The 56,404-nt window shown below is 40.7% G+C and overlaps 3 protein-coding genes across 3 annotated transcripts; all 3 read left to right on the top strand.

Moving 5' to 3' along the window:
- Positions 1–11,338: 11,338 nt before the first annotated feature.
- Positions 11,339–26,550, top strand: LOC129867081 (calretinin-like). The gene is made up of 11 exons (XM_055940242.1): positions 11,339–11,523; positions 16,519–16,595; positions 17,842–17,931; positions 18,211–18,291; positions 19,350–19,406; positions 20,308–20,385; positions 20,936–20,991; positions 21,102–21,141; positions 21,319–21,372; positions 22,397–22,468; positions 22,588–26,550. Exons 1-11 carry the CDS (start codon positions 11,430–11,432, stop codon positions 22,702–22,704), a joined length of 816 nt encoding a protein of 271 aa, XP_055796217.1. The 5' UTR covers positions 11,339–11,429; the 3' UTR covers positions 22,705–26,550.
- A 3,000-nt stretch (positions 26,551–29,550) lies between these two features.
- Positions 29,551–40,605, top strand: LOC129867080 (aspartate aminotransferase, mitochondrial-like). Its single transcript, XM_055940241.1, has 10 exons — positions 29,551–29,745; positions 30,601–30,757; positions 30,928–31,056; positions 31,162–31,221; positions 31,334–31,495; positions 31,624–31,728; positions 36,355–36,505; positions 36,621–36,786; positions 36,878–37,028; positions 37,225–40,605. Exons 1-10 carry the CDS (start codon positions 29,666–29,668, stop codon positions 37,345–37,347), a joined length of 1,284 nt encoding a protein of 427 aa, XP_055796216.1. The 5' UTR covers positions 29,551–29,665; the 3' UTR covers positions 37,348–40,605.
- Positions 40,606–40,814: 209 nt separating this feature from the next.
- LOC129867079 (synaptotagmin 1-like) lies at positions 40,815–50,138 on the top strand. Its single transcript, XM_055940240.1, has 6 exons — positions 40,815–46,003; positions 46,212–46,291; positions 46,545–46,946; positions 47,018–47,137; positions 48,680–48,791; positions 48,913–50,138. Exons 1-6 carry the CDS (start codon positions 45,790–45,792, stop codon positions 49,221–49,223), a joined length of 1,239 nt encoding a protein of 412 aa, XP_055796215.1. The 5' UTR covers positions 40,815–45,789; the 3' UTR covers positions 49,224–50,138.
- The last annotated feature ends 6,266 nt before the right edge of the window (positions 50,139–56,404 follow it).

Genomic DNA, 56,404 nt, shown 5'->3' with positions numbered 1-56,404 from the left:
TTATGCTTTGTTTTAAAAGGGCATGTGGGCCTCCCGAGTGGCGCTGTGCCACTAGAGATTCTGGGTTCGAGTCCAGGCTCTGTCGAAGACCGGCCACGACCGGGAGACCAATGGGGCGGCGCACAATTGGCCCAGCGTCGTCCGGGTTAGGGGAGGGTTTGGCCGGCAGGGATGTCTTGTCAAATTGCGTACTAGTGACTCCTGTGGCGGGTCAGGCACAGTGCATGCTGACACGGTAGCCAGCTGTACGGTGTTTCCTCCGACACATTGGTGCAGTTGGCTTACGGGTTAAGTGGGCATTGTGTCAATAAGCAGTTTGGTTGGGTTGGGTTGTGTTTCGGAGGACGCACGGCTCTCGAGCTTCGCCTCTCCCAAGTCCGTACGGGAGTTGCAGTGATGAGACAAGACTGTAACTACCAATTGGGAAAATATAAAAAGGGCAAGTGAGATGATTATCATCAATAATGTTGATCAATAAAAAGAAGGAATTTGATGAAATGAGAGAAAAAGACAAGGGGGATACGCCCCCACGCAACATCCCTCCTCCCCATCCCTATCAGTATTTTGAAAGACCTGGGTCACAGCACTGTATACATACAGTTGAAGTTGAAAGTTTACATAAACTGAGTTTAAATGAATTTGGCTAAGGTGTATCACAATTCCTGACATTTAATCATAATAAAAATTACCTGTCTTAGGTCACTGGGATCACCACTTTTTTAAGAATGTGAAATGTCAGAATAATAGCAGAGAGAATGATTTATTTCAGCTTTTATTTCTTTCATCACATTCCCAGTGGGTCAGAAGTTGACATACACTCAATTAGTATTTGGTAGCATTGTCTTTAAGTTGTTTAACTTGGGTCAAATATTTTGGGTAGCCTTCCACAAGCTTCCCACAATAAGTTGGGTGAATTTTGGCCCATTCCTCCTGAGAGAGCTGGTGTAACTGAGTGAGGTTTGTAGGCCTCCTTGCTCGCACACGCTTTTTCAGTTCTGCCCACAAATGTTCTATAGGATTGAGGTCAGGGCTTTGTGATGGCCACTCCAAAACCTTGACTTTGTTGTCCTTAAGCCGTTTTGCCACAACTTCAGAAGTATGCGTCGGGTCAATGTCCATTTGGAAGACCCATTTGCTACCAAGCTTTAACATCCTGACCAATGTCTTGAGATGTTGCTTCAATATTTCCACATAATTTCCATCCTCATGATGACATCTATTTTGTGAAGTGCACCAGTCTCTCCTGCAGCAAAGCACCCCCACAACATGATGCTGCCACCCCCGTGCTTCACGTTTGGGATGGTGTTCTTCGGCTTGCAAGCTTCCCCCTTTTTCCTCCAAACATAACGATGGTCATTATGGCCAAACAGTTCTATTTTTATTTACTCAAACCAGAGGGCATTTCTCCAAAAAGTATGATCTTTGTCCCCATGTGCAGTTGCAAACCGTAGTCTGGCTTTTTTATGGCGGTTTTGGAGCAGTGGCTTCTTCCTTGCTGAACTGCCTTTCAGGTTATGTCGATATTGGACTCGCTTTACTGTGGATATAGATACTTTTGTACATGTTTCCTCCAGCATCCTCACAAGGTCCTTTGCTGTTGTTCTGGGATTGATTTGCACTTCTCGAACCAAAGTATGTTCATCTCTAGGAGACAGAACAAATCTCCTTCCTGAGCGGTATGACGGCTGCGTGGTCCCATGGTGTTTATACTTGCATACTATTGTTTGTACAGATGAACGTGGTACCTTCAGGCGTTTGGAAATTGCTCCCAAGGATGATCCAGACTTGTGGAGGTCTACATTTTGGAAAAATTACTTGTGTCATGCATAAAGTAGATTTCCTAACCGACTTGCCAAAACTATAGTTTGTGAACAAGAAATTTGTGGAGTGGTTGAAAAATTAGTTTTAATGACTCCAACCTTAGTGTATGTAAACTTCCGACTTCAACTGTAGATATGGACACATCAACATATACACTAAACATGCTCCAAAATGTGGTGAATGAAAAGGAATTTTCCCATCCCCAATCCATTACATAATTCAACAGTTCTGCCAACACACTGTAGAAGTGGAGCTGAGATCAAATATTAAACACAGTGAGCCTCGCAGCCTGCCACCATATGTCCAAAGGTGCTTCTATCTATGGCATACCATTGCAAATATGCAACAAAATGAAGATCAAGAAAATAACACTTTTTTAAAATGGTAAAGAACAATATTATGTGTCATACAGAGTTCAATCTAAGCTTGATGCCCTCAATCGCACACAAATTATCAATGAACCTACCAGGTACAACCCCAAATCCGTAAACACGGGCACCCTCATAGATATCATCCTAACCAACCTGCCCTCCAAATACACCTCTGCTGTCTTCAACCAGGATCTCAGCGATCACTGCCTCATTGCCTGCATCCGTAATGGGTCTGCGGTCAAATGACCACCCCTCATCACCGTCAAATGCTCCCTAAAACACTTCAGCGAGCAGGCCTTTCTAATCGACCTGGCCCGGGTATCCTGGAAGGATAATGACCTCATTCCGACAGTAGTATTCCGACCATCTTAAATAAGCATGCCCCATTCAAAAAATGTAGAACCAGGAACAGATATAGCTGGTTCACTCCAGACCTGACTGCCCTTGACCAGCACAAAAACATCCTGTGGCGTACTGCATTAGCATCGAATAGCCCCCACGATATGCAACTGTTCAGGGAAGTTAGGAACCAATATACACAGGCAGTTAGGAAAGCAAAGGCTAGCTTTTTCTAACAGAAATTTGCATCCTGTAGCACAAACTCCAAAAAGTTCTGGGACACTGTAAAGTCCATGGAGAATAAGAGCACCTCCTCTCAGCTGCTCACTGCACTGAGGCTAGGAAACACTGTCACCACCGATAAATCCATGATAATTGAGAATTTCAATAAGCATTTTTCTATGGCTGGCCATGCTTTCCACCTGGCTACCCCTAACTCAGTCAACAGCCCTGCACCCCCCACAGCAACTTGCCTAAGCCTCCCCCATTTCTCTTTCACCCAAATCCAGATAGCTGATGTTCTGAAAGAGCGGCAAAATCTGGACCCCTTCAAATCAGCTGGGCTAGACAATCTGGGCCCTCTTTCTAAAATGAATCGCCAAAATTGTTGCAACCCCTATTACTAGCCTGTTCAACCTCTCTTTCGTATCGTCTGAGATACCCAAATATTGGAAAGCTGCCGCGGTCATCCCCCTCTTCAAAGGGGGAGACACTCTAGACTCAAACTGCTACAGACCCATATCTATCCTCACCTGTCTTTTTTAAGGTCTTCGAAACAGTTCACCGACCATTTCGAATCCCACCGTACCTTCTCCGCTATGCAATCTGGTTTCCGAGCTGGTCATGGGTGCACCTCAGCCACGCTCAAGGTCCTAAAAGATATCATAACCCCCATCGATAAGAGACAATACTGTGCAGCTGTATTCATCGACCTGGCCAAGGCTTTCGATTCTCTCAATCACCACATTCTTATCGGCAGACTCAACAGCCTTGGCTTCTCAAATGACTGCCTCGCCTGGTTCACCAACTAATTCTCAGACAGAGTTCAGTGTGTCAAATCGAAAGGCCTGTTGTCCAGGCCTCTGGCAGTCTCTATGGGGGTGCCACAGGGTTAAATTCTCGGGCCAACTCTTTTCTCTGTATACATCAAGGGTGTCTCTCTTGCTGCTGGTGATTCTATGATCCACCTCTATGCAGATGACACCATTTTGTATACGTCTGGCCCTTCTTTGGACACGGTGTTGACTAACCTCCAGATGAGCTTCAATGCCATACAACTCTCCTTCCGTGGCCTCCAACTGCTCTTAAATGCAAGTAAAACTAAATGCATGCTCTTCAACCGATCGCTGCCCACACCTGCCCGCCTGTCCAGCATCACTACTCTGGATGGTTCTGACTTAGAATATGTGGACAACTACAAATACCTATGTATCTGGTTAGACTGTAAACTCTCCTTCCAGACTCACATCAAACATCTCCAATCCAAAATTAAATCTAGAATCGGTTTCCTATTTCGCAACAAAGCATCCTTCACTCATGCTGCCAAACATACCCTTGTAAAACTGACTATCCTACCGATCCTTGACTTCGGCGATGTCATTTACAAAATAGCCTCCAACACTCTACTCATCAAATTGGATGCAGTCTATCACAGTGCCATCTGTTTTGTCACCAAAACCCCATATACTACCCACCACTGCGACCTGTTTGCTCTCGTTGGCTGACCCTCGCTTCATATTCGTCGCCAAACCCACTGGCTCCAGGTTATCTATAAGTCTTTGCTAGGTAAAGCCCTGCCTTATCTCAGCTCACTGTTCACCATAGCAGCACCCACCCGTAGCATGCGCTCCAGCAGGTGAATCTCACTGGTCACCCCCAAAGCCAATTCCTCCTTTGGCCGCCTTTCCTTCCAGTTCTCTGCTGCCAATGACTGGAACGAACTGCAAAAATCACTGAAGCTGGAGACTCATATCTCCCTCACTAACTTTAAGCACCAGCTGTCAGAGTAGCTCACAGATCACTGTACCTGTACATAGCCCATCTGTAAATAGGCCATCCAACTACCTCATCCACCATACTGTTATTTATTTTTCTCATTTGCACCCCAGTATCTCTACTTGCACACTCATCTTCTGCACATCTATCACTCCAGTGTTTAATTGCTATATTGTCACTATTTTGCCACTATGGCCTATTTATTGCCTTACCTCCCATATCCTACCTCATTTCCACACACTGTATATAGATTTTTTTCTATTGTATTATTGACTGCATATTTGTTTATTCCATGTGTAACTGTGTTGTTTGTGTCGCACTGCTTTGCTTTACCTTGGCCAGGTTGCAGTTGTAAATGAGAACTTGTTCTCAACTAGCCTACCTGGTTAAATAAAGGTGAAATAAATACAAATTAAAAATGTTTGTCCCATCCCATCATCACTGCAACAATCGCAATAACAACAGCTTAGTGTTATGCTTATTGTAGAATTGTCAAATGCAGAGGCTATACAGTACACTCTTAGAAAGAAAGGTGCTATCTAGAACCAACACATTTTTTGGGGCTGTCCCCAAAGGAGAACCCTTTGAAGAACCCCTTTTGGTTCCATGTAGAACCCTTTCCACAGAGGGTTCTACATTCAACCCCAAATAGTCTACCTGGAACCAAAAAGGGTTCTCCTATGGGGACAGCCGCAGAACCCTTTCGGAACCCTTTTTTCTAAGTGTACTGTATGTAACTCTTGTCCCGTCATGCTGGTGGTTGCTATGTGGTTGAGTGGTTGGGAGTGGGACTCACAATGTCCTATGGGTTGTGTGTTCCTACAGCAGATGCTCAGGTCAAACACAAGTGAAGCAGGAAAAGAAGTGACATGACATTTGTGGAATTTACTGATGCATACATTTATAAGATGGTGACACAATGCTCTCCCTTAGTCTCATAGCATCACCAGCAGTATCTGCAGGCTATTGCCAAGGCAACCACCGTTGTAATCAGTGCTGAAATATGAATGAATAAGAGGATGCCGTGTGTACGCAGTAGAAGAGAGAAAACGGTTACAGTCACTCCAAATCCATTCATGAGGACACTACAGTGCTCCACTGATTAAACAAACATGCATGTGTGTTTGTGTTGAGCGGCACTACTTTGTTTTTGTTTTCTCCTTATGAAATTGGTTTCGATCCACAAAGTACGCATTTGTCTCTACATGCTAGAAGATCAATTGAGCTGACTTTAGCCTGAAATGGAGGCAACATAACAGGGTTTTCTCAAAGATTTTTTTAACAAGGTGTTGCTACTGAGTACAGCTGGGGGAGGCATGAACCGGGTTATTGGCCCCCTTTGGGCTTAGAGATTTTAGCATTTTTTAACAAATGTAACCAATCAATCAAATTTATTTATAAAGCCCTCCTTACATCAGCTGATGTCACAAAGTGCTGTACAGACACCCAACCTAAAACCCCAAACAGAAAGCAATGCAGGTGTAGAAGCACGGTGGCTTCGTAAAAACTCCCTAGAAAGGCAGGAACCTAGGAAGAAACCTAGAGAGGAACCAGGCTATGAGGGGTGGCCAGTCCTCTTCTGGCTGTGCCGGGTGGAGATTATAATAGAACATGGCCAAGATGTTCAAATGTTCATAGATGACTAGCAGGGTTAAATAATAATAATAATCACAGTGGTTGTCGAGGGTGCAACAGGTCAGCACCTCAAGAATAAATGTCAGTTGGCTTTTCATAGCTGATCATTCAGAGTATCTCTAACGCTCCTGCTGTCTCTAGAGAGTTGAAAACAGCAGGTCTGGGACAGGTAGCACGTCCGGTGAACAGGTCAGGGTTCCATAGCCGCAGGCAGAACAGTTGAAACTGGAGCAGCAGCACGGCCAGGTGGACTGGGGACAGCAAGGAGTCATCAGGCCAGGTAGTCCTGAGGCATGGTCCTAGGGCTCAGGTCCTCCAAGAGAGAGAAAGAAAGAAGGAGAGAAAGAGAGAAAAATAGAGAATTAGAGAGAGCATACTTAAATTCACACAGGACACCAGATAAGACAGGATAAATACTCCAGATATAACAGACTGACCCTAGCCCCCCGACACATAAACTACTGCAGCATAAATACTGGAGGCTGAGACAGGAGGGGTCGGGAGACACAGTGGCCCCATCCGACGATACCCCCAGACAGGGCCAAACAGGCAGGATATAACCCCACCCACTTTGCCAAGGCACAGCCCCCACACCACTAGAGGGATAACTTCAACCACCAACTTACCATCCTGAGACAAGTCCGAGTATAGCCCACAAAGATCTCCGCCACGGCACAACCCAAGGGGGGAGGGGGCACCAACCCGGACAGGAAGATCACGTCAGTGACTCAACCCACTCAAGTGACGCACCCCTCCTAGGGACGGCATGGAAGAGCACCAGTAAGCCAGTGACTCAGCCCCTGTAGTAGGGTAACTGCCATTTCCTGCAATCTAGAGCAAAAAAATGGCCTTACTGTATACAGTGGGGCAAAAAAAGTATTTAGTCAGCCACCAATTGTGCAAGTTCTCCCACTTAAAAATATGAGAGAGGCCTGTAATTTTAATCACAGGTACACTTCAACTATGACAGACAAAATGAGAAAAAAAATCCAGAAAATCACATTGTAGGATTTTTAATGAATTTATTTGCAAATTATGGTGGAAGATAAGTATTTGGTCACCTACAAACAAGCAAGATTTCTGGCTCTCACAGACCTGAAAACCTCCTTCCATCAGCAAGGGCATTGAAGATGAAACGTGGCTGGGTCTTTCAGCATGACAATGATCCCAAACACACCGCCCGGGCAACGAAGGAGTGGCTTCGTAAGAAGCATTTCAAGGTCCTGGAGTGGCCTAGCCAGTCTCCAGATCTCAACCCCATAGAAAATCTTTGGAGGGAGTTGAAAGTCTGTGTTGCCCAGCAACAGCCCCAAAACATCACTGCTCTAGAGGAGATCTGCATGGAGGAATGGGCCAAAATACCAGCAACAGTGTGTGAAAACCTTGTGAAGACTTACAGAAAACGTTTGACCCCTGTCATTGCCAACAAAGGGTATATAACAAAGTATTGAGATAAACTTTTGTTATTGACCAAATACTTATTTTCCACCATAATTTGCAAATAAATTCATTAAAAATCCTACAATGTGATTTTCTGGATTTTTTCTCTCTCATTTTGTCTGTCATAGTTGAAGTGTACCTATGATGAAAATTACAGGCCTCTCTCATATTTTTAAGTGGGAGAACTTGCACAATTGGTGGCTGACTAAATACTTTTTTGCCCCACTGTATGATGACAAATAAAGTAAAAAAAATACTTTATTATTATATTTTACCAGGTAAGTTGACTGAGAACACATTCTTATTTACAGCAACGACCTGGGAAATAGTTACAGGGGAGAGGCATGAGCCGATTGGAAGCTGGGGATGATTAGGTGGCCATGATGGAATGAGGGCCAGATTGGGAATTTAGCCAGGACACCGGGGTTAACACCCCTACTCTTACTATAAATGCTATGGGATCTTTAGGGACCACAGAATATCAGGACACCCATTTAACATACCATCCAAAAGACAGCACCCTACACAGGTCACCCAATCACTGCCCTGGGATCTTGTTTTAGACCAGAGGAAAGAGTACCTCTTACATGCCCTCCAACACCACTTCCAGCACCATCTGGTCTCCCATCCAGGGACTGACCAGGACCAGCCCTGCTTAGTTTCAGAGGCAAGCCAGCAGTGGGATGCAGGGTGGTATGATACTGGTCAAATTTTGAGCATAATGGTGCATCGTTGTGCAGCCAGTCTGCAGCACCTCTCACATTCTTTGGGGAGAACCCTGAGTAAGTATTACTGAATTCCTATCATTCAAATCTATTTGACCACCACACAAAGGTTAGATTAAAAACCACATGTCTGAAACAATGCTGTGTTATAACAGTGAGGGCAACATTGGCATTGCTATGAGCGATAGTGCTATATCATAGTATTTCATTTAGCCACTTGCAGACGTGTAACTATTGCAGAGCTGTTGGGGCAATCTCATAGTTTATTGCATGATATCATGATGTCTCTGGGAGTAAGCTAGATACATTGTGTTAATCATACATTGCACACTTTCTTCCATCTTGGGTCAGATGTCAGACATTGTTTTTGTGTTTCCTCCTGTCTTTTCCCTCTTTTCTCTTTGCCAGGCACATTCTCCATCCCTTTTTGCAGCCCCCCCCCCCCCCCCCCCCCCCCCCATCTCTCAAACACCAACTGCTAAATCATTCTAAAGATCCCAATTCCATTTTAGCTCACTACACATTAATGTCACTGCAACTATGTTCTCTCAGGCCCCATATTTCAGGGACACTCGTTTTTCCAAGATCTCTATGTGGATAACAGATTTCAGTTAACAGTAAACCCATGAGTCACTAAACTTGTAAATCACTCACAATAAAATGCGATAATGATTGATGAACGTGGTACTAGTTTGGACAATATGGTCTTTCTACTCTATATAAACACACACCAAGCTAAAAAAAAAACTGTGTCCATTTTTAGTCAAAAGGCACGCTCTCCCGGTCTCTCCTACCCAGATATCTCTTAACAACACAGACACACACACACACACACACATTTTGGTGTAATCAGTAAATAGCAATCCCACTGTTGACGGAGAGACTTTTTTTTACTCTCTTGCATCAAATGTTCTAAGCTGCCAGAGGGAGAGTCTGTAACATAGAGAGTGTAATAATAAGAGAGGGATTTAAAAGTATTTTGGTAGATTCCCGCCTACACACACACACACACACCAGTGCACCATGGAACAACACACACTCTTTTGAAAGTTTGTTTAAGTTTTTCTTTATTTGCTCATTAAAATCGCTAAATAGTAGAGGAAGAAAGAAAGAAAAAAGATACATGAGCAGCAGAGATGGGAACCACAATTGAAAACAACATTATCAGGCAGAGACGGTTTTAATATGTATATGAACAATTGCTATTCCGTGTTTGCATGTCAATCAATCTATATTCATGAAGGGGACAAAAACATTTCCTGAATAGAGAAAACAAGAGTGATTACCAAAACAATGGAGGGGTGAAGGAAAAGAACACCACTGCTATTGTCTTAAGGTCAATGCTTTAACCCTTTATGCATGGTGACAGCTCTCATCTCAGAATGATGATCTATCTGACCCTGTCTTGCCAATAAACGGGAGACTATTCCATGGTGAAAAGACCTGCGGAGGAAATAGACTGAGATATTGTTGCTGACATTGTTGCACTTAACATGTTCTCATGAGCCATCCTGGTTGGTGGGTGTTACGCACGAAATAGGATACATTACACGGATGTTTCAGAGGGTTTTTTGTTCTGTATTGAGTGTCATAGTCAGTGTCAGAGCCAGTGTAGTCCCTCTGCTTTATTCTCAATGAGGGTGTACAGTAATAAGCTCCCCAGTGGCCTTGAGAGGAAAACCCACAGTATGTCATGAGGAGATAAGAGGACGTGTGAGGCTGCCAGGTCGTGGATGCATTGATTTACTGGACATATTTCTCAGTAACTGAGGAAATTCACAATTTTCACCGCTAGCCAAAGGATCATATTGTGACGCTGTGCCACAAAGCCAGGGCAGCTCAGTCCAGACAGAGTCATGGACTAAAGCCCACTTATAAGTTGCAGCCAGTAGCCTCTCACTCAATGGAAACTCACGATATTACAGCAAGGTGTGCCCTCATTTCTGAGCTCACTACAGATAAGGCGTTGATCATTGTCATTCTTGATCTTTGAAACTCGATCTGCATGCCCATGGATGTTTAAATGTATGTAAATGGTAATGAATGTACGTAAATTGTAAAGTATTTTTGTCTGTAATGTCTTTTTTGAATGTGTCGGACCCCAGGAAGACTAGCTGTCGCCTAAACCAGCTCTATCGTTACCCTTGACATGACCACTCATAACAAGTATGTTAAAGTTTGCATAGTAAGTGCGATTTAATAATTGTAAAGGAATGTTTGTTGGACGCTCTGGTCCTCAAAGAATTTCAGCCTTATCACTGAATCCTCCAGGGCAGTATGAAATATGATTAGAGTGTGGATTTCTAATTAATCTGAATCATTTCACTGAAGCCCTAGTAATTGGCATTAAAGCTGAGTGAGTTGTGCATGCAACAGCTTCATGCAGTGCAGTGGCTGTACAGCAGAAGTAGGACTACCATAATTACTACTATGCTGCTCAGTCCTACTGCACAGACATGGCTCCTCCCTGGGCTCTGGTTCTCCTGACTGAGGATAATCCCCAAGCCTTTTGGAAATTCCTTGGGACCAGATTCTCCTACTGTGATTGTAAACACAGATGTGTCCATGAAGTCTATTGAAAACAATTAAACACACAGTAAGGATTAATACCATATTCAATGCCAATCCATCTTCGACATGCATGCACATTGACAATGAAAATAAAAGAAGGAAATTATACATTGAAGGAATTTGATGCAATTGTCTGCCCATGGAGCAAAACAATTCCTGCACAGACTCGCACTGTGATTTACATAATTTTAACCAAATACCCTAGAAATCTGGTTCTAGGTGGCAGAGTTCAAAACCCGATCAGCAACAGAAGGTTCAGTCCATTGAAGTTATTTGGATGCATTCAGACTATTAATTAAATATCCCTCTCCGCATGATACCTCGCAGAAGCAGCCGAACACAGACGAATGGATGTGTGGGGGCATTGATATTGGTGTCACTGCGCCACCCGCATGGCTACATGGGAACTGCAGTCTCTGCTTTGGTTTAAAAGCTCCGGCAGCGCGCAGGGTTGTTAGTGTGGATTGTGGACCTACAGAGAAAAAGTTTGCACGGGATATTCTAGCGCACAGGAGGAAAAGTTGTTGAGAAGATGGCAAACAAACTACAGCAGCCTCCACACCTTCATCTGGCGGAATTGAGCGCCACCCAGTTCATCGACATCTGGAACCATTTCGATACCGACGGTCAGTAGCGGAGAGCAAAGTTATCCAAATGTTACTTAGAATTTTACGCAGCACTTTAAAAAAAAAACGAGGTATTGTTTGAAATGCAGATATAAATGTAAGCTAACATGTCGAATAGAGTAGGTTACATAGGCTATAAATAGTCCATCACATCTTTTGGTTTACAAGTAAAAAATATCATAGGCTTATCAAGGCTTTTCGTTTTTTTAAAAAGATGCAGTTTGGATATTGGGATATCGTTGTCTAAAAAGTGTTGTATATCATAACTGGAAATAACTTTTGGCCAAGATGAAAGATCGTACAGTCTAATCCGCTGGATGTTTTGAAAGTCGATTTTTTTCCGTTTTGTGTGGGAAAAAAATAAGTGCTTGACAGTTAGGAAAGCAGCTAGAAAACTCCTGGTGTTACTGTTGAGATTATTTATAAATCATCATTTAAACAAAGGTAATTCATTGTGGCCACTATATTATATCCTTAGAAAGGTTAGAATAGGTTACTGTGTATTAATTGCTCATGGAAATGTTTCATTTAAAAAGGTTGATTGCATGGATGCATGAATTTTATTCTGTTATTACAATAATCCAATCAGATAAATGTAATACATCAGTATTACAATGTACATCAGTCTGTTTGGTCGATCAATACGCATCTGACGGCTAGGCCATACCTCAGTGCACGGTGCGCTAAAGGATGGATGGGCGTGTGCCACGGTCCGTCGTCCATATAAAACGTATGTAGCCTAACCACACAATAAATTACACTTTTGTATAGGCCTTAGCCTAATTATTTACAACCTAACTGAATACTTAAATAAACTAACCATATTATTAAACTGTATTGTTTTATAAAGGTTTAAACAAAATAAAAACATATGGATGATGTTGTCAGGACCCAGGACAGACTCAGAGTTTCCATAGGCATCATCATTGATGGTTGGAATCCTGCTTTAGAAAGTTGCGTCTAAAATAAAACTAAATGTTTGAAAAGAGGAGGAAGGTGGTCAATCAAATTCCTGCTGTTTACAGACATTTTCATCATAAATAAAAGTTTGATTCAATAGTATTACATTTGTGTAATTCACGATACAGATTAAATCGCAACTAAAACGGAGACAGGCTACTGTATACTTCCAGTATTATATGGTATAAAATGACGAGTTCTCAGCTCATTTCAAGCGCACGAGCCCACGCCCCTTCACACTCATTACCATTCGCATCCTCTGGGCATCCTCCCCCATTAATAGTGTTAACTGCAGATTCCGGCCCGACCAGTTGTTGAAGCGGAATGAGAACCCTCAAATCGCGAGGAGTCTCTTGGATCATTTTACGTTCCCTCTGGGTGTTTATGTTCTCTGAGCGCAAACAGGGATTGGTGCTGTGGTTCCACCCTATAGGGCATATACCGCACTGTCTCTCTGGCTTGAGCATTTGCTGCAAAGACAACATGACATACGGATAGAGTAGGCCTACGGGGTGCTTTTCTGCTCTGGTGCAAAAATGCCTAACGGGCCAGGCCAGATCATTTGGGATACCGATTTCGCCGTTGTCCATGGTGCTGAAAGGATTAGGCGCACAAAAATGTTAAATGAATATTTTTGCTATGGAGAACACACAGAGTTACTGTATATACCTGACGAATGTGTGTCTGATATTGACATTTCAGATGTGCATTATGATGCAGTTATAATTGTAAGACTTGGCATGATAGTGTAGTCCCGTTATAATGTACTCTTTTGTAGATTCTGCATGGCTTCGAAATCAGAATCCACCAGTCTTGTGGGGATTAGGTAATCAGCTAGTATTTTTGAACAGTTCATCAAATGTACTGGCACGTGAAACACATAACACCATAATGATTGCCAATGTCTCTCAGCATTTGTTAATGATATTAGCCTAGTAATTGTAAACTAATAGCAAATAATGCTATATGTCAAAAAAAATGAGTCAAAATGGCTGATAGGACAAGATCATAATGAGCGGATAAGACATATGGGTCAAACTAAAACAAGTCTTATAATGCATTCTGACTGCATAACAGTAGAGTGCTACTATTAAGTTGTTACATTCTGAGGGATACGTTTACTTTTAAGAATAAATAGGAAGCTAATATCAGATAATGTTGGACATGTCTGTGGCCATAAAGTGGGACCTAAACCAATACAGTTGGCCACATCTTTTGCCACAAGTGTTTAGACAAACATTCAGGATTCATTCATTGTGGATGGAAATTTTCCAAAGAAATAGACCCCAAAAGTAAATGAGTAGATAATTGAAAGATCATGGGACATTGCATTACATACTCTGGGCTAGTGTACTGTTTTTGGTCACATTATCATACACAGCATTCTCTGCAATATACAGTTGAAGTTGGAAGTTTACATACACTTAGGTTGAAGTCATTAAAACTCGTTTTTCAACCACTCCACAAATTTCTTGTTAACAAACTATAGTTTTGGCAAGTCGGTGAGGACATCTACTTTGTGCACGACACAAGTAATTTTTCCAACAATTGATTAGACAGATTATTTCACTGTATCACAATTCCAGTGAGTCAGAAGTTTACATACACTAAGTTGACTGTGCCTTTAAACAGCTTGTAAAATTCCAGAAAATTATGTCATGGCTTTAGAAGCTTCTGTTAGGCTAATTGATATAATTTGAGACAATTGGAGGTGTACCTGTGGATGTATTTCAAGGCCTACCTTCAAACTCAGTGCATCTTTGCTTGACATCCTGGGAAAATCAAAAGAAATCAGCCAAGACCTCAAGATTTTTTTTTTGACCTCCACAAGTCTGGTTCATCATTGGGAGCAATTTCCAAATGCCTGAAGGTACCATGTTCATCTGTACAAACAATAGTACGCAAGTATAAACACCATGGGACCACGCAGCCGTCATACCACTCAGGAAGGAGACACGTTCTGTGTCCCAGAGATGAATGTACTTTGGTGCGAGAAGTGCAAATCAATCCCAGAACAACAGCAAAGCACCTTGTGAAGATGCTGGAGGAAACAGGTACAAAAGTATCTATATCCACAGTAAAACAAGTCCTATATCGACATAACCTGAAAGGCAGCTCAGCAAGGAAGGAGCCACTGCTCCAAAACTGCCATAAAAAAGCCGGATTACGGTTTGCAACTGCACATGGGGACAAAGATTGTACTTTTTGGAGAAATGTCCTGTGGTCTGATGAAACAAAAACAGCACTGTTTGGCCATAATGACCATCGTTATGTTTGGAGGAAAAAGGGGGAAGCTTGCAAGCCGAAGAACACCATCCCAAACGTGAAGCACAGGGGTGGCAGCATCATGTTGTGGGGGTGCTTTGCTGCAGGAGGGACTGGTGCACTTCACAAAATAGATGGCATCATGAGGATGGAAATTATGTGGATATATTGAAACAACATCTCAAGACATCAGTCAGGAAGTTAAAGCTTGGTCGCAAATGGGTCTTCCAAATGGGCAATGACACCCAGCATACTTCCAAAGTGTCGCAAAATGGCTTAAGGACAACAAAGTCAAGGTATTGGAGTGGCCATTACGAAGCCCTGACCTCAATCCTATAGAACATTTGTGGGCAGAACTGAAAAAGCGTGTGTGAGCAAGGAGGCCTACAACCCTGACTCAGTTACACCATCTCTGTCAGGAGGAATGGGCCAAAATTCACCCAACTTATTGTGGGAAGCTTGTGGAAGGCTACGCGAAACGTTTCACCAATGCTACCAAATACTAATTGAGTGTATGTAAACGTCTGACCCACTGGGAATGTGATGAAAGAAATAAAAGCTGAAATAAATCATTCTCTCTACTATTATTCTGACTTTTCACATTTTTTAAATAAAGTGGTGATCCTAACTGACCTAAAACAGGGAATTTGTACTTGGATTAAATGTCAGGAATTGTGAAAAACTGAGTTTAAATGTATGTGGCTAAGGTGTATGTAAACATCTGACTTCAACTGTACATGCTCAACTCCAGCTTGTTGGTGCTTAAGTGATTTACTAACACATAGCTATACAAAGTGCATATTCATGATGATATTGGTAGGATTAAATCCGCTCTATATGGAGTAAATCATGTTGTTTTCTGCATAATCCCATCGAGAGGAGAAGCACTAAGAAGGTTCAGACAAATTCAGGGCTGTCACAAAATGCAAATGTTCTTTGTTCATAATGACATATACTTGTTCTTCTGGTAAATATCATACTGGCTGCTTCCCCAGAGACGTCGCTACTCAGCCTCTTGCAAATGTCACTAGAATCCACAGGCAAATTAATACACAGGCATTTGTAAGACATTTAAATTGTGACACTGATAAGAAAGGCATAGTTGGTATTTGTCAAAAGCCACTATTATAACCATCTCACTAGTGTTGCCTTTTTTAAAGCTTAACCATTATTTATAGACATCCAAATAGTCCTGGCAAGGGTGCAACTAGGCACAGATGGGAAATCCTCATTTATTTGAAGTTGAGATTACTGTATTGATTTCTTACACTGTCATGCCAGGCAGAGATTTCCCCATTGTCTTTTCAAATAACTGGACTTAAAAGACTTTGGAAGACGCAATTAGAGGCAGAGAGAGGCAGAGAGAGAGAGAGTAGTGGTGCATTTCAAGACTGGGAGACCCCTTCAAGGGTTTTAATTAAGCAGTTTCCATGGTTTGGGTGCAAGCTATCTCGCCAATTACGTCAGACAGAGCCAGCTTCGCAGCATGCTAACCACATGGACAACAAATTAGCTAGTTATAATGTCAGTCATTGAGCCAGCCATCCAATCAGCCAGCAAGCAAGATAAACTTGAAAAAATTGCTGTAAAACAGGGAAGTATTGGCCTAATTTGCTATAAAATGTAAGAGTATGTACAATCTCACTTCTCACATTTCACAGTGGTCCTATTCTGTATATAGCATGGGGATATTTGATGCTTCACAGTCTACCTGTATGTTAGATACAATCTTGGGATGATTGGTCAAATCACAGTTTTTTTCTGTTGCAGGCAATGGCTATATCGAGGGCAAGGAACTCGAGAACTTCTTCAGGGAGTTGGAGATTTCACGGAAAGGGGCCGGAGTGGTAAGGGAATGATCCCTGGACCTTGACTAAAGGCTCAATTCAATCAAACATGTCAATGCAATGTTCATACAGTATTTCTGTTTACATAACTACTGCCATTATGGTATGTTTTAGGCCTATTCTGTCTCTGATGGGTCTATGTGGATTTTTTACAGTACTTAATCCCCCAAATTTTTAAACATAATTTCTATAGTGCTATTACACAGTATGCTACAGCAGATATACTGTAATGTTGGTTTGATTGAATTGAGTGAAGGAATGTGACATGGCTCTGGTCTTTAATTATAACAGAAAGTTAGCTATGTTTGGAGTTTTTTCAGGTGAAACCAAAGGACCACAACCTCTTGCAAAAACATATTTGACATAGTAATTGGTGTCATGTGAGTTTCCTGTACCAGGATAACAAGCAATGGCACAAAGGAATTCTACCACCAACTTTTACCGATAATAGTGAGGGTAGTATTTTGATTGTTCTTTAAATCCAACAATCACATGTTGGCATCTTCTCACTAATCAAGGTTGTGGCCTATTCTGGTAGGTGGTTAATTGAGTTCCGTAACAAGCCCTAAAGATATGAACTCATGCCTGTAAGCTGTCTAGTCCGTCTAGGAGAGTTTCCCAAGCTCGGTCCTCCGGACCCCAAGGGGTGCATGTTTTGGTTTTTGTCCCAGCACTACAAATGATCACTACAAATGATTATTTAAATCAGCTGTGTAGGGCTAGGGGAAAAACCAAAACGTGCACCCCTTTAGGTCCCGAGGACTGAGTTTGGACCACTAGCAGTAATTAAAATGTGACTGATTTGTCCAACCAAGTGCTAATTAATTATTCAAGCAACATCAAAATAAAGTTCTCCAGAGAGTTCTCCCACAGATAGAAAATACAAAAATTATTGGGAGGAGTCAGTACAATACTTTTTCTGTCACCACATCTCATGTGTGTACAACAAAGGAATCAGAGAGCATCAATAATCATGTTACATAAACTCCATGTAGCTGCATAAAGTCTGTGACAATAACATGACAAGCCCTTTAGCTGGGGAGGAGAGGGTTGTCTGTTTAAGAGAGACAATCTCTGTCTGCCCAGTGTAACAACCATTAACATCTAAAACTAGCTCTGTCACAACAATGTGAGTGACCACAGCCCTATAACATGAGAGGACGGCTTGCATTAAAAAACAACTGATCTTTACTGATGTTTATGTCATGACAAACTGTATTTGCATGTATTTGTGCATGTTTTATAGGACCCATCAAACTCCACTTTCAAAGAGAAGATGAAGGAGTTCATGCAAAAGTTTGACAAGAATGCAGATGGGAGAATTGAGATGTCTGAGGTGAGCTGACATTTTTCCATTTCCTATTTCAGGTCATTGAGGATTTGAATAAACCAGTGAGGATTATTCCTAATGATCTCAGACAGTTTGCATATCAATGCAGAAATAATCCGACACTATTACGGTAGATGTGTTCTAAAACTGTTGATGACTCGATGCTTATTCAAGTAATCTTTGTCTAAGAGATAATGATTCTATCATCTAACACAGTATTTTTCACACAATCAAACACATAGAAACAATTTTTTCCCCCTCATTAATCTTTCTTTCTTTCTCCAGCTAGCTCAGATTTTGCCCACAGAGGAAAACTTCCTGCTTTGCTTCAGAGAGTTTGTGGGATCCAGTTCTGAATTCATGGCGGTAAGTAGTGAAAATAGATGGTTTGAGTATTAAGAATTTGAAGACGGGTACAGGCTGTTTATGTCTGTTGTTGTGATTGGAAATATAGAGCTACTGTAATAAGGCAGAATGAAAAACAACAACTAGACACAGCAATTAAAACCAATAACAATCAAAATGTAGGATTCCTGGCCTTGCCCAAATCATACATAAATCATATTCCTGAATTGCACTGCAATTACATTGCAAAAACGAATCATACTCAAAGGTTATTTTTCTCTGTCATACTGTATGTGTCCTCTGCCAAGGGGAAAGCTACAATCACTCACTCATAGAGCAGACACAATTTCAGAGACACTTGACAGCTCTGTCAGATTAGTCCTTAGATTATCTCCTATGGAGATAGTTTGATTATCAGTAGTAACAGGAGGGACTATCCAGTCACCTAATGCACACCCATGATGTCAAAGGCAGAAAAAATGAAATGAGAAAGAGAAAATGAATATTTGTAAATCACCAGGTGTGGTAGGGAAGACTTTTAAAAGGATCAAATGAGGAAGTACAAACTTCTATTTTCAGAGTCATATATTATAGATGTGCTGCTGTAATTCTCGATAGATCTGGAGAGGGAGGGCATCTATCTTTGATAAGAGCCCTTTCTGGAATCAGGGACAGCTGCTAGATTAAAACATTAATTAAAATGCATTTCTCTCTCCTTGCCCTCTCACAATGTGTGGGAGAACGGAATTGAAAATCTGGAAAGTATAATGAAAATCATAGTGTGATTACAGGAAGAAAAAGCTTTTTACCAGCCACAGAAATTGGATATGTTTTTTTTTTTTTTTTAAATGCTCTGTCCCGCCAGAGAGTAATTAATGCATGTCACATGCAATCCTATTAATACAATCCAGTTTGATTGCTTTGGTGTCACAGAAGATTAGAGGTGGGGGTGCTTGATTGTGAGTGGAGGAATGAGGTGGCTCATTTAAAAAGTGATTGGTACTACTGTGGGAGAAAGTGATTTGCTGTGTCTATTTTTTTTCTTTCTAATGAGTGTGACTTTGTATTTGCATATATAGGCATGGCGACGATACGATACAGATCGCAGTGGGTACATTGAAGCTAATGAACTGAAGGTATGGTGTCTCACTTGTTAACGTTTTACTGCAGTGAGCTAAATCAGGGTCACACAGAGTGTTTCTTGGTAGTCTTAAACAAATCTACTTTGAAACCAAAGGGGCTTAGAAAAAAAAAAACACAAGTACCATGTCAGATACAGAGTTGAAATGTGTTACATTTTGAGTTTGGATCCCAATATTACACTTCATATACATCATAGAAGACAAAACCATTTGACATAGAAAAAAATGATTTTCAGCTTTTTTATTAATTATAAAAAAAATATGAATAACATTCCACCCATGAGTCATTTGACTGCAGGAAATGACTACCCATCCATAGGAGACATGTACAGTATGTCCTTTTACAAACTATGGTAGAGTTCCAACCATAGTCAATAGTTATGTCTCCTTGTCATTCGATCCAGCTATAAGATAACAAGGAGATGCATTATTATGCTATACAATGTAAATTAAGCTTTAGAAACCAACACCCAACAACTTGCAGGTATAGTTGTTGTGTTGATGCAGTGAGGCAAATGGGGATAATGCAAATTCCTCTCTTCTCAACGGCTGTCAGGCGAGGACACTATACAAATCATGACTTGTAATACCACCCATTATGCTATTGTCTGAAACTGTAATTCATTTCTAAAGTATTTTCTGCTGTCTTATCAGCAGGGTCTTACTGTAAAACAAGCTGGTAGTGATAGATAGAATGACCCTTTCTGTCAATAAAGGATCTGAGAATGTATGTGATACCTCCAACTCTATGTAAGTCAATACTTATATAACTGACGGGAAACCAATAACTGGGGCCTCTGGGCTAAAGTATAGACAAGCCAGGCTCACTAAGGTCATAGGATTGTTTTTGCCCTATTAGTCAATTATAGTTTATTCATATTTCTCCACTCCACAGGGATTCCTCTCAGATCTGCTGAAGAAAGCCAACAGACACTACGATGACCAGAAGCTTCACGAGTACACACAGACAATAGTGAGTCTTTTCAGTCTAAATGAATCCCTTCCTGTATCGTACCCAAGCCCTTCCTCACAGACTTATCTGAGAAGTAACCAACATCCTGCACCACAGAGGGTTCTACGTGCAACCCAAAGGGGTTCTACGTGGAACCAAAAAGGGTTCTGCCTGGAAACAAAAAGGGCTCAACTATGGGAGCAGCCAAAGAACCCTTTTTTCTAAGAGTGTACTTTATGTATATTTTGTCTCGTCATGGTGGTGGCTGCTATGTGGTTCAGTGGTTGGGAGTGGGACTCACAATGTCCTATGGGTTGTGTGTTCCTACAGCAGATGTGCAAACACCTGTTTCAACCTCAAGGCCTAAAGCTTGACCTGAATTACTCTGGGGAGAGAACCAATCTTTACCAATCTTAGAGTTGACTAGCAACTTGTATGTACAACAGACTGCCAACAGAGGTAAATCAAAATAATAATGTGTGAAGAGCCAAACTTGCTGTCACAACTGGGGAAGGCCCATTGCTTTAATGTCTCTCACTCTCTCTCTCTCTCTCTCTCTCTCTCCCTATAGCTCAAGATGTTTGATCTAAACGGAGATGGGAAGCTGGGCCTGTCTGAAATGGCGAGGTGACTGTCAGCAACTAAGAAGAAATGTTTATATTTCATGTGTGCCTTCAGCATCCAACACTTCTAACACGTTTTTTCATGGAAATTATTCTCTGTTCTTCTTTTTTAAGGCTTCTCCCAGTTCAGGAAAATTTCTTACTGAAATTCCAGGTGAGGAGTGTGCAAGAGGAACTGATAATCCCTTCAAACAAATGTCGTTTTCACAGTAATTTGGGCTAATAAACATACCAGAAACATGATAATTAGATATTTCAAAATACAATCATTAATTTGCGATTTAACTCAATAAAAGGATGGTGCTCTGTTATTTCCAAATGTGTTTTACAGGATATCAAGCTGACCTCTGAGCAGTTCAATGCTATCTTCACATTCTACGACAAGGTACATTTAGATATGTGATTGGATATTTTAAAAGGATACAGTTTGCTATAGAGGTGTTTAACCTTCAATCAGGCTTAGTGGATGACTTAGTTGTTTGTTATGACTGACTTTCCTCTCTGTCGTGAAAGCCATGTCTATGCAAAACAGGGGTCTTTCCGCTCACCCGGATAGATAAATAAGCCTGATTGGTACACCTGCTGTTCATGTTTGGGTGTTGGTTGAACATGTTTGCCATTTGTGGACTGGTGATGTCAGATTTCAGGAACAAACTTCTGTTGTGGAATGTAGTAATGTCTTGGGATAATAGCATTACAGCTAGCTTGGCATGTAGTCGATAGGGAGCTGACTTCAAACGAATAAACCGCCAACTCATATCACTCGTGTGTTGTTGATTCCCCTAGGATGAATTGATAGAGATATGGACTATTTGATTTGGCCTGAGTCTGTGTCTTAAGTTGAACAAATATTTGCGTGCCTATGTCTGAACTAGAGGCTTGCTGAGAGGACTGGGGTAGACACTCAATTAGAAATGAAACACCGCCAGTGTACACATGATATGCGTCAAACATTTACATGCATAATTATTTCAGTGTTTGTTTCAACCTCCCCCTGCAGCTGAATCACTGGCAGCCGCTGTCACTGTTATAGAATTATGGGTAAAAAGACTGGCGAGAGTAAGAAGCACACCAGGTCAACTGAAAACTAACATGGCTACAGTGCCAAAATGTAAATGCACAGCTTTGAAAAAGAAAACTTTTTTGACAGCCCGCAACCAAGAGAGCCTGTTTCCCCCATTCCCAAAGAAACACAACACCACTGTATCTTCAGTGCCATGGCCCTTCCTCTCCATAATATCTCCTTATGCATTTAAAGTTATTGCTCTTGAGCAGCCATATACAATACATATTTTGGATTCATGAGTGAAATGTCAAGGGGCGTGTACTTTTTTAAACTTCCATTGAAAGCTAGGAATTGGGAGAGGTTCTAATGCAGGCTTATGATACGTTTCCCTTCTTCCTTCCAGGATGGAAACGGCTACATTGATGAGCAGGAGCTCGATGCTCTGTTGCGTGACCTCTATGAAAAGAACAAAAAGGTGAGATAATATTGAAGGTTTGGAGTTTAACTCTCAATTCTCCATAATGCTGAATCTCTCATTCTAATGCATCATTACAGAAGCACCTGTATGGATAAGGGTGTCTTGTCTTCTCTCAGGAGGTGGACACCAAAAACCTGACTGGCTACAAGAAGAGCATCATGGCCCTGTCGGACGGGGGCAAGTTGTACCGCTCCGAGCTGGAGATTGTGCTCTGCAGGGAGCCCATGCTGTGAACCCTGACAACCATCACCGTCTGTTTTTTGACCTTCATGACCCTATCTGTCCATCCCCAGATCACACCCACCTCCAGCTGCCTGACGACTGTAACCAGGTGCATGTGCCGGGCATTCCCTTTATGAGTTTTGAATGAATGTGCACTGAGAAGCACAAACCAGCTCTCCCTCATGACCCCTGTCCCCACTCGTCCCTACAGACTGACCCAGCTCTGAAGTTGCCTTCGGCTCAATCCCTAAACTCTACATTTAACTAAACGAATAAAGATAATAAAAGGTACTTCTGCTAATTATGATTGCAATGTGAACAGGAGCGGAATGAAAATGAATATGATAAGATTATTTATTCTCAATGCTTGGTTTGACTTTCCTCCTCTCTTTTTCTCCCGAATCCACCTTTTTAATGGGACTTGCGACAGCAAACGTCCCACTCTAAATCTTTGTCATACTTCTGACTTTTTATTAATGGGCCTTGCATAATGGGACTTGCGACAGCAATAATTATTTCTAATTTATAGTTATTATTTAGAACCCTACACCTATTACACAGTTTAAGCTAGAAACTTTAAAACGCGTAGACAGGCCTGGAATAGTGTGCTAGTATACAACTTTTTTATAACATTTATACTTGTTTAAACTATTAAGCTTTTTGTTTTTCTTATCCTTCTCCATCAACTTTCAAGGGATTTCCTCAACATTCTAAAGGGGCCCATTGTGACACCAATATTCTATAGGTCATTATCAATAAAACATCACAATACGGTGCAGAGCATTCGATTTGGCTGCTGGGGGGCAAGGAGACCCTCAACTCCGCTAAAACCATTGACAACTGCGTGCCGTTTTCAAGGGGTAAATGTTACAAGTATTTGGTTTTAATATAATCTAATCTTGAAGAGGATAGTCAGAACTACACATTTCCGATTATTCCACATTAATGTATCATCAGAGTTATAGAGCAAGTAACTGCATGTTTTTCATGATCAGTAAACATCAATCGATCATGTATGTTAAGATACATGAGGGTAGCCTATCCATTTGGCAAGTAGCTGGCTAGCTAGCTAAGCAAACAACGTGTCATCTAGCCTTGCTTCCTCAGAAATTAGGCTTTTGGAACGAGCTTTAGATCGGTAAATCCTCGTCCTGGTAAAGTTGTCAGTTGGACTACTGGCATCCCCCCTATAGATGGCAAGCAAATCAAGCAATATTTGGATATAGCCATCTAGTTTATCCCCTGAAAGTTAGCTTGTTAACTAGCCATATTGACGTGATGTGTTATTAGCTAGCTAACCAATTTGACGTTGTCCATCAGTCAATGTAGCCTATCATGTCTGTCAGCAGCAATCGTGATTTAACATTCTTAAAAACACTGTTGAAAAGGGGATAACTTTAGCTAACTTCGCTAGGTAGGACTATGTTGGTTGGAGGAAAAAAGTACATTAGGTCCACTTACCACTATGTTTAGACAACTGTACAACATTTATATCAGTACGGTAGCTTGCAAAGTAAACATCAGCTAACAGTACATCGGCAAATGCGCCCTTCTGCTGCTTGATAGGCAGATCCCACAAATGATGGGAAATTAACCTGAACCAGTCATACTTGTCAGGTATAGTTCACGTTGATTTTCTAAAACTCAAATATCCAATATTGAAAGATATCGTGAGGTTACCCTCACATATCTGAAATTACATGATCAATTAATGTTTACTGATCATGAAAAGGATGCAGTTACTTGCTGTATAACTCAGATGATAGAGCTAAAATGTGCGTAATTGTTTTGCATGGAATAATCGGAAATGTGTAGTTCTGACTATGCTCTTCAAGAGGTGATGACATTACAGCCAAATAGTTAACATTTATTTAACAATTCCGGAGCATGGGTCTCCTTGCCCCCCAGCAGGAAAATTGAACGCTCTGGACCTTATTGTGACGTTTTATTGATAAAGACGTATTCTATTCGGCGTAAACAATGTCACTTTTGACACAATCAGCTACTTAGACCACTTTCCCAACAAATTTGAAAAAAAACATAGCACATATGAAATATCTAAGTCTGCTTTTCTGATATTCAAAACTGAAATTAGAACATACTTATATTCTACCAATCAAACGTACATGTGTTTCAGTAAACGCAGTTCCAACAAATTAGACAAAAACGCAGAGCATATGAAAACTGCCTCTAATTCTCAGTTTTCAAATCTGAAATCAGAAAAGGAATAGCTTCTACCAATCATGAGGTAAAGCTGTTTAAGTAATTGTATCAACTGCTTTCATTAAGGAAAATTCCACTCAAAAACGATTGTATATTTTTGTATTTGTTTCTTTAGTCCACTGTTGATACAGTCCCAAAGTGTTTTGCATATCAGCAGTCAAGTTTCCGAGATATAGAACTTTCAAAATGCATAAAGTGTCATGTGTTTTATATCATACTGTGACACTTTCTGTATTTTGAAAGTTTTAAAGCTTGAAAACTTGATTGCTGACATGCAAAACAAATTAGACTATCAACAGTGGACTAATGAAACAAATACCAAAATATATTTTTGAGTGGTGTTTTCCTTTCATCTAACTTCCCACTGTTATGTAACTTTTCCAGTGAAAGTTCCCTGGTTACCACAGCAACATATGGTCTCACTGAGCATTAATAGCCTTGCTTACTTAGTCTGTTTGAAGTGCCAAAATTATAATTTTATACAGGTAAGAAGTAATAAACACATTAAAACCAGTACACACACACACACTCCTTCCATTGTCATAGTTTAAAGGCACTGAACCGATCATCGTCTGTGGCGACTTCAACAAGGATCTGCTATCCAGGTAAAGCAAGCCCATCTTGACATTGTTTCATGATAGAGGGTACGCACGGTTGATACAAGCTGCTACCACAGAAAAGAATACCAGGCTGAATCCAGTGTTCATTTCTCATCCACAACGTTGCCTCCATTCAGGTGTGCTGCAGACGTACTTCAGCTATCACAACCATGTGTACTGCATTTTCACTTCAGACATCTCTCAGGTATGAATCTTGACCAAAACATTGGTATCACATTTCACTGCTTGCATTAGTTCTTCCTTCATATTACTGTAAGTAAGCAAAAGTCAAAATACGTTGTGAAAGCAAAATACATTTTTAACTGTCTACATGCTCATGGTAAAAAAAACTAAACTACAATTGCATTTCAAATAATGATTATCAGATGTATGCTATGCTCAGTTAACTTGTGTCCGCCCCTGGGAGCAGAGGGGCTCTGAAGGAAGGGGTTCCCCCTTTCTGGGTCCCTCTTCCCATTTATCCTCCTCCAGCCCAGAGAGGACTTAATGAACATCCTGCTGTCATCCAAATATGTTGTGAAAAAATACAGTTAGGTTTTATTTAAAACTTCAACAATGCCTCATTATCTTCTGTAATCTGTTATTACAGTTGTCATATACCGTGATATTCAAGTAAGAGAGTGTATAAAAGTGTAGTCTGGATGTAGTTATTTCTAAAGAAATGTGTGATCTAACTGCCCCATAATCCAAGGTAATAAGGTTGATAAAGTAGTATTTCAAAGTAAGCAGACCAATTATTTTACTACATTTAGCTTTGACTATATTTAACTGCTTAGTTTAATTAAAATGTTTTAAACTTCTTCCACTACCACAAAAATACTTTAAGAGTCAAAGCAAGTCCCACAAGTTTTCTTCATGGAAAATTACCATCTAGTTTGTCTATGTATATAATCTGGTGTTTCATCCTTATATTATTACCCTGTTACATTTAGATGTTTTATGTTGCGTTTTCTGGCTGATACTGTTATAATGAGGATGTTATAGAAAGCATTAAATAATATATATTACGATTAAGATTCTCTCCGTTGTTTTTGGTCTTACACACACCTTACACCTCCTTGTGTTTGGGATTTACATAAAAAATATCTGGTATAGTACTCCGGTTGTTAAAAATGTTGATAATCCATTTAATTGAATATTGACTTTTTATGTTAGCATCAATTAGTATTAATAAAGATTAAGTTGGTGTATGAGTAGCAAATAAAGAGAGCCCTGTCATTACCAGATATCAGGGAGGTACTGCAACCACACACAGAAACACTCACACATTTTTTATAATTACAAGAGAATACCTAGCCTGGTTGCAGTCTCTGTTCAGGTATTACGTTCCACTCCTTGCCACTCCGGTTTTTGGCAAATGACAGGAGTGGCAAGGAGTGGAATGTTAGCTAAAAAGACTGGTAACCAGACAAGAGAATACTTGTATAAATTCCTAAATTTCCTCTATCGGTATTTCTGAAGCACGACTTCATATTTCTAGTAAAAATCCTCTCTAATTGTGTGCAGATGCTTTTAAAACAAGTTCAATAATTCATCAGTTAAACTTCCCTCTCTCACAGCAGAGCTTGTAGAAATTCCTATCAATTAATAATCACTATTTAAATATTTAATCGAAAGCCATGTTTTGCAGAAAAAGACTGGCTTTTTTATCCAATGTGCAATGCACAGAGATGAGCATTTGCGTTATGTTGTAGTCATTTCTATGAGATGCTTATTAACAGACCATATTAGTATACTGTATATTTTTTAGTCAGAGTGCTACCTCAATTTACTATCTGCATGGGCACCTCCCATCAAGGTCTCCTTTGGAAAGAGGTATTCCAAATTCATGATGACCAGGTTTATCTCCATATAGGTTTCACATGTAAGGATGTTAATGAAAAGAGTGAACAAAAGCAACAATCTATGATACAATATTATTGTACGCTATTATTGTATGCTATTACTGTATGTTAAAATATCCTTAAGATTCACATAGCCGTGTTTTAGCTTTGTTGAATCTGCAATCACCATCCTGATCTTAACTAATAACTGATATTATGACTAGATATCAGACACACGGAGAGGAGAACAAGAGAGAACAGTTTCATACATGACGATACCTTTCATTATTTAAACATATATTGTATGAAAGGAAACTTGGTGTTTTATTGATGTACTCTTTAAATATAGCTCCAGTGAATTAAATAACTCATCGAATGGATGTCCCTGCCTAGAATCCCTACAGTATATCCACTGAGTACCACACACACAAACACCAATACACACTCTGGTGACTAAGACATAAATACTGAACCTATTTGCAAATTAACCTTTTTACTGTACAATATACTACAAAATAATTTATATCTGCATAAGGGGCTGCTGAGTGGAGAACGGCTCATAGTAATGGCTGGAATGGAGTCAATGGAATGGTATAAAACACATGGAAACCATGTGTTTGTGTTCGATACCATTCCATTTATGCCATTCCAGCCATTAATATGGGCCCGTCCTCACCTTATTAAGGTGCCACCGGCCGCCTGTGATCTACACATGGATGGTCCTGTGAGTAAAACAAACAAGTTTGAAAATCTTAATCTCAAGATTGTTTAAATAATGAAATATGTATATATGTACAGGGAAGGGGCAAGCTGATAGACAGATGCAGGCAATGCCCAATTAAAACAAACCATATTGGGAACATTTTGAGGCCTGGCCCATTTCCAGTGATAATCACTGAACCGGCCCAGGACAACTAACAAATGGTAAATTAAGTCAATAATGTTATCTAACACTGACAACATGCCATCAGCACATGACATAGGCATTTCGAAGCCTCCCACTGCATCATTGATAATTGCACACAGGCAAACCAGTCTTTATCCTAAGGGACTATCCTCCCACAAACCCATAATGCAATGCAATACATTTGCTATGGACTTAGGCCATCCCAACACATAGCTTCTTGTGTGGTGAGATACAAGATACAAAATAATAATGGTGCCGTACAAAGGCAACAAGGGAATCCAATAATATAACAGGAGTAGTCTATATTCTCTCAACTTCGATTATGTTTACACATTCATTGATTGTGTTATCAGAGCTTTTCCACTGCTATACTTACTAAAATCCATTCCATTTTCCACACAGATTGTAGATGACAATATTAAAATGGCCTTTCCAACAGACTTGCTGTTTCAATCAGAGAGGAGAGGCAGACTAATATAGAAGCAGACAGGAGAGGAAGTCGTGTGGGTGATGGTAAGCTAGAAATACAAGATGGGCGAAGAAAGGGAGAGGCTTCTCGCAGATAGAGGTACACTTACTTTTGCTTCACTAACCCTAACTCACACCTCACTTTTGCTATACACAGCGGAATGCACTTAGTCCTTCCTGCATGAAAATGTTATCTGCAATGTCATCACTCAGTCATAGAAAAATCTCTCCTTTGAATTGAGGGAGTCTCTACATTTGAGGGAATCTCTACATTTATTGCAATTACAAACATTCCCACACATCTATTTCACAGTTATAAACGATGGACTAATATTGCATTTAATATTCTAGATCATAAGGATACATTTTTTTGTAAAATGGAGTGATAAAGCACTGAAAGACACTGTGCAATGACAGGACATGGTAAGCTACAGTAATCATTTGCATTGCTTTGTTAGAAACCTTATTTTTCAATGGTAACACTTTCAGTGAATGCAACCAACAAATAAAGCATTCCAGGTAAGGCTGTGCATGCTTGATTGCCGTTGGGGCTGTGCTCTGTATAACCTAATCGATCTTTGAATGTGAGATATTTAATGACAATAAAGAGCTGATTATCAACTTATTTAAGATGTCAACATTTAAAGTAAGTACACTGGGTGGGCTAATAAATACAATAGCATTACAAACCCGTATGGGCTGTGAAATCTTCTGTATGGAGACCTTGTATTTGATAAATTACTATGGGGTTGTATTGCCACCAAGTGGGCAATAATATGTATCACATGCTACTCCCAAACCTACGGGGCACTCAAAAGCGCCACGAAGAAGAGTTTAGTCTTCTGTGCAGCAATTGACAGCAGAGCTACGTAGTACAGTGTGTGGGAACTCAGGAGACGGTTTTCCGTGCGTGTTGTGTTGAGTACCAACAATGGCCCTGTTGAAATCTAGCAAGATCATTTCTACCGTCTGGGTACACCCTCCATTGGGTGTGCGCTCCATTCGTGCCAGGTAAAATGTGCTCCGAGAGTACAGCTTTATTGACTAGCTAGCACGTTAGCTGACAGCCTTAGACAAATAGTCAGTGCAGAGCTAGCTAGCAGACGAACGACCCTTTGTCTTTCCCCTCAAAGGGAGCAGGTTGCTTGCTAGCTATCTCAAGACAAATAGCATGTTCGCTAGCTGGTTTTCACAGCCATGTCCAGGTAATTAGCAAAGTAGCCAATGATGTAACGTTAGTTAACTGATTTCATAGGCCTTGTGTGGCTGGTTGGCTATTTGCAACCTCGCCACCAACCAAGGTTGTTCAGTAGCTAGCTGGCAAGCTAACCTAACGTTACTAAACTAGGATCCAACGATGTGTTTTGGCAGCTAACTGGTAACCAGATAGCCACAGCTATAGTAACTACATGCAGTTGGAGGAGTTGAAACAGCTTTAGTACTGTCAGAAATATTTGACTTTAATGTGTAGAAAACTAACAAGGTCACAAAACACTAACGAGCTAGCTGGGCATGTAGTGCTTTTCAAGCATGTTTCATTACTGTATTGCTGGTGACTAGCTGACCACTGAAAGAAAGGTAGACCCATCAAATGAAGCCATTGATGTAAGCCTATGACAGTCATCCTTGCAACATTAGTGGTTGGTTGTTGATGCTGCCACACCCAACATTCCTGTGTGTGAAAGCAGACTAGCTTAATCAACTTCAGACTGCTAGGGGATTACCACCACCTAATTTGGATCAAATCCTACTTAGTGCAAAGGTATCAGACTACTTAATCTGGTGTAAATTGAGTTGATGCAAGTCTGTGATTTACCCTTTCTATCTTCTACGGGATGGTTCAATCTCCCTCTCCAACTGTTTCAGTTCATGGTGGTCCGAGGTGCAGATGGGTCCCCCTGACCCCATCCTGGGGGTGTCAGAGGCCTACAAGCGTGACACCAACCCTAAGAAGATTAATCTGGGTGTAGGAGCATACCGTGATGATCAGGGCAAACCATATGTCCTCAGCTGTGTTCGCAAGGTGTGTTCAATCACTGCTTGATGATGATAGTCATTATAAACCTTATAACATGAGAATCAGCCAAATTTTATGAGACTATAAGTTAAAAAGACGTCAGCCTAGCTGCTTACAATCACTTTGACACAGAGAACAACAGACTTTGGCTTGACTTTTACCCTCTGTATTCTTAGGCTGAAGCTCAGATTGCTGCAAAGAAGCTGGACAAAGAATACCTGGCTATTGGTGGTCTGGGGGACTTTACCAAGGCATGCGCCAAGCTGGCTTTGGGAGACAACAATGAGGTTATCGAGAGTGGCAGGGTAAGTCGAGCCTTTCCTGGAACCTCAGACATCCTGATTCCACATTCTACAGCACAGCTTTAGAAGCCTTATTTTGACTGTGTGTTGTTTATTCCTTGTTCCCAGAACATCACTGTCCAAACTATTTCTGGAACTGGGTCCTTGAGAATCGGAGCCAACTTCCTGGTAAGAGCCCTGATCCTTTTGCTTTTTTACAGATCTAACCATCATCATGAATGCTAATGAATGAAAGTCTCTTCTTTTCCCCACTCTATTTGTTCCTGCACCCCTCCCTCAGTCCCGTTTCCATACAGAGGCCAGGGACGTGTACCTGCCCAAGCCCTCCTGGGGGAACCATACACCCATCTTCAGAGACGCTGGGATGCAACTGAAGGCATACACCTACTATGACCCAAAGACCTGTGGCTTTGACTTCCAGGGAGCCCTGAATGACATCTCTGTAAGACATGGCACAGAAGCCTAATCTTCCCCTACTAATGTGTACACATTGTACTCTTCCTATCAATGTGTACTCCAAGTAACTGCTGGATTATAGATAAACAAATGTTATTGTTTCCTCTTATTCAGAAAATTCCTGAGAAAAGTGTCATCATGCTTCATGCCTGTGCCCACAACCCCACAGGAGTGGACCCTCGGCCAGAGCAGTGGAAGGAGATTGCTAACCTGGTGAAGGTAAACACAACTGAATATAAAGTGATGTAGTAGGGTCGTTCCATGAAATGAGTGCCTTTTGCGTCCCTTTGATATTTTAGGTAGAAATTGTGCACAAATATAGACTTTGAAAAGCCTGTTATATTAAATGAAGTGCCCTTTTTAATATAGACAACGTGAACACATTTTTAAATCAGATTTTTTATATGAATATTGTCTTGCTAAAGTGCCAAAATTCAGAGTTTTGACATGTCCCTCTGTGACTTCTAGGAAGATTTTAACCCACTTAACCCCAACATTTCATGTGATTTAATTTTAAGGTAAAATAAAAACCTGTCCCTAATTTTAAGGTCAACCCTGTTAAGTGAACTGAACTCTCCTTTTAATATGGTAAAACTATTCCTTTTTTAAAATTGTTTTAAAAGAAACTTGAACATCTGATAGTCAAATCATGGTGTAAAAGCAGGTGAGCTGGTTCTACTCTTTTTGCCCATTTTCTGGTGTTTTGTGGTGGGAAACGGAACGGGTCGAGAATAACACATCAAACCTGTTACCCATAGATTAACAGGCTAGAAATGTTTTAACAATAATTTTTGGGCAATGAAGCTTGCATTCAATTGCCCCTCTGTTGCACACAACAAGTTTCCATTCCCCTTGTCACAAGAGGATTTATGGCTGATTTTAAGATGAAAAGTCAACCCTGTTACAGTTTTAGTTGGTGGGCTGCTGAATTTGAGAAAACATTTGAGGCCCCTATCTTGGCGGTGTAGAATATTTAGCATTTTAAAATCCATTTCCTGCAATTCGACACATTTCTCCGTAGAGTGGCAATACTTAATTTTGCAGTTTTAAAGCTAATTTCCTGCAATTTTATGAATTTTTCCATGGCTATTGCTGTGTTCTTTTGCTTAAATATAAAACTAAATCAATACGGCTAACTTCATTGTTTTGGGAATTTTACATTCTCCCTGACTGTCTAGATTTTATTTTGGTGATTGTTAGTTCTCAAAAATTATATTATAAAAAAATATATAGGTCATTATCTTTTCTACATACTTTATATCTGGTTTTAGTCGTTTTAAGTTTACACTGAAATTAGTTTTTTTATTATGTTGAACACATGCTCTTTATGACAATGTTAAAATTAGGTGAAACAAATGTTTTTTTCTACTACAAAAAATGTATTAAATTGGTGGAATGACCCAGTAGCCCTATGAAACCTAATTATCCACCAACCAGGCCAAAATACAGTGCCTTCAGATAGTATTCATACCCCTTGACTGAATCCAAATCTTGTTGTTAGACTGAATTTAAAATGGATTCAATATTTTACAAAAATCTCACCCATCTACATTCAATACCCCATAACGACGAAGTGAAAACATGTTTTTAGAGATTTTAGCAAATTTATTGAAAATGAAATGCCTATATCTCATTTACATAATTATTCACACCTTGAGTCAATACATGTTAGAATCACCTTTGGCAGCGATCAGTGCTTTTTGAGGTCAGTTCGATTAAAAAAATAAAATAAAAAATCACGGATTTCGATTATTTAGGTTGAATGCTGTAACAACACAATTAATAAAACTCCCATGATGATAGTGACTGCTCTTTAATGCTTAACATATTTCAGTTGTTGTGTGTATTACATTTGTTTATTTATTTAATTCCAAGTCATCATCATCTCTATAGACCTGCTGCATATGCTGTGACAAAGTCGCTATTTTGTAGTTCTTCAAGGTAAATAAAGCATACTTTTATGATTGCTGAATACCAACTATCAATCACTTAGATCATGTATTTTCAGTTGGAGCAGGGTTCGTGCAAGTTGCTTGAGGTGCTTAAATGCCGGGCAAATGTAGATTCAACCCTGACTGCGGGATCTAGATTTCTATGAATGGTTTTGCCAGACCCACCCAGGGATGTAGTAGAGGGTAAATGCTGCTTACGCACCTTTTTATTTGTGAAATAGCATTTACTCGCCTTTTTTTATTGATCATTTACTCACTTATTGCGTTCCCAGCGTTGAGCAACGCTCAGAAGGCTTCTTGATCTGAGTTCTAATCGTGCCTACCTATGTGAACGAGTGGAATCATGAATGATTCATGTATGCTCGTTATGTTTCCTGCTCCCCCGGATTTGCCTTTTTAGCAGTGCATTCACTCACCACTCTGTCCGATGGGAAACTCCGCCCACGACAGAGGCCGAGAAGTGAAACGAACTACCTCAGCCCAGACCTACAGTGGCAAGTGGTAGAGAGACGCCGCCGACAGTGGTTTTTGTAGTTAAAAAAAAAAAACATCCCTCGCCTCATGCCGTGTCAACAGACATCTCACAAAACAAAAAACCCCTCACTCTGAGAATGAGTGTACAACTGGTAAATAGTCGATATTTCAGTCCGATGTCTAGCTGGCTAGGTAGTATAAGGGGTCTGGCTGTTATCAAGTTAGCTAGCTATAACTAGATGGCTAGAAGGATGAAGTTAGAAGCTAACGTTGAACTGAGCCTGACCTCAGCAGGAGCAGTTGACTGAAATTAAGCTAGCTATAATCAAAATATGGACTACTATAAATTCTCATAACAAAATGCATTTTCTTTACAGTGAGTAGTGAGACAGACAAGTGGTGAGTCAGGCTGAAGGAGGCAAAGGAGATACACAGAGAGAGGAAACATTGAATCAAGCAGGGAGAGAGGTTAGTAGTACAATGGTTCCCCAACTCGGGGTCTGGGACCCATGTTGTCCCCTTAAATTGAAATAGTGTCCCCTGAGAGAATCTTTAATTTTATCAAACAACATTTTTCTCTTCAAATGGGTATTGAATACAACATTCTATAGTTAACTAAGGTGGACCTAAAATGTAGTGAAATATTAAGACTATTTAAATATAAAGAAATGTAATATGTGCACTGAACAAAAATATAAACACAACAATTTCAAAGATTTTACTGAGTTACAGTTCATATAAGGAAATCGGTGAACATCATCAGTACTGACTTACCACTCATGTATCTAGTGAAACATATTGAGTAGAACTTGTAAGGTAGTGATGAATAATAAATAGTAAGTTAGTTGGGGTTTTTCATGAAGTTGTGGCGATATACTGCCATCTTGTGGCGACTAGAAACAATTGCGTATAGAAACTTGCAAATTGATGGTCCTTGAAAATAAATATTAGTGCTTGAAAAGGTACTTGAAAGTCCTTGACTTGCCACTGTGTACAAGCCCTGGTTAGCGATAGATTAGGAAAGCAACAGCTGCTCTCTATCCCCTCACGATCATGCATTCTTCTGCCTCTTCCGTAGCAGGCATAAAAGAAACAGACCGGACAAGTAGATGTGCAGTGGATTATGGTCATTGTAGTTAATTACCACGTTTTATACACTAAACCATAGAATATTGCCCTGTTGGAAACAACAACTCCCTACTACATCGCAGAGTTCAGGCTGGATATGATTTATCTCTAGAGAAACTGCAATGTGCGCATTGAGCTCACAGGAAAAAAAACAGAACGAAATGGAGTTCAAATAATTTCTGACATTTGGTCAATTAGTTGTTTAAAAACTAAAAAAATTACAGAAATTTAAATTGATTGCTCAGCACTAGCAGATTACAGCTGTGAGTCTAAGAGCTTTGCATACCTGAATTGTACAATATTTGCAAATTATTCTTTTAAAATTTCTGTCAAGTTGGTGGTTGATCATTGCTAGACAGCCATTTTCAAGTCTTGCCATAGATTTGCAAGTAGATTTAAGTCAAAACTGTAACTATGGCACTCCGGAACATTCAATGTCATCTTGATAAGCAACTCTATTGTATATTTTGGCCATTATGTTTTGGGTTATTGTCCTGCTGAAAAGTGAATTTGTCTCCCCAGTGTCTGTTGGAAAGCAGACTGAGACAGGTTTCCCTCTAGGATTTTGGCTGTGCTTAGCTCTTATGTTTCTTTTTATTTTAAAAAAACTCCCTAGTTCTTGACAAGCATACCCATAACATGATGCAGCCACCACTATGCTTGAATATATGAAGAGTGGTAATCAGTGATGTGCTGTGTTTGGATTTGCCCCAAACATAACGCTTTGTATTCAGGACATAAAGTTAATTTGTTTGCCACATTTGTATGTTTTATTTCAGTCCCTTATTGCAGACAGGATGCATGTTTTGGAATTTTTTTATTTTGTATAGGCATCCTTCTTTTCACTATGTCATTTAGATTAGTATAGTAGTAAAAAAAGAAAATTAAAAAAAATCTGTCGTTCTGCCCCTGAACAACACTGTTCCTAGGCCGTCATTGAAAATAAGAATTTGTTCTTAACTGACTTGCCTAGTTAAATAAAGGTAAAATAAAAGAATGTGGAGTAACTACAATGTTGTTGATCCATCCTTAGTGTTCTCCTGTCACAGCCATTAAACTCTAACTGTTCTAATGGCCTCTCGGTGAAATCCCTGAGTGGTGTCCTTCCTCTCCTTAGGAAGGATGCCTCTATCTTTGTAGTGACTGAGTGTATTGATACACCATCCAAAGTTTAATTAATAACTGCTCAAAGGGATATTCAAAGTCGTTTGTTTTAATTTTTAAAGTCCAGGGCTGTGAATACTTTCTGACGGTACTGTACATAACAAGTTCTCATGTTTTTCTCTTCCAGAAAAGGAACCTCCTAGTTTTCTTTGACATGGCCTACCAGGGCTTTGCCAGTGGTGATATTGACCGTGATGCCTGGGCTGTCCGTTATTTCATTGAGCAAGGCCACAACATTGTGCTCTCTCAGTCTTTTGCTAAGAACATGGGTCTCTATGGTGAGTTATGATAATTGCATTGGTCAAATTTGAGGATAATGTTTTGGGGAAAACAAAATACCATATTTATAAGCATAATCAACATGCCTTGTGTGGTGGTGTGTGATGTCTTCAGGTGAGCGTGTTGGGGGCTTCACTGTCGTGTGTAAGGATGCTGAGGAGGCCAAGCGTGTGGAGTCCCAGCTGAAGATCCTCATTCGGCCCATCTACTCCAACCCTCCCATGAACGGGGCACGCATCGCTGCCACCATCCTCAATACTCCAGACCTGTACAAAGAGTGGTGAGTAAGTCATCCACGAAGAGTCGTATTTCAATTGTCCCATAGCCAACATGATACGGGCCCAGCTGAGTGACGGCTCTTCTCTACCTAGGCTGGGGGAGGTGCATGGCATGGCTAACCGCATCATCACAATGAGGGAGCTGTTAGTGGCCAACCTGAAGAAGGAGGGCTCCACTCAGAACTGGCAGCACGTCATTGACCAGATTGGCATGTTCTGTTTCACAGGGCTGAAGCCTGAACAGGTAGAGTAACTGTGTGCTGAGACTCTACACTGTCTCATAATATAATATAGTATGTGATTTCCATTGGGTTACTTACTGGTAAGGAATCATTGGATGAAACATTGAACATGGCTATACTATAAGTATCTGTCTAGATATTAAATTGCTTAATATGCAGTTGATGAGTCGTAATGAGTAACTATTCCAACTTGTGCAGGTGGCGCGCCTCACAAAGGAGTTCTCCGTCTACATGACAAAGGATGGGCGTATCTCCATGGCTGGCGTCACCTCTGGCAATGTGGGTTACCTTGCACAAGGTATCCATGCAGTGACCAAGTGAGATGGCTAACCAGGAGTCACACCATCGTCACCACCAGAGGATAGAGGGGCGGTAGCTTCAGACAAGAAAAACAAAACAACTTTTATGTAAATTAATCCTCTCCTCTGCTTTCCTTTAGGGAAGACTCAAAAGTAATAAGATACCATAGGGTTACTTTTTATTTGGCATTTTCTGTTGGCATTGTCTAGATATTGTATGTTGGACTATCTGTGACTAGGTTTTTAAATGTGCAGTTCCCTGAAAAAATATCCATGGAATTCTTGAATCTTTTTTTACCCTCCCTCAGACATGCATGCAGTGGTCATGAGCTCAAAATATCTTGTGTAAGTCATACTTGACAATGAAAACTAACAAGCACAATATCACTGTTTGGAATCACGTCTTATATTGCAGCATGTCCTCTCACTTGGCCTGAGCACACCCTGTCTCTAAGAACTGGGCTCAACTATTGGCTGTGATATGGAACACCAAAGTAATAATGGTTAAGACATTTTTCTAGAAAATTCTTTCCTAAAGATACTGTCTCTTTAAGGTAATTGTATTGAAATGTGCATCTCATTTATTAAGGATTCATTTACAAAACCTTTTTCAAAAAAGATGTCAGGTGCTACAAACCTTTGTTTCAACTTTAATGCCAGTGGAACCTTTCTAGGTGATGGTACTGGGGTCATGGCACTTGTCTTATGTGGGATGAAATGTGCTGCATGGAGTCCCTGATTGTGATGATCAGCCAGCCACAATGTGTGCTAAGGATGTTATTTTGCTGTTGTAATGGAAGAGCACTGTCTACCAATCAACAACTGCCACATCTCCCACTGATACTGTACCATTTAATGAAAGATTATTTATATACACTACCATTCAAAAGTTTTTGTCCACTAAAATAACATCAAATTGATCTGACATACAATGTAGACATTGTTAGGGTTGTAAATGACTATTGTAGCTGGAAACGGCTGATTTTTAATGGGATATCTACATAGGTGTACAGAGGCCCATTATCAGCAACCATCACTTCAGTGCTCCAATGGCACGCTGTGTTAGTTAATCCAAGTTTATCATTTTAAAAGGCTAGTTGATCATTAGAAAACCCTTTTGCAATTATGTTAGCACAGCTGAAAACTGTTCTGATTTAAAGAAGTATTAAAACTGGCCTTTAGACTAGTTGAATATCTGGAGCATCAGCATTTGTGGGTTTGATTACAGGCTTAAAATGCCCGGAACAAAGACTTTCTTCTGAAACTCAGTCTATTCTTGTTCTGAGAAGTGAAGGCTATTCCATGTGAGAAATTGCCAAGAAACTGAAGATCTGGTACAACGCTGGATACTACTCCCTTCACAGAAAACCGCAAACTGGCTCAAACCAGAATAGAAACAGGAACGGGAGGCCCCGGTGCACAACTGAGCAAGAGGACAAGTACATTAGTGTCTAGTTTGAGAAACAGATGCCTCAAATGTCCCAATTTGTAAGTCGCTCTGGATAAGAGCGTCTGCTAAATGACTTAAATGTAAAAGTCCTCAACTGGCAGCTTCATTAAATAGTACTCACAAAATACCAGTCTCAACGTCAACAGTGAAGAGGTGACTCCGGGATGCTGCCCTTCTGTCCAGTGTTCTTTTAACCATCTTAAACTTTTATTGGCCAGTCTGAGATATGGCTTTTTCTTTGCAACTCTGCCTAGAAGACCAGGATCCCGGAGTCGCCTCTTCACTGTTGACGTTGAGACTGGTGTTTTGCGAGTACTATTTAATGAAGCTGCTACTTGAGGACTTGTGAGGCATCTGTTTCTCAAACTAGACGCTAATGTACTTGTGCTCTTGCTCAGTTGTGCACCACGGCCTCCCATTCCTTTTTCTATTCTGGTTAGAGCCAGTCTGTGCTGTTATGTGAAGGGCGTAGTACTCAGCGTTGTACGAGATCTTCAGTTTCTTGCATGGAATAGCCTTCATTTCTCAGAACAAGAATAGACTGATGAGTTTCAGAAGAAAGTTCTTTGTTTCTGGACATTTTGAGCCTGTAATTGAACCCACAAATGCTGATGCTCCAGATACTCAACTAGTCTAAAGAAGGCCAATTGTATTGCTTCTTTAATGAGAACAACAGTTTTCAGCTGTGCGCACAATTGCAAAAGGGTTTTCTAATGATCAATTAGCTTTTAAATGATCAACTTGGATTAGCTAACACAACGTGCCATTGGAACACAGGAGTGATGGTTGCTGATAATGGGCCTCTCTACGCCTATGTAGATATTCCATAAAAAAATCTGCCGTTTCCAGCTACAAATGTCATTTTCAACATTAACAATGTCTACACTGTATTTCTGATAATTTTGATGTTATTTTAATGGACAAAAAACATGGCTTTTCTTTCAAAAACGAGGACATTTCTAAGTGACCCCAAATTTTTGAACGGTAGTGTGTGTAATATATGCTGTATACTGTATGAACTCTTAACTCTCAATTTCAGGAGCATGAAAGGTGTTTTGTTGCTTGCACATTGTCGTTTACTCCCATGCCTTCTGATTTTTTTGAACATCATTGAAAGTCAAATGTAATCCTTAAGATGCCCTCTGACTTTCAGTGGTGTACTGTACATCACAGGCTGCTGGTGGCACCTTCATTTGTGAGGGCGGGCTCAGTCATCACTAGAACTAAATAAATGGAATGGTATCGAATGCAGTAAACACATGTTTGATACCATTTCATTCACTTCATTCTAGCCATTATTAGGAGGAGTCCTCCCCTCAGCAGCCTCCTGTGGTGTATTTTTCTGAGGGGCCATGGAAAGCACAGTTCAGGCGCCCTGTAACACACTTTCCCTCAAAGCCAAGCACTGGTTTTTACTTTGTGTTGTGAAAGAACAAGATTAATGGTGGACTCCACTTTGTACATTATGGAATGCAGGGTCACAAATGTTCTAAAGCATGTCAGTAGAAGCTTTGAATGGGTTTTCAATCACCTGCTCTGAGGTTCCAGGACTCTGACACCATGTGGTCTCAGGAGTTAGAATTGTTTTATTTTGCACATTAGGTGGAAGCATCTGTTCCGAATAGACACAGATTTTTAACTACTGTACTCCTGATCTTTTTCTGGCCAACATCACTATCCACATCTGTCATAGATTCATTAAACCGAAGTTCATTTGAATGGTACAAATCTGATCATCATGATTGTGCACTGTAATCTTCTGAGTTTCTCAGATTTCATTAATGTCAGACCAGTGTAAGTTCTCCGTAAAATAAAGATGGTTGCACAGTTTGTGTGAATGTCAGATTCTTCATTTTCAGCAATGATTCAAGCACAAAGGGAACTGTATTAGTGAGAAGGTAAACTTGTCTTACCATCTTCGGGCAGGCAGATGGTAAAGGATAAGGTGCTTTAGGCCTAATACTTTTTTTTGAACTAAATGATTACACACTTTAGGCTACATTTTATTTTCCATTATGTGCTATGTTGACCTACTATTGATGTGGTTATTGCGCCCTCTTCCTTTAATTGGGTGACTAGGCTAAACCACTGAAGTAAATCGTTGTGTACTGTTGAGTCAGTAGTCACTACAGTGCATACGAAGAAATAGGCCAAAATATCTAATGGCTTTTCATAATAACCGTGAGTTACGCTTAATTTTTGGGGACGAACGTTAAAGGTGACAGGACCCAGGCGAGGCCTCGGTCTGCAAATAGTGGAATTCTGGCGATGTGAGCACTGCTCCGGGTAAGATTATTGCCAGAAACCTAGCCCAAAGGCCGGAAGATGGCGAATGCATGCAGCTGATTATAAACACTTCTACACTTCCTGTGGACCAGTTCATACATGACACATTCTCCATTCAGGCTGCAAAGGCGTTGATTTCCTCCTTAACTCGATTTAATGGCAAGAAGGTGGAGAAGAAAACAGGAGAAATATGCTAACTTCTATATGAAACATGTTCCACCATTATGCTAGAAATAACAATAATGCAAATCACCTGTGTTGTCAGTAATTGGTGGACGTCTGGTTCATTTCTACACTATACCGGGAAGCAACTACCCAGATGATTGGAAAATCACCATGGACGATTTTATAAAGTTGATGGTTTGCGCGTTTATGCAATGTTGAATATACTACCTAGATAGCAGTTTTACACTACAATTGCATCATGTAATGTTCTACACTGACCACAAATATAAACGCAACATGCAAAAATGTCCAAGATTTGACTGAGTTACAGTTCATATAAGTAAATCAGTCAATTGAAATAAATTCATTAGGCCCCAATTAATGGAGTCCACATGACTGGGAATACAGATATACATTTGTTGGTCACAGATACCCTAAAATAAAACTGGTCTCAGAGCATTTCATATTCTGTATGTAAATCTTATGTTTAGTATGGTTACATAAGACATGGTTAAGGCGAAATTAGGGTGGTTGGGTGTATAACGTGAAGGTCTAGCAACCCAAAGGTTGCGAGTTTGAATCTCATCATAGACCATTTTAGCTAATTAGCTAATTTTGAACTACTTACTACTTTTTTGCTTGTTTTGCAACTACTTGGCATGTTAGCTAACCCTTCCCCTAACCTCAAACTATTTTAGCTACCCCTTCACCTTACTGTAACCTTAACCTTTTAACCTAACTCTTAAACGTAACCCTAACCCCTAGCTAGCTCGCTAACGTTAGCCACCTAGCTAGAATTCTTAACATATTGTAGCGACCCGCACAGACAGTTATGTGTTAGGCTAGTAGGTGGTTGTGTTGTACTTACCAGTGCCCAGTGTTCGTGGGGTCCGACATGCCAATCAACCTGCTATCTGCCAATCACGTGAATGCCTGGAATGTTCTGATGCCGGGCACCCTGGCGGTTGGCGGAGTGGCGTGGAGGGAGGTTGGGCAGGGGGATGGAGCATTGGAAGTTAAGACCAGGTTTAGCCTTTATTCTCTCTCTTACGTCTGGGCTTCACAAGAGAAGGTCACGGTTGGCTTGTTGTTATCTTTCATTTATTTGGCGTGGGCTACGGCCAAACAGTAGCCTGTGTAAAGTTGGTTTAATAAACCGTCAATTCGTAAACTCAAGCCTCTGTCTGGACAATTGCTCCTTTATGATCTAGTCAGGTCATTACAATATCATACGTTTGCAAATTCGTAACATATTGTACATTTTGTAAATATGTAACATTTCATACGAATTATAATTCGTAACATATAATATGAAATGGGTTATGGACATCCACAAATTAATACATACCATATGAAACTAAACATATACTAAATGGAGTGTTTTGGATTTACATACAGAATAATACAAAATGCTCTGAGATCAGGTTGAAAAAAAAGGTAGGGGCGTGGATCAGAAAACCTGTCAGTATCATGCAGCGTGACACATCTCCTTCGCATAGAGTTGATCAGGCTCTTGATTATGGTCTGTGGAATGTTGTCCCATTCCTCTTCAATGGCTGTGCAAAGTTGTTGGATATTGGCAGGAACTGGAACATGTTGTCGTACACATTGATCCAGAGCATCCCAAACATGCTCAGTGGGTGACATGTCTGGTGAGTATGCAGGCCATGGAAGAACTGGGACATATTTAACAGTATAACTTTAAACCGTCCCCTCGCCCCGACACGGGCGCGAACCAGGGACCTTCTGCGCACATCAACAACGGTCACCCACGAAGCATCGTTACCCATCGCGCCACAAAGGCCGCGGCTCTTGCAGAGCAAGGGGCAACACTACTTCTAGGTTTCAGAGCAAGTGACGTAACTGATTGAAATGCTGTTAGCGCGTACCCGCTAACTAACTAGCCATTTCACATCCGTTACACATATACAGCTTCCAGGAATTGTGTACAGATCCTTGTGACATGGGGCCGTGCATTATCATGCTGAAACATGAGATGATGGCGGCGGATGAATGGCATAACAATGGTCCTCAGGATCTCGTCACTGTGTCCCTGTGCATTCAAATTGCCATTGATAAAATGCAATTGTGTTCATTGTCTGTAGCTTATGCCTGCCCATACCACAAGCCCACCTCCACCATGGGGCACTATATTCACAGCGTTGACATCAGCAAACCGCTTGCCCACACGACGCCATCCGCCCAGTACAGTTGAAACCGGGATTTCATCCGTGAAGAGCACACTTCTCCAGCGTGCCAGTGGCCATCCAAGGTGAGCATTTGTCCACTGAAGTCAGTTATGATGCTGAACTGCAGTCAGGTCAAGACCCTGGTGAGGACGACGAGCACGCAGATGTGCTTCCCTGAGGGGGTTTCGAACAGTTTGTGCAGAAATTCTTTGGTTGTGCAAACCCATCAGGTTTCAAGGTGGCTGATCGCAGATGATCCCACGAGTGAAGAAGCCGGATGTGGAGGTCCTGGACTGGCGTGGTTACACATGTTCTACAGTTCTGAGGCTTGTTGAACGTACTGCCAAATTCTCTGAAACAACATTGGAGGTGGCTTATGGTAGAGAAATGAACATTCAACATTCAGCTCTGGTGGACATTTCTGCTGTCATCATGCCAGTTGCACGCTCCCTCAAAACTTGAGACATCTGTGGCATTGTGTTGTGTGACAAAACTGCACATTTTAGAGTGGCATTTTATTGTCCCCCGCACAAGGTGCACCTGTGTAATGATCATGCTGTTTAATCAGTTTCTTGATATGCCACTGTCAGGTGGATGGATTATCTTGGCAAAGGAGAAATGATCACTAACAGGAATGTAAACAAATTTGTGCACAAAATTTGATCGAAATAAGCTTTTTTGCATATGGAACATTTATGGGATCTTTTATTTCAGCTCATGAAACATGGGACCAACACTTTACATTCTGTGTTTTTGTTCAGTATATATGACATAAGCTTAATTTGCTGTAACACTGATACTGTATGCCTAACCTATGTTATTAAAAATAGACAAGTTAATTGTACTATAGGTCTATGTGCAACAGGTTGAAGTGGCAAGTAATAAAATAGTTGACATTCTGTTTTTCTTTGAGAAAGCTGTTCTTATTTGTATTTGTATTTATTATGGATCCCTCTTCCTGGGGTCCAAACACATTAAGGCACTTACATTACATATAAAACAAAAGATAAAGCTTTGGATAAGTAACTTCCCATGTGACTTCTTTGTAATCCACAAACTAAGAGGATATTCAATTATAATATTTTATTTCTGAGCAGTGACTGATCCGGTTCTTCTTTATGTCATTATATAGAAATATCCCACTGTTATGTCTGAAAGGGTGATGCATTTTACAGCTCTCTTTTCCAATGAAAAGCATTTTGGTGTTATTACACAAAATAGTAATGGAGAGTATTTATTTGTACTACTTGTCTTTAGAACATTTTGTAATTATCCTACAAAATAACATTTATTCCATGTGTTATCCCATATGACGCATAGTGGGAGTTTTTCTGATGTTAGATAAATCTGAAATACAAGTTGTGCACAAAAGTTTTTAGAAAATGAGGAACAAGGAAGTGGATATGATAAAAACACTTTTTCATCCGTATGTTAAGAATGCTTTTGTTTGTTCTTTAGTTATCCAAACACTATTAGGTGAATGCTGAAATAATTCAAGCCTGTTTTATTTTATTTGCACTATCTTATCATTCATCTGGCAGCTATTTGGGTACTGCATGTGATAAACCTTATCTAGCAGTGGCTTTGCAAATAGTGCTGGTGGAACAATGAGCCAGAGAGTAATGTGAAACCGTCTATCTACAAATGTCAAGGCTGCTTGTGGAGAAAGTACAATAAGACGAGGCAGTCTTGAAACTTCCTTAGAAACTAATCAGACCTGTTAAACCAGGTGGTGAATAGGCAGGTACTGATAGGATCAGTAAGTCATTTTGCCAGAGGATGAATGTATGGTAATGGAATCACAGGTGACAGTGAATGGAGAGGGACAGACAGATGATGTCATAAGGTATTAAGTCTTATTTTCTTACTTCACACATATCACATTGTGTTTAGTCTTTTACCATAACTGTAGCTCTATCAGATGATGTTTGCCAGTGTCACTGTATATTTGTATCTGCCAATTCTAAATGAATGGACAGAATAGAGTGATTAAGGATATAGGGTGACTTTATTGATATATACAGTGCTTGTATGTTATGTGTAATACTGTAACATGTTATTGGGGAGCCAGATGATATGATAGATATCTTTAGTTTACTTATCTGATATAATTTCCTTGTTATGACAGAGTTGTTATACAGCAACACTAACAAAAAAAATGTATCTCTAAAATGTAAATGTGCATTAATAATATGAACCTATGATGGGTCGAACATGAAAATATTCAAGTCACATTCCATAGAGGAGACTGGTCTAAAGTTTGTTACTGGATCTCATGAATGTTGTTTGACCATTGAGAATTGCACTAATTTTGCATATACTGTAGGACACCAGGGTAAATATATGATTTGAATAGAACATTACAAGTGCTGAAATGATATGGCATCCTGCTCTGCAGGGTTTTAGATGGCAGAGAGACATGAGTTTCCTTCCCACTGTAGACCTGTCTATTGGGGACCTACGTATGCCCTTCAATGAAGAGGTCAAGTACTGTATCCTGGGAATCTCTGTAACCCTCTTCCTGATTGCTATGGGCATTCTGGTGTGGCAATTATACCGCTACTGCTCACAGGCTTCAAAGGAACCTGGTAAGTTAACTAAAATGAATCTAAGTTATCAGTTGGTTGTTGGTCAAACCATATATGGGTCAAGCACCAATGTACAGTAGAACTGGATGGAATAATAATTAAAGTACTGAACATTCTTTACTGCAAATTCTTATATCTTTGGGATAAGACTTTGGCTCATGAACAGGAGACAAGTTGTTATGCTGCTTTAATTCTCTATTAAATGCAGTGGATGACTTACTTTCATCTGATGGCAAGCCAGCAAAGACAGGAGACCTCTACACGGAAACCCAGAGGCCTAATTTTAAGGTTAAAGCACTCTATTACTTGTAACTATTAATTCCTTTTGTTACTTACAAGGAACGCTGTCCCATTTTGTCTTATGTCTACACTGAAATATGGAGCAACAAGCTTCTACTATGATGAATAGCTAACATTCTGTGTGTATCTTTGCAGTCGTGCTGTTCTTGAATGCACATAAATCAAACAGAGGGCTTATGTCAGTGAGCTGTGGTTTAGAGAACGCACTGAAATAGACAGTATGACCATATCTGGTCCCCAGGTGGAGAAGCTCCATGAAGAGGCACGGAGGTTGAGCCGTTGCCTGTCCATGGGCAGCCATGTGGAGCTGCCCGGCCTGGGGAACCAGCTGGAGGAGGAGGTGAAGGGCTCCCTGCGCTTCTCCCTCTACTATGACCAGCTGCAGTCCAGACTGGTGGTCACCGTCCTGGAGGCCCGGGGCCTGCCGGTCAGGGACTTCAGCCGCAGTGTGGACCCCTTTGTGAGGGTTCGGCTGCTATGGGCCAGGCATGATAAGGAGGAGCAGTCCTCTCCTTCACTGCAGTGTGTGCTATCTGAATGGCAGTCCCGTATGGTGAAGGACAGCAGCAGCCCTATGTTTGGGGACCAGTTCTCCTGCTCTATGGAGGAGGAGGATGTCCCTCACACCACCGTCAGGTTTGAGGTACATAACGTAGTGTTACATTGATTAGATAATTAAATCAGATAACCAAAATACTTTCCTCTTTTCTGCAGGTCAGAGACTTTGATAAGTTCTCCAGGCATGGGTTCTTGGGAGAGGTCAGAGTTTCTCTGTGTGATATGAAAATCTCATACCCTCTTGAAGTACTGGAGGATCTACAGACACCACAAAAGGTGGATGATACAATCTATCTGGACCTACACTCCGCTACGTATTTATTTGGACAGTGAAGCTAAAACATCTTCTATTTGAAGGTATTTTCATACATACGTTTTACCGTTTAGAAATGAAAGCACTTTGTGTCTAGTCCCCCAATTTGAAGTATTTGGACAAATTCACTTATAGTGTGTTATATATATTTGTTATTTTTTTAACACATCCACTCTTTGGAGGACACTTATCTTGTTTTGTTTTTTTTACAGCTTTTCTGCTACATACACAGTACCATTCAAAGGTTTTTTTTTTTTTTTTTTTTTTTACCTTTATTTAACTAGGCAAGTCAGTTAAGAACAAATTCTTATTTTCAATGACGGCCTAGGAACAGTGGGTTAACTGCCTGTTCAGGGGCAGAACGACAGATTTGTACCTTGTCAGCTCGGGGATTTGAACTTGCAACCTTCCGGTTACTAGTCCAACGCTCTAACCACTAGGCTACCCTGCCGCCCCGGTTTGGACACACCTACTCATTCAAGGGTTTTTCTTAATTTGTTTTATTATTTTCTACATTGTAGAATAATAGTGAAGACATCAAAACTATGAAATAATACATATGTAATCATGTAGTAACCAAATAAGTGTAAAACAAATCAACATGTATTTTTGTTGAACACTTTTTGGGTTACTACATGATTCCATATGTGTTATTTCGTAGTTTTGATGTCTTCACTATTATTCTATAATGTAGAAAAAGTAAAAATAAAGAAAAACCCTTGAATGAGTAGGTGTGTCCAAACTTTTGACTGGTAAGAGTGTGCAAGCTGTCATCAAGGCAAAGGGTGGCTACTTTGAAGAATCTAAAATCTAAAATATATTTTGATTTGTTTAACACTTTTTTTGGTTACCACATGATTCCATATGTGTTATTTCATAGTTATTCTACAATGTAGAAAATAGTAAAAATAAAGAAAAACCCTTGAATGAGTAGGTGTTCTAAAACTTTTGACCGGCAGTGTATTATATTCTTATTTACAATAAAAGTGACTCCAAAATGATGCAATAAATTATTTAGCATTCATTTATATTGGGCAAAACATAATCCGAAACACAAACAACAAATAAACTGCAAATGCATCTAACAAGTTTGTAGAGTCACACGTGTGATGTAGTCATTGTGTGCTAGGAATTTGGGACCAAATACTAAACTTTGACTAAATTGAATACACTGTAAGTGAAGTGTTCCAAATACTTATGACACCTTCAGATGGGGGGACTAGATACATAAAGTGCTTTCATTTCTAAACAGTACAACTGATATGTATACAGAAACTCTCAAATTAAAGGTGACATTCTGTACTGTCACCTCATGACTTGCCTAGTTAAATAAAGGTTGAATAAATAAAAAATATAAAACATTTGATCTCAAATCCAAAATGCTTGAGTATAGATCCAACTTTTAGCTTCACTGTCCGAATAAATACACAGGGGAGTGTATGTCCAAATTATATCAAACCTGTCTGTGTACTGTGACTTTAGTAATACAGTTTTACAATTTCCAGGACATGGTTGGAGAGGTGCTTCTCTCTCTAAAGTACCTCCACACCCTCCAGAGACTGGAGGTGGGTCTGCTGAAGATCAGGGCACTGCCTCAGCAAAGTAAAAAAGACAAAGGTAAATGGCACTTTTCTTGTGTGATAAACTCATTACTGAGCAGACGTTGCATACTGTTGCGTTGTAGATACAGGTAGGATTGATTGGTGATTGTTTAAAACAGTTAGTTTCATTTCTCTAGTTCGGTTGTATGCCAGGATCAGTGTCCTCTGCAACCAGTTCAAGCTGCGGCACCAGAAGTCCACTGCTAAGACCCTGTGTGAAGTGACCGTCTTCAACGAAGTCATGATGTTCACCTTGCCAGGCCCACAGATCAGGGCGTGCTGCATTGTGGTCTCTGTGTACGAGATCCATGCAGCCAGGAAGTCATCCAAACGCCTGGTTGGCCAGGTCACCTTTGGAAAGGGAAAGAGGTCAGAGGAGGAACACTGGTGTTTGATGATGCGATCAATTTGTCAGCCAATAGCAAAGTGGCATCCGTTGTTGATCTAAGGTCAGCCAGGCCCCCTACTTTGACTATGTTCTTGTAATGTACAGTTGATGGTTTTCACAAAATCTAAGATGAAACCTCATACTCTTCCATGTATAGTCACTATGCAGGACAAGCAAATAGAAAGAGTGGCAACTTACAAGAACTTGGTTTCTTGATAGATGAGTGTCTCACCTTTAAACCCCAAGTCAAAGGTCTTGTGAAAAAGCTTAGGCTCAAATTTAGTTTTTATTTTCATAATAAGTCATGTTTTTCTTTTGAAGTGCGAAAGAGGCTTGTTTCTGATACTTTTGTCCCTGTAATTGATTATGGTGATATCTTGTACATGTATGCCCCTGTGGAGTCATTATGAATGCTGGACACTGTGTACAATGGGGCGCTGAGGTTTATTACTGACTCCAAAGCTCTCACACATCACTGTATCCTCTATATGAGTGGGCTGGCTTTCATTAGTTCTTTCGGAGATTACATCATTGGTAATTTATTTATTTATAAGGCCATATTGAAACAGCTCCCATTTCTGTCCAACAAACAAATGAAAACTATCGCCTGTGCTCACTTGACTGTGTTTGGGTGATTGTGCCTAAGGCCCGTACGGAGAAAAACATTCCAGTTCCAAATTAAAGGAGCTTGTCCCTTTATATTAGTTCAAAGCTAGGTTAACACTATAATGGGAAATTATGGAAAGTGGGGGGCTGTCAATATTTTGACTCCTAGTTGCACCACACTTTCCCAAATCATCTTGCTGTTCAGTGTGTAAATTGGTGTTTTTTAAACTGTAGTTCTTTGTGTTTTACGTTGTAAACGTGTCTGCAACTTTGTGTGCTGCTATTTTGGCCATGTCTCTCTTGTAAAAGAGTTTGGTCATCTCAATGAGACCGAACTGGTAAAATAAAGGTAAAATAAAAAATGGAAATGTGTGGAGGACCAGGTTTACTAATATTTCGTTTTTCAAGCTATTTCTCAAAATTGATATCACCTCTCTGTGAAGTATAGACTATGCTTTACTATTATACTATACTGAAATTATGTGGATAAATCATAAGTTCCAGCTGCTTACCTGATATGAGCAGTGCCTGATCACCTGTGAATATTAAACACTATATATACAAAAGTATGTGGACACCCCTTCAAATTAGTGGTTTCGGCTATTTCAGCCAGACCCGTTCATGACAGGTGTATAAAATTGAGCACACACCCATGCAATCTCCATAGACAACCATTGACTGTAGAATGGCCTTACTGCTCAGTGGCTTCAGTGTGGCACTGTTATAGGATGGCACCTTTCCAACAAGTCATTTAATCAAATTTCTGCCCCGCTAGAGCTGCCCCGGTCAACTGCAGGTGCTGTTATTGTGAAGAGGAAACATCTGGGAGAAAGAACGGCTCAGCCGCAAAGCAGTAGGACACACAAGCTCACAGAATGGGACCACCGAGTGCTGATGCGCTTAGTGAGTAAAAAAATCGCCTTTCCTCGGTTGCAACACTCACTACCGAGTTCCAAACTGCCTCTGGAAGCAACTTCAACACAAGAACTGTTCGTCGGGAGCTTCATGAAATGGGTTTCCATGGCCGAGCAGCCGCACACAAGCCTAAGATAACCATGTGCTATGCCAAGCGTCGGCTGGAGGGATGTAAAGCTCGTCGCCTTTGGACTCAGGAGCATTGGAACCATGTTCTCGAGTGATTAATCACACTTCACCATCTGGCAGTCCGACGGATTAATTTAGGTTTGGCGGATGCCAGGAGCACACTACCTACCCCAATGCATAGAGCCAACTATAAAGTTTGGTGGAGTAGTAATAATGGTCTAGGGCTGTTTTTCATGGTTCGGGCTAGGCCCCTTAGTTCCATTGAAGGGAAACATTACCACTACAGCATGCAATGAAATTCTAGATGATTCTGTCCTTCCAATTTTGTGGCAACAGTTTGGGGAAGGCCCTTTCTTGTTTCAGCATGACAATGCCCCCGTGCACAAAGCGAGGTCCATATAGAAATGGTTTGTCGAGATCGGTGTGGAAGAACTTGACTGGCCTGCACAGAGCCCTGACCTCAACCAAATCAAATACCTTTGGGATGAATTGGAATACAGGCCTAATCACCCAACATCAGTGCCCGACCTCACTAATGCTCTTGTGGCTGAATAGAAGCAAGTCCCCGCAGCAATGTTCCAGCATCTGGTGGAAAGCCTTCCCAGAAGAGTGGAGGCTGTTATAGCAGCAAAGGGGGGGACCAACTCCACATTAATGAAGTGCACAAAGATTCTTAACTTATGGTAATTGTTGCATGTCAGCATCACTAGAACCTTGAAGATATCTATGTTTTGTTAAAACACTCACATATTTATAGTCTCAGCTCTGAAGTTGGACTTCCACAAGCAGTTTAGGTATGTTCATTCTGGTCTAGCGTGTACCTTTGTTGACCACATGAGGGTGCTCTGCTGTAACTTGTTAGTAGTGATTAGCTTTCCGACTATTTTCGGTGGGCCAAAAAGTCTCGAAATGCCCGTCGACCAGATTGACGCGCTGTCCCCACTATTTAATCATTTTGTAATTTATCTGCAGAAAAACGTTATTTTAAGCTCTACGAGCAGCGGTAGCAGTGTGCCATTTAGGGAGCCAACTGAACGGCTCTTATACCATTCAAGAAGAGCCATTTGTTCGACCCATCACTACTTCTTGGTAATGCTGCTTTCAAGACAGCTTGGAACTCGGGAAAAAAAAATCTAATTCTGACGTCAGTGATTTTCAGATCAGCAAGTCGGAGCTCTAGAAATTGCCCCGAGTATATATATATATATATTTTAAATGTATTTATTTTTATTTAACTAGGCAAGTCAGTTAAGAACAAATTCTTATTTACAATGACGGCCTACCAAAAGGCAAAAGACCTCCTGCGGGGACGGGGACTGGGATTAAAAAATAACAAATAAATAACATAAATATAGGACAAATCATGACAAGAGAGACAACAACACTATATAAAGAGAGACCCAAGACAACATAGCAAGGCAGCAACACCTGACAACACAGCATGATAGCAACACATGGTAGCAGCACAAAACATGGTAAAAACATTGGACACAGACAACAGCACAAAGGGCAAGAAGGTAGAGACAACAATACATCACGACTAAGAATTACGAAATGGGTGATTTCCGAGTTCCCAGTTGTTTTGGATGCGGCATAAAGGCCATACAAGCCTCGTGTGTCACACGACAAAGGGCTGTTCTTTTGCACGACGCAACGCAGAGTTACAGTCATTAGCCGTAGTATATTGGCCATATACCACAAAGTGCCTTATTGCTATTATGAACTGGATACCAACGTAATTAAAGCAGTAAAGAGATTGTTTTGTCATACCTGTAGTATACGGTCTGATATACCACAGCTTTCAGCCAATCAGCATTCAGGGCTCAAACCACCCAGTTTATAATCATTCATATATACTGTAGCTCAATGGTTATATTACTGTACTTTCCCCAGTTTACCAGCTACTGTACATCATGATACATTATTTATTATCTAGTCAGTTCTGTCCATACATTTGTCTATAATGATAGACATAACTGTCAACAAGACTCCCATGCCAGACTATACAGTTATGACAGTAGTCTGAGGATATGCAATATTCATAGACATGTCTGGCTTTGCGAGATCAGTCATCAAATAGTCTATCATGCAGTGTTTGTCCTTGATGTGGCTGTCCTGCAACAATCATCTGAGGAAAAACTGAAATGTGGCAGCTGAGTCAAACCCCAACCTTACTCAAGACTAGAGAATGAAAAGCGAAGAAGAAAAATCAGAACAGAAGAGAGTTCTTTGAGTTCAGACTGCAACTCCAAAACATGTGCATCCCCAATCACAAAATGAAACACCACAAAACTTCTCTCAACACTGTGAGCTGCTGATGTGAGATTAGTAGCCAGCTTGCATCTCACCCTTTCAAGGCCATTCCCAGGCAGTGCCCACCCCTTCTCCAGGGCAATGTGCTGTTAGTGGGCAGGGGGGTATCAGCCAGCTATCTCCTAATTTGTCTGTCCGTGAACAGAGGCATGAGAAAATAAACCCAGAGACCTTGAGATGTAAGGGGCTTACTGCCATGCCTTTAGAGCGGTCTGCCTGCAATTACTGTCCACACTCTTCATGTTGTACAGCTGTTAGAGAGGGAAGATTCTGTCCAGTCTACTGAGGGGTTTACACAGTGAATGCACAGTATAAACACAGCCATAATGCTCTTAAAGTGGTCATGCAGCTTTCAATTTCATAGTTCCCTTCTGTTGGAACTATGAAAGGGGCTTACTGCCATGCCTTTAGAGGGGCTGCAGTCTGCCTGCAATTACTGTCCACTCAATGTCGTACAGCTGTTAGGGAGGGGAAATTCTGTCCAGTCTACCAAGGGGCTTACACACTATGAACACAGCCATAATACTCTAAGTGGTCCTGCAGCTTCAATTTCATAGTTCCCTTCTGGTTGAACAATGAAAAGTTGCTCTCATCACGTTCGATTGATTCAGACTGTAGTAAGGTGCAGTTCCAAAATATCGGTATCAAAATAGTACAGTTACGTCAGTCATTAGCTGCTCTGCCATTTCATTTATTGCCCAGTGTGAAATTAGACGTAAACATTTAGCCACCGTCGTTTACCGCTCTCCTAAACCTCCTAGGATCTCCCACACAGTGAATACAGCTGAGAACTTCACCTGTGGCGTCATCTCTCATTTATAGAAACGTAAATTGTGTAGAAAAAAACATACAAACATACTATTCTAAATAAAGGTCATAGCAGGGGGTGTAATTTGAAGTTGTATCAGTCAAAGATGTGTATTTTACAGCTTGGCTTTGAAATGCGAGTATGGGATGTCCTGGTTAGACACCAAACAGTTTTATTTGCTGCAAGCCACAGCAGAACTTGATACTGTATATAGGACTTTCAGGATATACTGTAGGTTAGGCATCACCAATGGGTGAGCAGTCAGCACACTTTACTGTAGACCATTACATAAGTGACATGCAGCCAATCTGCCTAAGAGAAAAATGTAAATTCCATGAGGTTTACGCTTGCTATACATATTCCAAGCTGTATAACATCCGGTCGTGATTCGGAGTCCCATAGGGCGGCGCACAACTGGCCGTCATTATAGGATTTTTTCTTAATTGACTTGCCTAGTTAAATAGAAAATATATTCCCACTGTCAATTGGCTCTGATGAAGTCAATAGAGTAGAATGTTGGGTTACATAGGAAAAGGTTGTGGGAGTTTCTTTTTTTTTTGTTTCAGAGCTAAGCTGTTTGAATTTACCATGTAGGATCATCAATTCTTAGTTAGTTTTCAGAAATTAAATAAAATAACAAACATGACTCAACAGGTGGGATATGAGCATTTCTTCTTTGTCAGAAGAAAAGACAATTACTCAAATAGTGACATCGAGTGTGGCACCATTGAAGTTGTGTGAAACTCGTGTTGCGGCCATCTGACCTCACAGCACAGGAAATCATAACAAAGCAGAGAGGTCTCTTACTCGTCAGCCCCTCCCCTTTGACAAAATTCCACACTCCATCTCCCACATTCTTCCCTTGGGTAAAGTCTAGAAGTTTCCAAGCCCCTGACAGACAGACCTCAAGTTCCTGTGAGGACTACACGTCAGTCCTCATTCTCACTGTTGTCCTGTCTGCTCTTGTTTTTCCTCCCAGTTGAATTACAATTCACACACATTTGCATCTTTGAGTCAGTGTTAGAGACAAGCCAAAGACCCACCTCACCCACAATAAGAGCTGTCTTTGGCTCACTACTATGTCTCCCACTATCCCTGCAGTTGTCACAACCTGGCTCTTAGATGGTGACAAGCGAGGGAGTCCACATAGGCAGTTAAGGAGTAACACAAATATTTAAATAACACAAAGTATAAAACTACAAAGGCAAATGAACCTGTGAAGTGTGAAAGTAGGCATGTGGGGGGTGTAATGGAGATGCATGGATGAAGGTAAAATGTGTGTCAATGTTAAAGGGTGCACCTAATCAAAAAACATAATCAACCAGATAAAAACAAAATAGTGCTTGTGGAGAGAGCCAGGACTGGGCACCAGGAACTTTTCTCCTAGTTGATCCCAAACTCATGTGCTACTTGTTGCCTCAACTTAATCAGCACCACCTGTCCCTAATCTGCAAATGAAAACACAAACGGAGGCAGGGAGAGTGAGGGGGGCATAACACCCCCCTCCCATAAACATCAGGGACTAACAAGGACCGAAAAAAAACCCCACAAATACAACTGATCAAAAACTATAACTAATAAAGGTTCAGACAATTCTTTACAAACCATAAAAGGTAAGAGGCCCACCGGATGCCCATGACCCCATCCAACCACGGTACCTGGAAGCAACAATTTAAGAGAAAAAATGGAGACCGAGAGACAGGAGAGCAGAAGCCAGAGCAACAGGAAGGACAAGATAAACCCTGTACAGACCACCAACCGAAAGCACACAACAAAGGCATCCGAAGATCTATTCAATCGGTGCATGGGAAAGCACATCCACAACTTTTACATCCAAATGGAACGCCTGCAGGAACAAACACCAGCGCATAATCCTGCGATTTGGGGAAAGCATGGTGTGTAGGAAAAAGGTTGTGGTCAGTGTAAACCACAATAGGGACCAGACCTGAACCCACATAAACCTCAAAATACTGCAAAGGCCAGATTACGGCAAGGGCCTCCACCACAGCTATTTCTCCTGAAAGTTTATCAGTTGAATTATTCTAACAGGATGTTCAACACCTGCTTGAAGCGACACAGCACCTGCCTCCACATATAGGTTGAAAGGCTGTTCCAATCATGGGGCAGCCAACAGGGTCAGAGCTAAGAAGCAGTTTCACATTTTCTCAAGCACTGACAGCAGGAAGTCCAGATGAAATCAGCCCTCTTCAACAGATCAGTCAGGGGTGCTACAACCGTGGAGAAGATAAAGCAAACCCCCGATAATACCCAACCATACCTAGGAAGCGTCGCAGCTCCTTCTTGGTGGTGGAAACAGATTGTGGCCAGTTTAGCACGCACCAGGAGAACACGACCCTGCCGAGGTAGGTCGCGGTTTCCTGGGCAAACTCACATTTGGTTAAGTTCAGTGAGACAGGCCTCAGCCAAACAATCAGAGTCCGTAACTGCACCAGATGTCGATCCCAAAAGG

The sequence above is a fragment of the Salvelinus fontinalis genome, chromosome 12, assembly GCF_029448725.1.
Source record: "Salvelinus fontinalis isolate EN_2023a chromosome 12, ASM2944872v1, whole genome shotgun sequence".
Classification (NCBI taxonomy): Eukaryota; Metazoa; Chordata; class Actinopteri; order Salmoniformes; family Salmonidae; genus Salvelinus; species Salvelinus fontinalis.
The sequence above is the reverse complement of the archived record's forward strand: the minus strand, read 5'-3'. Positions and strand labels throughout refer to the sequence as shown.

Excerpts from the sequence above, each read along its gene's own strand:
- LOC129867081 (XM_055940242.1), top strand. The coding sequence starts at position 11,430 with ATGGCAAACAAACTACAGCAGCCTCCACACCTTCATCTGGCGGAATTG. Across the intron at positions 11,524-16,518 it reads GAACCATTTCGATACCGACG|GCAATGGCTATATCGAGGGC; the intron begins GTCAGTAGCGGA and ends TTTCTGTTGCAG. Across the intron at positions 22,469-22,587 it reads TCTATGAAAAGAACAAAAAG|GAGGTGGACACCAAAAACCT; the intron begins GTGAGATAATAT and ends GTCTTCTCTCAG.
- LOC129867080 (XM_055940241.1), top strand. The coding sequence starts at position 29,666 with ATGGCCCTGTTGAAATCTAGCAAGATCATTTCTACCGTCTGGGTACAC. Across the intron at positions 31,496-31,623 it reads GAGCCCTGAATGACATCTCT|AAAATTCCTGAGAAAAGTGT; the intron begins GTAAGACATGGC and ends CCTCTTATTCAG. Across the intron at positions 31,729-36,354 it reads AGATTGCTAACCTGGTGAAG|AAAAGGAACCTCCTAGTTTT; the intron begins GTAAACACAACT and ends TTTCTCTTCCAG.
- LOC129867079 (XM_055940240.1), top strand. The coding sequence starts at position 45,790 with ATGATATGGCATCCTGCTCTGCAGGGTTTTAGATGGCAGAGAGACATG. Across the intron at positions 47,138-48,679 it reads ATCTACAGACACCACAAAAG|GACATGGTTGGAGAGGTGCT; the intron begins GTGGATGATACA and ends TACAATTTCCAG. Across the intron at positions 48,792-48,912 it reads GCAAAGTAAAAAAGACAAAG|TTCGGTTGTATGCCAGGATC; the intron begins GTAAATGGCACT and ends TCATTTCTCTAG.